At 40.2% G+C, this 72,089-nt stretch overlaps 4 protein-coding genes across 4 annotated transcripts; all 4 read left to right on the forward strand.

Annotated features, from left to right (window-relative positions):
- Positions 1-468: 468 nt before the first annotated feature.
- fgl1 (fibrinogen-like 1) lies at positions 469-4,868 on the forward strand. The gene is made up of 7 exons (XM_083906326.1): positions 469-595; positions 1,046-1,214; positions 1,874-2,015; positions 2,098-2,195; positions 2,332-2,420; positions 2,548-2,735; positions 4,003-4,868. The coding sequence occupies exons 1-7, from the start codon at positions 530-532 to the stop codon at positions 4,199-4,201; spliced, it is 951 nt and encodes a 316-aa protein (XP_083762452.1). The 5' UTR covers positions 469-529; the 3' UTR covers positions 4,202-4,868.
- Positions 4,869-7,172: 2,304 nt separating this feature from the next.
- Positions 7,173-27,948, forward strand: snx25 (sorting nexin 25; the record flags this gene model as incomplete). The annotated part of the gene is made up of 21 exons (XM_083906145.1): positions 7,173-7,656; positions 9,372-9,456; positions 12,475-12,691; positions 14,302-14,474; positions 15,665-15,851; positions 16,589-16,659; positions 17,559-17,749; positions 18,329-18,460; positions 18,708-18,857; positions 18,959-19,084; positions 19,177-19,341; positions 19,687-19,818; positions 22,141-22,281; positions 22,546-22,659; positions 24,108-24,185; positions 25,543-25,626; positions 25,736-25,853; positions 26,031-26,097; positions 26,995-27,176; positions 27,280-27,380; positions 27,883-27,948. The coding sequence occupies exons 1-21, from the start codon at positions 7,303-7,305 to the stop codon at positions 27,946-27,948; spliced, it is 2,934 nt and encodes a 977-aa protein (XP_083762271.1). The 5' UTR covers positions 7,173-7,302.
- Positions 27,949-32,213: 4,265 nt separating this feature from the next.
- LOC310941219 (centrosome and spindle pole associated protein 1-like) lies at positions 32,214-48,466 on the forward strand (the record flags this gene model as incomplete). The annotated part of the gene is made up of 27 exons (XM_083906349.1): positions 32,214-32,312; positions 32,956-33,028; positions 33,259-33,362; positions 34,259-34,315; positions 35,487-35,794; positions 35,905-36,005; positions 36,141-36,237; positions 36,454-36,511; positions 37,409-37,683; positions 38,027-38,145; positions 38,249-38,390; positions 38,773-38,884; positions 42,404-42,551; positions 43,365-43,493; positions 43,904-44,016; positions 44,272-44,421; positions 44,515-44,652; positions 45,333-45,446; positions 45,553-45,619; positions 45,814-45,940; positions 46,195-46,334; positions 46,436-46,564; positions 46,744-46,784; positions 46,930-46,990; positions 47,577-47,686; positions 47,798-47,846; positions 48,173-48,466. 27 exons carry the CDS (start codon positions 32,214-32,216, stop codon positions 48,343-48,345), a joined length of 3,234 nt encoding a protein of 1,077 aa, XP_083762475.1. The 3' UTR covers positions 48,346-48,466.
- Positions 48,467-52,727: 4,261 nt separating this feature from the next.
- LOC310941021 (microfibril-associated glycoprotein 4-like) lies at positions 52,728-56,787 on the forward strand (the record flags this gene model as incomplete). Its single annotated transcript, XM_083906092.1, has 5 exons — positions 52,728-52,766; positions 54,050-54,241; positions 54,606-54,702; positions 54,827-55,012; positions 56,546-56,787. 5 exons carry the CDS (start codon positions 52,728-52,730, stop codon positions 56,785-56,787), a joined length of 756 nt encoding a protein of 251 aa, XP_083762218.1.
- Between the last annotated feature and the right edge of the window lie 15,302 nt (positions 56,788-72,089).

Raw genomic sequence — 72,089 nt, forward strand, 5'->3', positions numbered from 1 at the left:
GATGAGCAAAAACAACAAGTTCAGGTTCAGTAAGAACAGTCTGTCCGGAGGCTTTTGTGGACCAATAAAACGTGTTGGACCAGAATGTGAGGAGTGAAGAGCCAGGCAGAGCGAGATGCTCTCTGCTGTGTGCTGTCTGTTACATGTTGGTGAGGCAGACGGGTTTTTGGAATAACAATAGTGTGTGAGGATGATGCAGAAGTTGAATGAAATAGAATCTTATCCCGTACAGTTCATGACCTTCCTGATGTCCAGCTACACTTTTATCCTAAGTTACATCGAAAGGATTCCATGACACAATAGATCAAAAAGCCAGTTTTTGGCGAGCGTGTCTCCGTCTAGACCCACCCTGCATATTTGTTTTATGACTGTAGAGAATCAGGTATTTGGCTGTTTCTGGTTCTCTTTAGCCTTTCTGGCTTTGTTTGCTGCAGGTGTGGAGAATCTCTACTGTCAGATATATGAAGCTGAACTTCGAGGACTGAGAGTCTCCTTCTTTTTGGACCTGTGGTGTTGAAACAAGTGGAGGATGAGAAGTCCACTGCAGCTGCTCGCAGGACTCATCGTCATCACAGCGTTCTCTCCGTCTCTCTCTGTGAGTTCACTCTTTACTCTTCTGTATTTAATTTGGGATTACGTCAATACTAATCCACAAATCAGTACTAAACACGTATCAGTTATGTGCACAGTTGAACGCACTGTAGTATGCTGTATTGACTGTAGGTTGTGGGTGAATCATGCATTAACAGACTGGACAAAACTGCAGGATTTTAAACCTTTTAAACAAATAAATGTCTGAGCTTGTTTTTTGCTTTTTGGCAGGCTGTAACTTTAACAGCAGATCAGACTGATGCCACCTGCTGTATATTGAAATGTCCACTTTTCCATTAAAAAGGGTCATCATTTTACAGAACAAATAACATTATAATAACAATGGGCAAGGATCATAAGAGTAAAATCAATGTTGATTTTCTCTATTTCATTTAGTGAAGGTCCTTAGCAACACATGTTCTGTGGGTGTGTGTGTGTGTGTGTGTGTGTGCAGGTGTTAGACGTTTGTCATGAGGAAGTGTCTCGACTGCAGGAGCAGGAGAAGCTCCTGAAAGCTCAGCTTCAGACACAAGAACTCCTCCTTCACAGACTGCAGACGCTGAACCAACGAGACAACAAGAACAAAGTGGGAGTGAACCAGACCCAGGACAGACAGTACACAGGTCAGTACACAGTACACAGTACACAGGTCAGTACACAGGCCAGTACACAGGTCAGTACACAGTACACAGGTCAGTACACAGGCCAGTACACAGGTCAGTACACAGTACACAGGGCAGTACACAGGTCAGTACACAGTACACAGGTGAGTACACAGGTCAGTACACAGTACACAGGTCAATACACAGGTCAGTACACAGGTCAGTACACATGTCAGTACACAGGTCAGTACACAGGCCAGTACACAGGTCAGTACACAGTACACAGGTCAGTACACAGTACACAGGCCAGTACACAGGTCAGTACACAGGTCAGTACACAGGCCAGTACACAGGTCAGTACACAGGTCAGTACACAGGCCAGTACACAGGTCAGTACACAGCACACAGGCCAGTACACAGGTCAGTACACAGGTCAGTACACAGGCCAGTACACAGGTCAGTACACAGCACAGTCCAGTACACATGCCAGTACACAGTACACAGTCCAGTACACAGGTCAGTACATCGGTCAGCTCACATCCTCAGCCTCAACACATAGTGTGTGTGTGTGTATATGTGTGTACATGTATTTATCTAATTAAGAGGCTAGGGAATGAACAAGTGTGTGTGTGTGTGTGTGTGCGTGCGTGTGTGTGTGTGTGTGCGTGCGTGTGTGTTAGACTGCTCCCAGCTCTTCACATCTGGCTTCAAATCCAGCGGCGTCTACAGACTCCAGACCAGCAGAGTGTACTGTGACATGAGTGAAGGAGGAGGCTGGACTGTGATTCAGAGACGGATCAATGGAAGAGAGATGTTTAACAGGTCTGTGAATCACTGAACTGCTGTCAAATACAAACTCTGAACTTTTATTCATCTCTGTAAGTGTGTGTGTCTAATGTCTCAGGTCCTGGGCAGAGTATAAAGATGGTTTTGGAGACATTGAAGCAGAACTGGGAGAGTTTTGGCTCGGGAACGACAACCTGCATGACATCACTTCACGAGGTCATCAGCACTTTTCCTTTATATTGACTTTGAATAGAAAGATTGTGTTTGATATGGAACTTACTTTTGGAAAACTGTCATCTTTAAATACAGTCTATAGTGGGTGAATTGTGTTGATTAAATCTGTCTGTTCCAGGGAATTATTCTCTGAGGATTAACCTGGAAGACTTTGACGGTAACCAGCGCTACGCTGAGTACGGGAACTTCAGAGTGGCAGATGAAAAGGTGCTGATGCTGACTGACAAGGAAAATACAGAAAAAATTCATAGTATTTTATATATTATTATACAGACACCAGAGGTTAGAAAACATATTTTCTGTTGACCAGCTGTTCTTGTGTCTCTCTCTGCAGGATCATTACCGTCTCACCTTTGGAGCCTATGTGGGAACAGCTGGAGACGCTCTGTCAGGAGGTTTTCAGGTCGGCGTGTCAGAGTGGGCCAGTCACCAGGACATGAACTTCAGCACCTACGACCAGGACAATGACAACTACAGAGGAAACTGTGCCCGGGAAGACAAAGGAGGCTGGTGGTTCAACAAGTATGCTTTTCCACAAGTATTCTACTTTCTGGTCTTATTTACAGTTACTGCTGAACTCAACAGCTCGTCTGTTGACTAAGACCAGGAAGCAAACGCACATCACATCAATCTTGAAGTGTCTGCGTTGTCTACCTGTGAGCTTTAGAATCGATTTTAACAGAGACAGCCCAATAGTTTGTGGAGATTAATTTTTCCTTTTTTAACATAATAAAGAAATCAAGCTTTTTTAGACTTTTAAATATCTAAATTCCATTCACCTTAGGTCATTTGGTTTTATTTTGGGGGTTGAATATTATCACTTAGTATTTCACTTTGAATATGACAGTGAAAATTAATTCCAGGCCACTTTTGTGATTGTACTGCCCTCTAAAAGGCCCCATAAAGGCTTTTAATGTCTTTTTACTATTTTTTTTTTGCTTGTTTAAAGGTACCATATGTAAGAATGTGGCCAAAAACGGTTACTACATTCAAATTCAAAATACTGAGGTCTTTGAGGTTTAGTTTTCTGACGTAACTGGCAACCCGTGGTTGCGCGGCAGCTGAGACTCTATTGACTGCGATGATTGGTAGACGGCGGTAGGTGGCACCACATGCAAAAACATGATTTCAAAACATAAACATGATTTGCAGTCTGCAAAATATATTTTTAATGCAAATATTTTGTCTGTACTGTTGTTGTTGATGAGTTCAGTTTGTTATATGAACATTATTCCTGAGTCTCTGTGACATATTAGGAGGATTTTATGGCCAGATTTAGATTTATTACATAATGCACCTTTAAGCTTTTAATGGGCCTTGTCTTTCATATTTATCTGATTGCTTTTACCTTCTAGAACCCTCAGGTCTTCTGGTTCTGGTCTTCTAATCGTCCAAAGAGTGAAATATAAAACATCCTTCCTGAAATCCTATGGGTAGCACAGAATGTTCATATTTTTAAAAATGTCTTTACCTTTAAATTATTTAAAATCAATCACAATATTTATAATTTTACATGATTTTATATTTTTACATGGTCTTTTAGTGGCTCCTGCCTTTTTTCCTAGTTTTTATTTGTCCTTAATTTTACTTTATTTTATACAACCTCAGTGTTTCCTCATTGATTACATTGTTTCCTGACAGTTTTGTCTTGTGTCTTTTATCCTTATCTTGCCTCCATGTCTGTATGAGGGTGTGGTTGTGTGTGTGTGTATTTCTGTTACATTTCTATTCCTATGACATGCTTTATATATAGTGCTATATAAATAAAGCCATCTTTCTCCCTCCTCAGGTGTCACTCAGCTCATCTTAATGGTGCCTATTACCACAACGGTCACTACAGCGCTCAGACAGATGACGGTATCGTTTGGTACCCTTGGAGAGGGTGGTGGTATTCCCTGAAGACCAGCGTCATGAAGTTACGACCCTCCAGTTTCAAAATAGACCCCGCTGATGACCCCAATTCTGTTAACCAGGGTTCACCTTCCTAGATCAGATCTTTGTTTTGGGCCACAAACAGCTCTTGATATTGAACATTTATTCCACATGTAACTTTCTTTCATACATGGACGTAACTAAGCAGTGTAAATATTAACTGTCTAATCTCATAAAGTGGTAAAAGCAACTAAACAATACAGTGAAAATGTAGGTGTAAGAATGAGTTTCCATTGTCAGGACTTGTGAAACCGTTTCACAGATGAGAATGTTGTAAGGGGAAGTGGCCTGCTCACACAGCTGTCTGTGTTTAAGACTGGCTCCATCTACCAAGAGCAGCACGGACAATTCTATATCAATAAAAGCAGCTTAACATTGTAACATAAACTATAACAATTATTGTCACATTAAAAACAAACAATACTAATATACTGTGTGCATCCAGGCTCTCATTCTGTCAGCATTGTTCCTCTGCATTTCGCACTATTCTTTGTCTTAATAATATGTATCAATCATGTTATTAAATCATATTGTGAAAGCTCACATAGTGGTGCTGTTGCACATATATGTTAGTTATGGAGGTCTACTTACATACATTAACTTGTTTTTATGGTCAAAAACCTCCTAGTTGCTGTAAACGAGCTGATAGAAATCTCTCCTTACTGAAGCTCTCCTCCGCCTGCCGGGTTTCAGACATAAATCTCAACCCCAGAAGACAGACTGTGTTGTGATTGGCCAGCCAGCGTAGAGCCTTCCCAACTGTCTTGTGACTGGCCAATACCCGGAAGTGACATAATTAGCACACCAGCTCTCAGAAGCGCAGCTCCCCCCTCTGGAGAAGAAGATGCACTGCTACTCATTATCAAAATGTTGTTTTAACAATGCATTACAATTACATTACAATACAACACAGCGTTCTCAGCAGTGGCTGAACTGTTTGTTTTGAACCTTCAGGGCTTCATAAACAAGGTAATGTTGCAGATACACACCAAAAAAACAGCATTAATTGGAACTTCCGTTCTAGGTCCGCTTTAACATGATCATAACCACCTTTAAACCACTTTTAAAGCAAAAAATTAAATGCTGTTGTTCATATTCTGATGTTGTCAGAGACAAATAATAAATAAAAATGTAAATAATCTGTCATTCATTGTTAATTATGAATAGCCCCCAGCTATTCCATTGACAAAAACAGGGGCCTGTGGCCATTCTGGACAGCCAGGTACATTTTAGATAGCCATAATAGCATTTATCCTAGTCAAAATTGTATTCTCACTAGTCAGAATGGTAATTAAAGATATCCGCAATAACATTCTTACTAGTAGAGATTTTATTTCACGATATATACAACTTTAATTGTACTAGTCTAAACTAAATTTAAGATGCTGTATCTAAAAATACTTTAAAAAGTATAAGTGTAATTCAATTCTTCCTCGTCAAAAAGAACATTTCAGATATCCACAATGACATTCTGGATATCTGCAATAGAATTCTTACTAGGAGAAACTATTCAGATATCTTCAATCCAATGTTACCAGTCATAATTTTCATTCCATATATCCAAAATGAAAAACTATTCCAGATATCCAAAATGTTCATTCTAAATATCCAGATTGTAATTGTGGATATCTGAAATTGAAAGCCTAATACACATGAATGGCAAAAGTGACGTCCTTTGTCCTAGGAAAAATATAATTGGATATCTGAAATTGAAAGATATCATTATGGATATCTAAAATATAACTGTAGTCAACAGATATCAACAATGCTTTTATGGATATCTGCAATTGTATTGTTTCTAGTCATAACTCTACCTGTAGATATGTGAAATTACATTTTTACTAGTCATAATACGAATTGTTGATATCCATAACGCCATTTTTACTAGTCACAATTGGATATTCAAAATTACATTGTGGATAGCTGGAATAGTTTTGAAGATAATTAGGATTGAAGATATCTGAAATAGGAGATTCTCCTGGTAAGAATTGTATTGTAGATATCCAGAATGTTCATTCTGGATATCTAGATAGATATAAGAATTGAATTACAGATATAATACATATCCAGTCTAGCTTTTAAATGTTAAAAGCGCTCAATATGTTCTCATCTCATGCGCTTCTTGAACTGGAGGAAAATCAATGTATGATCCTTTCTGCTTGTGTGCTTGATTATAAGCTATGGCAGCCCTGTTGTGCGGCGCTTTCGCTAACGTTTAAACCAAACAATCCCCACCCCACCCGAGCTCACTCGGACCATGCCGGAGAGTAAAACAAGCGCTCCAGCCGCGGTGAACACGGCGCTGATTGGCTGAACTGCTCCACGTTCAGAGAGATTGGCAGTCAGCTGGAGCTCGAGGATTCACTCGCTTGTTTTTATCTGTCGAGGAGTTTGGAGCGGACATATTTGTGTTTGTGACACTCACGTCGCTATAGTGAAGCTTCCGGTACATTTTCTTGTACACAAAGGGAAAGCGACAATGCAGTGTGGTCACCGCGCACCTGTTTATAAACGATAGGTAAGGAAGCTAACATTAGCCGTGCTGAACTGGTTACTTGGCGAGCAAGAAAGCTACTTAGCTGGATGTCGTTAATGCACTTAACCAAACTCTTGAGTAAAGCATAAAACGGTTTAATAGCATGTTCTCGCTCTTAGTTTTATCGTTTGCGTTTTTGTTATGTTAAAGCAGACAGTATATTATTAACTTAGCGTCCTGGTTTAGCCTCCTGCTAGTCCAGTTGGTTAGCAACAGTCGCTAAGCTACTCTTCCACCTATTTGTCTCCAAGGTGACGGTGGTTGTTGCTCCATCCTTCCCATCAGCCCGGCTCTCCTTCGCTTTCTCTGGCTGCTCCCTGTCACTTCCTATCGCTCAGTCCAAGAGAGCAGCCGGATACTCAGCACTGCTGCGTGGAGGGAGCACCGTGTTGTGGATGTCTGAGCTGACGGGGCTGCGTGCCTGTGGCCGCCGGATGGGCCGATGCTAGGAGCGGTGAGAACGTAGCGGTGTGGGTCGGCGAGGAGATGTCAACGCGGGGATGCCTCCTCTTGGAGAGAGTGTTGTAGTGGAGGGTATACACGCGTGTGCACAGTATACCTACCGCTGTGACTCGGGATATAGACTCGTAGTGACACATATATGGATGGTGGGGTCGCAGTATGCCAACCCCCTCAACTACCACCACATCACTGGCTGGAGGGAGTAGCGGCAGTACCGGAGGAGAAGCGGAGCTCATGCCCGTCACCTCTACCTCTCCTGGCGACTCCACTTTCCGGTTCATCCCGGCAATCTTCCTGGGCGTGGTGGCGGCAGTGGTGTTCCAGCTGGCCTGGGGAGGCCTGACACTCACCTCCTTCTTCTTGAAGCTCTTCATCTATGTGTCATTCGCCCTGTTGTGTTTCCTGGCTGGGGGCTTTGTTCTGCTTGTCAGGAAGAGCCCTCTCAAAGTTAGCCGCTTTGACAGAAACACTAAGCAGTCATCTGCATGGCTGGAGTTCTTCAACATGCTCATGGTAAGTTACTAGGAACGGAACAGTATTCAATATTATTATGGTGCATCTCCATTAAAAGCTCTCATATATAGGGAGTTCATAATAATAATAATAATAACCATAACCAGGACCCTCACACAATCCAATGTACAGTCCTAGTGATTTATTTTTAAGTGTCACAAGGTGGAACTGTGCCTTTCCACTATTTCCACAACCTCATGATTTATGAAAAGTAAACATTTCAGGTTTTAGCATTATAGCTTACTTCATAAACATAATATGTGTCATGTTATAATGTGTAACTTTTGTTATGAAAACCTGATACTTTTACGTTTTTATATGCAAAGTTTATTGACAAAATGTGATGCGTTTCATGACATGATACAAACCTGTCTGGAAGGATGGCTAGACATCACAGATTGATTAAGGAGTATGGCAATTTACAGAATTTGATTCAGTTCTGCGTCATGCTTGTGTTTAGAGATTCTTTTGTTATTTTTTATGTGCATGTTTGCACCAACCCTTGTGTGTGACAATAGGAACTGTATGACTGACTAACAACATTTCTGCCTGCATGTTAACATAGTTATGCATGCGGGAAAGCAGCTAAAAGTGCTTTGATTGTCCATTCTGTGTAGGGCAGGATGAAACAGTGATAAGTATGCAGACACTAAGGTCGATTTTAAAATGCATGGGGCTGCACAGAAGGAAAAATGAGTCTGACCTGCTGGAGGTAGCGTTCTTTCTTATTGATCAGCTGGAGCACTATGGAAGGCTCCATGAATAAAGAAAAGTTTCACCCTCACAACTGTATCCGAAGTATGTTGTAGCCCAAAGAACAGTGAGGCGTTTGCTGTAGTTCTTTGACCCCTGTGTTTTTTTTACAATAAACGTTTCATGTTACAACATGAAATGTATCACATAAAACTTTTTCACATTACAATGTGAATGTATGACGTTATTGCACAGTATAACACATTTATTGCGTTGAGAAGTGATGCTGATCTGTTTTTACTTTTGTTTGAGTGACAATAATACACCATAATGCCATAACATACACACTATTCCATTTTGATGATGACTTGAGAGATACATTTGTTTTCCACATGAACCTATGAGAATGGTTTTAAAATGTCTGGATGCAATTATTCTCCAACCAGCTCACCACCTAAACACAATGGGACATAATCATGTCATCAGTTAGCATGGGAATGTTGAACAGTACACATTCAAGTTTCCTTCTTGGCTGTTGTCATCTCTCCTCAGCTGCTTCATCCATTCACTCTCAGTAATTTCCCCTCCCCTCTCCTTCTTTCTCCTCCCTGTCATTTCCTCTTTGTGTCCTCAGATCCTCATTGTGTTATTATGCTATAATACATGAGGTAGAGTCGTGCTGCTGGATATAGACACACACGTGTGCACACCTAAAAAATTGCAGCATCTATCGTTCAGTGACTACTGTCTGATGACCGATTTGATGCTGACAGCGATCAAGTATTTTCTCAAGCATTCATCTGGACAACATGCTGAATAAGTAATCAGAAAAGTTGGCCTCTCTTGTCTGTCGGGGCTTGAGACACAGCTCTCAATCTTCTTTACCTTTTTCGAAAAGAACCCCACAACACATTAAGAAAAACATGTGGCAAATATCATCACAATAGCCACCGTATGATTTTCATGGTGTAAATATTTGTATGAAATGAAGCAAAATAATCTGATGCCGTTTTATTTTTCAGGTCCGTTTCTCTGTTCGAGTTCAGGAGTCAAGCCAGAGCAGGAGAGTGGTAGTGTCACACAATGTGGACAAAACTCTGAAGGAAGGTATTGACAACCTTATGTCCTTATAAATGAAATGCTATTTCTGCCATTTAGTTTGTCTGTCTGAAATACATTTTAGGGATATCCTGAACCCTTGCAGAGCAGATCTGGGTATTTTTTTTTTAACTGAATGGAGATCGGCAGCCTAGCTTATCTCATCACCCTGATCTTTATAGAGAATATAGAGAATAATTATTTCATCTTTAAAAACTCAAAATACAGTTTTCATTCCCCTCAGAAATCGGTATCCATTTCACTGTCAGTGAATGTCTTAGCTGTTCCTTAATTTTCAAACTTCCCCAAATGTCCCTGACCCTATTGGAAAAATGCTCAACTTCTGCTTTTGACAAAACTGCTGACTGATGGATGAGAAAACTGCTGACTGATGGAGCGTCTTTCACTTTGACCCGTCACTCATCCCTCCCACTCATAGTGGATTACAGCAGTTGGAGCGCTCTGGTGTCACAAACACGCAAACATATAGTCAGTAGAATGCTAGGCTGCCAAGTAACAGATGGCTCCAGATTTACAGCAAGGGTGTGTATTTGCACATGCTCTTGTGTGTGCTCTGAAAAGGTCCTTTGGTCACAGTGTGACATTTATAATAACATTTATGTTGACATTGCTCAGTTCACATTGAGCTCTGCTGTTCATTTTGATGAGGAGTGTTTGAGTCCAAGAATTTAAGATCGAAAAATATTGAAGTTGAGGGTTGGATTTGGTTTTATTTTGATTGATTTTAATAAGAATTTTTATTGTTGACTACCAAAAAAATGCATAAAACTTCAATAATACATATTTCATGAATATTTATATATACTAAAACTAATTTGGAACATGATCTACATTGACTACTGGCAAAGAGCATCATAGCATTATATTTTCAAACCATTGATCCATTTCAGGGTCACAGTGGCTGCAGGTGAGACTTAGAACTCATAATTCACACCTACAGATGGCTGAGTCACCATTTCTAGTAGAATAGCAGTAGAATTTACTTCTGAAACCTTTTGTACATGCTTATTTGTGTGTTCAGTCATACTCCAACCTGTTTGCAGTCATCTTACTTTAATAGAGCAATGTTACGGTTTCCTCTGTCTGTCTTGGCATGACACTAATCGCTCCCTTTGTGGCACCGGGTGACACCACTTCTAAACTATACTGAAAAACACAGAGTCATGTGGAGTTTTTATTTAAAAGACACATGACAGTTTTATGATTGGAGCAGCAATTGTGTCTCTTACATTGGTGTAAGATGATGAAGGTGCGGTCAGTTTAGTATGGCTCAGCTGTGTGGACCTGTTTTTGTCCATAGCCCTCAGTGTTTTTTTGTCAAGTGCTGTGTTGCTCACACACCTTTACTCGCAGGTTTCCAACTGACAAGCTGCGCTGGTACATGTATAACATGACTTATTTCCTCACTGTTCTTACAAGCTGAAATGTAATACCTCAGATTCAGTCACAGGTTTATGTGCAGTATTTTATCCCTGAGACCCTTAAACACAAGAAGTGCACTAATACTACTTAAAATGCATGCCATGCCTGCGATTTGTGAACAGCTGTGTTGTGTTGCATTCATAATTTTTTAGAGATAATGATTTCGTTATATGAGGAAATGGCAAAGATGAGAGAAATGTGTTTGCCTAGGGGGGAAAACCTAATTACAGCTTGAAGGAAGAGACCCTGTTTTCTCAAGGTAGCAACACATTAAACAAACTATTTTAATCAATCAACTGTGTGCATCTGCACAATTGATTAAAAATACACACATTCACACAAGCAGAGGCAGGGATGGACACAAGCAAGAATGACTCCAGGGTTGTAACAAATATATTCACGCACGCACTGGTTTCCATCACTTCAGAGGACATTACATTAATTTCCTGGAGACTTACTCTAACCATAACCGTAATTACTACTACTTACCTAATTGTAAAAACTTAACCTAACCCTGACCTCAGCCTAACTTGTCTTCACCTTAAAATGTAGTAATTTACGTTATTGTAAATCTTTGGGATTTGTGTCCCAATAATATGACTGTGTAAACAGCTTTAGGCAAGCTCCCCCCTCCCCACACACACATGCACACACACATGCACACATAATGTGTCCATTACTGTATAAACAAAGAAATGGCAGTGCTAAACCACCACCAGAGAGTGGTTGGTATGAATCTACCATCCAGCTGTGGCCTCTCTGTGTTGCATTTGCATAAGTAGTGTTTCCATTTCTGTTCTTTGTGCAGGTGCTCTCATTTCCTCCCACAATGTCTGTGATGAAATTCAGGTCAGCTGAACTGGTAATACTGGTGGTAAATTGCCTATAGGTCTGAATTTGGTTGTTTGTATCAGTCCTATGATGGATGGATCAAGATAAACCTCATCTCTCTCCCACTCAGTGGGTGGATGATGCCTCCTCCACATTTCTCTTGTTGCACCAGTGATCACCTGGGTTTCAGTAGAAATGATACCTTTGTTGGTAGTTCACAATAACCATTCATGGTGGCCCAAAATTGAGGCCTATGTCCATTCTTTTTGCGTTGAGACAGCAGAATAGTCCTGATTGTGTCTTACAAACACTTCAAAACTTCATTTGGTCCGTCTTTTGCAGTGCGCAGCTTTCTAAAATCTAATCAGCTGTTTCCCTGTTGCAGTTGCCTGTCTCTTTACATCATGTCTTCACAGAAGGCATAGGGCTAAGTAACACATTAGCAGAGCAGCAGCAGCTTTGTTGCTTTGTGTGCACTTACACAGGAAATGAGCAGCCTAGGTGTTTCATGTTTTGGAAGCACTTAGATGCTATCGCCATGGTTACACATGGATGAAAAACTAGGGAAAATATTTGGGTGTAAAAATATGTAATGGGCCTTATTCATATGTAAAAAAAAAAAAAAAAGGTTGACAGCACATCTAATTGATCACTTCTGTGTAGACATACTGTTTATATGCAGCTTTTCACAAAATGCATAATCCAATTCTCTCTTTCTGTCCCCCTCTCTTTTTTACATTCCCCTCTCTTAAGTGTTTGACTACGCCTACAGAGACTACATCCTGTCATGGTACAGCCCTTTGAGTCATGATGAGGGCCAGTTGTACTCCATGCTGTCAGAGGACTGGTGGCAGATGATCAACCAGTTGAGATCGAGGCTTGCTGACATAGACCTTGTTAATGTGGTGTGTTATGACAGCATCCGTATCCTGCATACACACTTCACTGACCTCAAGGCTGCATCTGCAAGGTAATAAACAAACAAATATCAACACATATGGTATGGCAATCTTGGTGCTAGTCTAGAATTAATATAAATAAATAAATATATGTATGGCCACACCCTCTTCATGAATCATTTTTAAAATTGCCCTTTAGAAGACACTGAAGAGTCGACCAAGCAACCAAGAACGTTTTCAATAGGTGTAACCAAATGTAATAGAGCACTATTTGTGCTAAAACTGGTCCATTATCTGTTGTTTTATTAAACTAACATGTGAAACACACAGTAGTTGACAATAAAGGATATTATTATTATTATTATCATTTCATTTTAAACAGTTAAAGTTACAATACCATTGTTTTCTATGGTGTTCCTCACAAGTTATGTGTTCTTCTTGTTGTACTGATGCTCATAACGTTCCTGTCCCTTTTTAGTGACTCTTAATTTGTCATACGACTATGACTCTCTGTAATTTAACAGAAACTATTTTTTTGCCCTAATTTGTCACTGACAATATTTCCCATCCCACTAGTGGCCATAACTATCAATGTAATGTAAAGTGATGGTGGTGTAATTATAGCAGTTCAGTAAAGTGGAACAACATGAGAATCCTCTAGACCGACTTCCTTTGTCTCCTGGCAGCATCTGCCAGATCCAAAGCATGCAGACAGAGTGATGATTCACGCATTATCTGCTTTCATTATCTCGGCAACTCAGGCATGATTGTTGCTTTTATCAAACTACAGAGATGTCTGGGCTCCCTCATCTTAAGTAGTGTAGGAACAATGTAGCAGCAGCAGCAGCAGCAGTCCATCAAGTTTCATAGCCAAACGCTGTGAGATTTGTCACTGAACTATTATATACAAAGCCAGTGTTTGACACAGTGAGTTTCATCTCATAATGTGCTCTGACTGTAGCAATATTCCTAAAATGCACTTTCCCTATGAAAGTCTATGAAGGCTGTTCATATGCAGAGTCTTGCACAGGTACATTAATTTCAATGTAGACGTGTGGCAGACACACACACAAAAAAGAGTGATGCTGTTGCAACACGCCAGTTTTTCTGGGCACATTAACGTCGCATTGAAATGAAAAAAGTTTGTAGAATTCATTGAGTAAGATTAAGATAAAACTGGTCTTTGTCTACTCCTAAGCCAGCAGGTGCATGTGGGCCACATAAGGTTTATATGTGGTGGTCCATGGGAACACGTTACTGAAACCATATGCGACCTGCACAATTTGTCCACTTCAAGCTCATGCCCACTTAGTCGCCACTTAGTACTTATTTCATGGACTTGCAGTTGGGGCACAATACAGGTTGGGGCACCATGGAAACCACAGACAAACCTCTTTGGGATTCATATTAGCCTGAATATAACCCTTATGGAGTCCACATGGATGCACACAGAGATGGTAAGACACACACTGAGTGTGTGTAAAGCAACTATTAGGGAATCCATTGTTAAACATTTTAATTCAGTGAGGCTGCAGCAGCCTCAGACATCTCAGGGTGGGGTTGCTTACCTCTGGCTTCTTCAACATACACTTTTCATACTTTTTCATACGTTTTTAGCTGCATGTGAATGGCCAATGCATCTCAGTTTTAATCTCCGTCTCCCTCTTTTGTTTGTGTTCAGACCAGAGGAATGTGCTCGGCCGTTTCCTCTCCATCCATGTTTGGTCAGTCCTGACTCGGAGCTGGCCTTCCTCCGCTGTGTAGCCAGAATAATGTTGCTGTGTCTCCTTCCACAAAGGGATGCCAAGTCACATACACTACGCTGCTGCCTCACAGAAGTCATCACTACAAAAGGTACTTGCAACTACAACTAACAGTTCATTTCATTATTGAGTAATCAACCAATTGATTGTTTTCTGGATGAATTGATTGGTTGTTTGGTCCATAAAATATCAGAAAATAGAAGAAAATCAAAGTTCAGAGGTTGAAATCACATACAATTATATTTCAATTATAAAAAGACTCAAACAAACTAATCCATTATAAAATAGTTGGCTTTGAATTTAGTAATCAATTACTAATTGGTTACCTAGTATTAAGGTCAGATTACAAACCTGTGGTGTTAACTAAGGCTCTCAGTTAACACTACAGTCATCAGTAACAAAGTCATCAGTAACATAACAAGATACAATAACATGTCAACATTGCCTTCTCAGGTTGTTTCCAGTCTTATGAATTGTACTCATTGCAGGTCTGGATGTCCCAGAGAGTCAGAGTCTTATTTTAGCTCTGCTCATTTGATATTAATTATTCAAAACAATTCTACACCATAGTCATTGTCTTTCTGACAAAAGTTAGATATGAAAAGGATTAACAGATTTTTATGAACAGAAATGTGGTATATTATAATATTTTTACATGACATAGAAAAGCACCAGTGAAAATGATAACCAGCTATATTCCATTTAGATGCTCCAAGTACTGTGCATGCTTGCCTACCGGAAAGGCTTTTGTTTGCTTTTGTCATTTATCACCATGTAATCACTGAAATGGGTGGATACAAAAGTAAAACAAAAAACATAACAACGTCTCCAGGTATTTAAACAACCAACCTTATAGCTAGCCTATTTTGTGAATGTATTTATTTATGATTGCATATTTTACTCCAGAAGCCTCTACATATTTTTATTAACTTAATTAACTAAATGCTTTTGTCATTTTTTGTTGACAACTGATGGATGATGATGATGCTAGACTCATTATCTGTGGGAAAACAATGGTGTTATTATTGTACTGCATTTATTCCAGTTTATCTTGAAAGACAATAACGACTGTTACAATCTGATAAACCGATATTTGTGTGTAACCCAGACCGTGTGATGCCTCCTTTTAGATCTGTGAATTCTGTATTTATTTAAGAATATTTCTTTTCTTTTATTTAATTATTTCTTTTTAACATAAACACTTTTCAGAGAAGTGCTCAGTGAGATGAACAGAAAGCAGTCACACATTTACAGTAGATCCTTGTGTCTTCTGTTCTCCAGTGTTGAAGCCTTTGGTAGAAATCCTCAGTGATCCAGACTCCATAAACAGGATGCTGTTGTCTCAGCTGGAGCAGAGGGAGCAGCAGGCTGAGCAGCAGAAGAAAGCTTACACCTACGCTGCCTCGTATGAAGATTTCATCAAACTGATATCAACTTCTGCTGATGTCAATTTTCTCAAACAACTCAGGTATGACACTGAGCTGCCCCAAGAAACAGAGACTGGCCTGTGCATACAGACTTAAATGTGTGTTCATGCGTGCGTGCGTGTGTGTGTGTGCCCGCAGTACTGTGCAAATGTTTAAGGCAGGTGTGGAGAAATGCTGTAACACAAGATTGATTTCACAAATGTGAATTCTAATTGTTTATATTTGTCAGAAGAAAAATCTAAATTCAAATCATCTTGGTACACTTGCAGACAGTGTAGTGAAGGGCATTTCAAACATCTAACCACAGATCTCCTTAAGTGTTTCTGTTTCTTCATGTAATCCCAGACTGGTGAAGGGTGGTCACACTAAATATTGGATTGATTTACCCTCCGTTAGCTCACTTTGTATTTTGTAAATTGATCAAATCAAACTGAATTTATATCTGTGAAAACATTCTTACACACACACACACACTATCATGAAAGTATAGTATATAGACAGACTTGTTAACTAGACAGTCCTAACACTAGTCTATTTGCTGCTGTGGGGTTACCATGGGAACAGACAGTGTCTCTGCACCACAACACTACAGCTAAATGCAAGTTAGACATGATACAGCTATATTTGTTGAGAAACATCTGTGCATTCACTGATATATTTGAATATTTCTGAAAAAATAGGCCATGTTTTCAACTGTTTTACTCATGTGATCTATATCACAGTATTTCTGTCTTGGTCAATCACATTCACTGATGTTTTTCTCCCCTCTCTTTTGTAGGTATCAGATCGTGGGAGAGATTATTCATGCCACCACCATCAGCAGCTTGCCTCAACTCAAAAAGCAGAAAGGTATAGCAACACTGTGTGACCTAGAGTCTACATTTATCAAATTTCAACTTGAGCAGGCTTTTAGCTAGGATTTTTTTTAGAGGATGTCCCCCCTTGCCCTCTGGAACCCCCCCCCCCCCCAAAAAAAAAATAAAAAAAATAAAAATAATAATTGACGGGCATGCGGAGCTTTTGAAAATTTGAGGTAAAATGGGGCATTCTGAGGCTTTTGAAGGACCATTATGGTGACTCATCAAGTAAGGGCAAGTAACTCAAAATGGAAAACAACTGAAAAACCTAAATTAATTATTGTGCCAATTTTGTAACATTTATTTTATTATTTTTTAAATTTTGTTGTTATAATAATAATAATAATAATAATAATAATGCACTATATTTGAAGGTGCCTTTAAAGACACTCAAGGTGTCGGGGACTGTGTACTGACATCACTAAAGTCAGGGCATTGCAATTATAGAGGGTGCCCCTCATCTGGTGCGGGCCTTTTTTTTCTGCGCACCGCCCCTGCTGACTCTGCTCTTCTCTCTCCTGCATTGTGCGCCGCTGTAAGCGGATCATTCATATCCAACGCAGAATGGATCATTTCTCTATGCACAGTTTTCTCCCCACATCCATATATGACACATTCATAATGATCTTTATGACGAGGATCCAGCACGAGCCTGTCTATACCCTTGCGTCATCACAACATCGTTTCGGTGGTTACCGGGGGAAAAATAGGGCGTCTTCAGGGCGTCTTGCCTAAAAGTAGGGCGTCTAATTTCTTATTATTTTCAGTACACAGGACTGCTGGCTAAAAGCCTGAAAATGTGGAAATTAAAAATCAGACTAGGATTGTCCACGACAGGAACCCTTGTTGTTGTTGGCTGTCTCAGTCACCCACCAATTCTATCTCTCACAGATCGAAAAGGTAAAGAGTTGGCAGCCATGAAGGCAGACCTGCTGAGGGCCAGAGATATGAAAAGATATATCAATCAGCTAACTGTAGCCAAGAAACAATGTGAGAAGCGAATCCGCCTCCTCGGTGGACCAAACTATGAAAACAGTGAGGAGGGAGGGGCTGATGACAGCGATGGGCCTCAAAGTCAGAAGGTGAGACTCTCATACTATGGATTGTCGCACTATTAAACATTGACCATTAATTAATGATTTGAAGGACTTTTGTAGTTATGCATTTAATTTTTTTGTTGTGAATGACATTCTTATTTGAGTAGTGAAAAAATTATTGCTGTGTTTCCATTGAGTGGAATGGTTTGGTTTGGTACAGTGTAGTGAGTGTTTTATTTGCATTTCCATTGAGAGAAATACCAAAATAATTGTCTTGTTGAGACAGACGGACACAAACTGAGCAGGAAAAAACAGAGCTGCTGGATGTCCTCCATTGTTTTCTGTTGTGATCGCATTCGATGTTCTTTGTCGATGCACTGATACGACGTCACTCTACATATCTCACTGATGCGACCATTGGGCACAGCTTAGACCCCGCTTATCAAGTAAAGGTACTGTTCTCAGTCGCAGCACAAGCCCAAACCAGGGGTTTACCATTCCAAATCGTACCATACTGTACCAAAACAAACCATACCATGATGGAAGCACAGCAAATGTGGCCTTCGTTGAGGGCTTGTGCCACCGAGTTCATGTTTTGTCTTTTCTCTCTCCTTCCATATCCAGATCCTTCAGTTTGATGACATCCTGTCTAATCCAGGTTACAGGGAACATTTCAGAGTTTACATGGAGAGAGTTGACAAAAGAGCTCTAATTAGCTTCTGGGAATTGGTGGAAACACTGAAAACCGCAAACAAGGTAAAATATACGTACATCTCAGAGAGCTGGTCTTAACAGAAATAGTAATAAAAGATCAAAAAAGGTGAAATAAAATGTTGTCCAAAATTTCACAAAAAAGTCATACCGCAGTATGTTGTACAAAATTTGACCAAAAAGTCGAGAACATTTTTTGTCCAAAATTGTTGTGGTGTGTTATAGCAGTGCAGTCTCTGTCTGTTAATGAGAAGTCAATGAGAGTAACTGGGAGTTTTTTTGTGATCCACAGAACGAGGTGCCCCAAATTGTTGGGGAACTCTATCAGAAGTTCTTTGTGGAGAGCAAAGAGATTCCAGTGGAAAAACTTCTTCTCAAGGAGATCCAACAGAGTCTAGTGGGGAACAGAGGAACACAAGTCTTTGTTCGACTACAGGAACAGGCAATGGCTGCTGCTGCCACCAACTAACTGTAACCTTCTCTAGTGATAGTGGAGGACAGCTTCATTTCTTCATCCAGCAATAACTTTCATATTATCTCTAGGTTACTGAGACGATGAGAGAGCGTTATTACCCCTCCTTCCTGGTTTCTGACCTCTACGAAAGGCTGATCAGACGAGAGGAGCAGCACAGCCCATCACAGTGTAGCACAGAAGAAAAGGATGAAGTGGTCAGAAATACATCAACTGCTCTACTGTAAATGTCTGCAATCACGTCTTTGTTGCTCTTTATATTTCCTTAATTGTATCCCTGTGTGTGTAGGGCCAGGGCCTTGATGGAGGAGAGGATGTGTGTGATGAAGGCAGTAAAGGAATCAATGAGCAGGCTAGCTATGCTGCTACTAAACTCCGCCAACTGTATGACAAACTCGAGTACAAGCGACAGGCGCTGGGCTCGATCCAGAATGCACCAAAGCCAGACAAAAAGGTAGAACTGAAATACACAAATACAATACCAGAGTTTATGAATTCTCATATCCTCACTATCCTCACATCTTTTACATGATGGTGAAACTCGAGGGATGAAATGAAATCTGACAAACTCTTGTATTGCAAAATATAACTCTGATTTGCTTCACACCTTCTTACCTGCACTTGTTCATTTTTAATATCTTTTGAAAACCTGTGTAACGGGACAACATCAATAGGTTTACTGGTGTCATTTTAAACAAAAGCCACGTAAATCTCTGATTCATCCTAATGTTGTGTCTTCACATAAATATAATGTGCATGCTTGTTAAAGCATATTTTCTGTGTGCATCTGGACATGTAGATAGTAAGCAAACTAAAGGAGGAGATTGGAGCCATGGAGAAAGAACACAGTGAACTCCAGCAACACATCATGAGGACAGACTGGTGGTGTGAAAATCTGGGGCACTGGAGGGCCACTATTACTGCTGCTGAGGTAAATATAACTTCATTCATCATTTGAAGAAAATGGATGTAACACACTGAAGACCTGATTTCCTGTGCAGAGCTTAAGGCACAGGAGTCTGTCTGAGTTCTTCCTACCTGAACATGCTTTTTGGTGCTGATATCAGACAGAGCACAGAATACATCAAAACACTGAAGATGCAACCCGATATGGTGATGCACAGCAACGAGATTCAACACAAAGTAATTAACAGTCAATTTGTATTTTTTGAAAATGATAATATCAGGTTGTTCTAGCAAACTAAGCGGCCATGCTGCATCTTAGGGCCAATTCCATTTCCTATCTTAACCCTCAATCTTAACCCTCAAGCTCAACCCTTAATCTTAACTGGCCCTCAAAACCAAGTGTTGAGGGTTATTTTGTCACTTAGAAATGGGACACCCCTTAAATGCAGATACGTCTTCAGACTGTGGGGGGCAGAATAACGCGAAAGCTGCGTCCAGTCTGTCAACTCCAAAAAAGGAGAAGAAGAAGAACACATTTACATCAGGATTATTTATTACGATCCGTTTGTCAGTCAAGTTATTAGGTTGTAAGTAATAAGATGATACTCATACAAATACCACAACCACAGACATATTCAGCTGACAGTTACCACACACCACGGCTTATTGGAAAGTAAACCATAGCAAACCATCACTTGTCCGCACCGGCCGGCTATTGACAAAAGATCATAAAAAAAAAAAAAATGTTACGCAACAATGACGTCAGTAATCCATAATATGGGCCTAAACTAAGATAATACAATGGTTTTCATCATTTTTATATCTCTATTAACAAAGACAATACTTCATTTGTAGCGTACTCATTTCGCTGCTTTCGACACCATCTTTGTTATGTGAAAACACGCAATGCATTCTGGGTAGCCCTTGCTCCCAAGGGTGGTCTCAGAAAATCGAAATATTGAGGGCGATACAGCCCTTAAACTTGGCCCTCAAATTAATTTTTCTGAGAATCGGGACAGCACTTGCACTAGCGGGAGCGGGCATTTTTGAGATTGAGGTTTAAGATTGAGGGTTAAGCAAGGAATTGGAATTCACCCGTAGACTGTAAAATTAGTGTGACACAATTGGTCATTTATTGGTGAGGTAATTCATTTTTCAATTATATTATCTCCCAGAAGATGATATGATGGCTGCAGCAAAAGAGTTCTGAATGAAGTAAAGCTGCAAACACTCAGCTGAACGGACCTGTGTAACTGGAAAGTCTGAAGCTATTGCAGTGTAAACATGGTTTCTTTGCACAGCAGCCATTTTCACAGGTCACAGCAGGACAATCGCAGGTTTAAATTCCATTTAGCATCTTCAGTTTCAGGATGTGTGCTGACTCACAGGTCACACTGTCCTGAAATACATGAACAGAGCCTTCATTAATCTGGACAGTAGCACCTGTGCCTTTTCTGCTTAAACATGTCAAAATGGCTGCTGTACAAAGGGTTGTGACAGCACCACTGTTTGAGTAAAGATGTTATTATGGAAGTGATGACAGGTTATCTGAAGATGTTATCTGAAGAAGAGGCGATCACAATCAGGTGTCACATGGCATCTTCTCCTCAGAAACTGGAATCAACCCGTTTCACATGAACTGTTTTGACGAGAAGTAATGGATATACACACGTGTTACTAATGGTATTAAATCATATTAATCATGTTCGTTACTATGTCATGTCAAGTGGTTGACATGCTTAGAGCAGTCACGTTATTTGTGCTTCATAATTGTTTATTTTTTAAATAAATGTATATATTATGTTTCTGATTCTGTATCATATTTAGGTTATGTGACAAAAAGCGGATAAACTTTATTTGTACAACACCTCAGCTTAGTGCTTCACATAATAATATCCAGAATGAATGATCACAAGATATTAAAATCAATGAAACAAAAAGAGATAATCAGTTTAAGTGCATGGCCGCCCTCTTGTGGCAGAAAAATGTATGGCCCTGCACTGTGAATTTTAGTCGGCTTGTAAAAACCACCTATCACAGGAAATCTCATAAAAAGGAATGGACACAATTCTAATATGATGCAGCTTTACTCGAAGCAACTGTTCCATTTTTTTCAATATGTGCTAAAGGTGTGGATGATGAAGCGGTAGATAATGGATGCATGTGCTAAAGGTTCAATGTGTAAGAATTTGTGAATATCTGCTCCCTCTGCTTCTGGAGTAGTAGGCTTTCTGATTCAAAAGAACCAGAACTGTACAAAGATGTGGTCCTTTCTCTTCGTAATGTGAGGCTCTGAAGTAACTATAATCTGCGGGCACTAAAGCCATGTGTGTGTGTCTGTGTTCAGGCTGCAGAGGAAGGCAGTGAGACTGTAGCCTGTTACAGTGTGTGTGTTAGCCTGGAAGAAGCAGAGGAGACGGCAAACAGTCGCTGGAGTGTCCAGAGGAAACTCACTGAATTCCAGATGCTGCACCGCAAACTCACTGAGGTAACACAAACCACAAAACTTTTCTTTTTGAACATCAGCACTTGAAATCAGAATGTTATCTGTAAAAGCAGATTTTGGCTTTGATTAAATTATTTTATTTTTCCCCCCATAACCTACCTTAAATGGCAGTAAAATCCTCTATTGCATTTCATAAATGTACTATAACGTCTCATAAACGTTACAAAATAAACATGTTTCAGCTGTAATGCCGTTGCCTCTCCTGATGTTAAATTCACATTTTCCAACAATCTCTTCCTTTGCCAGTGTTTCCCTTCACTGAAGAAACTCCAGTTACCATCACTAAGTAAACTTCCCTTCAAATCCATTGACCAGAAGTTTCTAGACAAAAGCAAAACTCAGCTCAATGCCTTTCTCCAGGTAAGCATCACAAACACTGAGTGAACACTGTGAAGCTCCAGGACGTTACCAGTTATGTAGCACTAAACTTACTAAACTCTTAAGAGGGTTACTGTGACATTTTTCTCACTGCCTTTTTGACTGGCTGAATTTATGATTTCTTAAAGACCTAGACCGGAAGTTCCAATTAACGCTGTTGTTTAGTGTGTATCTGCGTCATTACCTTGTTTACAAAGCCCTGAAGGTTCAAAACAAACAGTTCAGCCATTGCGGAGAACGCTGTGTTTTATTGTAATCTCGGGCTCAGCGAGATCTCTGAAAAAACCCGGTCCGGTTACGTAAACAGCAGTTCTCCTGAATAGCAGATCCTGCTGCTCCAGGCACTAGTCCGGGCACATCCGGTTGCGTACATTGCACCGCAGAAGAAGAATAACGTCCGTTGTGGAGGTGTTTCACGAACGACAGTGTCTTCTGACTCTGGGTCTGACTCCGGGTCAAAGTCATAAAAGGGACTGCGGCGGGGAGTCGTGAAGAAGCTATTTTTAAACATTGTTAAATCAATGTTTTGATAATGAGTAGCAGTACATCCACTGTTCCAGAGGGGGGAGCTGCGCTTCTGAGAGCGGGTGTGCTGAATATGTCACTTCCGGGTACTGGCCAATCACAAGACAGTTGGGAAGCCTCTACGCTGGCTGGCCAATCACAACACACTCTGTCTTCTGGGTGTGAGAGTTGAGTCTGAAATATCACGGCTGGGAAACAGCGTCAGAAAAGAGGATTTCTATCGGCTCGTTTACAGCAACTAGGAGGTTTTTGACCATTAATTGTCATGTTGGAATGTCCAAGTACGTCCCATGTGCAGCTTCCAGGCTAATGAGTGCAAATGTTCCTGCAGTATTTTTTCATAACTTATTGCATTCATCTTGCCATCAATTCTGACCAAATGCCAAGTGCCTTTGTAGCTCAGTGATCCACCACCGTGTTTCACAGCAGGAATGGTGAACCTTTCATCATAGGCCTTGTTGACTCCTCTCCAAATGTAGTGTTAATGGTTGTGGTCAAAAAGTTACATTTTGGTCTCATCACTCCAAATGACTTTGTGCCAGAAGGTTTGAGGCTCGACTCTGTGCTGTTTGGGTGTATTGTCAGCAGGATACTTTGTGGCATTTGCATAGTAAAAGTCTTTCTTCAGGCATCCCAACCATGCAGCCCATCTTTGTTCAAGTGCCTCCTTATTGTGCATCTTGAAACAGCCACACCACATTTTTTCAGAGAGTCATGTATTTCTCCTGATGTTATTTGTGGGTTTTTCTTTGCATCCTGAACAATTTTCCTGGCAGTTGTGGCTGAGGTAAAAGGTAGTACCTAGACCTGAATATTTGAGATTTCTCTGTCAAACACTGCCTCCTTCTGGTTCATAAACACAGATGAATGATACTGATAATGACTTCAGTTTTGTGTGTGTGTAGCGTCTGCTGACAGATGAGCGACTGTGCCAGTCAGAGGCTCTCTATGCGTTCCTCAGCCCGTCTCCGGAGCATCTCAAGGTAATTTCACATATATTCTATCGGATAAGAAAAAGCTCCTAAAGATATTACTGTCATAATGTCAACATTTTGAATAAATGAAAGCCCTTGAAGGAGATGTGTAGTTTGCTAATCTCTCAAAGTTATGTTTTTTATCCACTCAGGTAACCTGAATGATTAATAATAATCCTTAAACTGCATTTAAAAAAATGTGGATGTACTGTTAGGTCAAGCAGAGAGTGTAGCACCTCTTGCTGTGTTTCTGGCTCTTCTTTCTGTATTTCAGATGAAGTGTTATGTGATGCTGGATAACTTTCTCTTCGATTTACTGTCAGAATCCTGACAGTGAGAAACCCATGTCAAGAGGAAACACTTGAGATCAGTGAAAGCTGTCAAAATACACAGCTATATATAACAGAGATTGTAACTAAAGGATTTCACTGGCAGCAGCTCTATATACACTGTCCAGCCAAAAAATAAAAATTCACACACTCTGGCAATATTTTCTTGCACTGCCTTAAGCTTTGATTACGACATGCATTTTCCATGGCAGCTATTTAATACGCTGTAATAACATTACAACCAGCCTTTCACAATTTGAGCCTAATGTGTCCTGGCATTGTCACCTTGGAATATGTCGGAAAAACCTGGTTAATGGTGTATTTAGGCGACCTCGTTCTCTGGGCAAATGACTTTGCTGAACCTATCAATAAATCAATCAATCAAATTTTATATTTATTTATTATTATGTATAACCCACAGTTTACAAAACATAGTTTGTCTCACGGGACTTCACAGGGTTGGTAACATCCTCTGTCCTTAGACCCTCGACCAGGGTAAGGAAAAACTACCAGGGAAAAAACCCTTATAATGGGGAAAAAGGGTAGAAACCTTAGGGAGAACCACAGGTGAGGGATCCACTCCCTGGAAGGACAGACGTGCAGTAGATGTTACCCAAACATATAATACACAATTGCAAAGAATAGGAAGTAAAAAGTCTAGAGCATAGGTTGAGGTTCTCACAGATGTCACCTGCAACCAGGCTCCTATTGGGCGATAACAGCTGTCAATCACATCGTGTCCACTCATTATGTGCTTTGCTTTATAATTTGTTCCCTTCTAAATGGAAACACAATAAACACAATCAACATCATGTGCTATTAAAGAATCGCCCTCAGGTGGTAACGTGGGATCATAACAGGAACAGATTGTAGCGTTTTATTGAGTTGATATATTGTTGTATTGTAGATTAATTGTAATAATAACAACACATATTTATTACCTTTCTGCAGGTTGTATTTGTCCATAGTAAGTCATCAGAGTGATCCCATCACTGTAGTATTATGATAATTGTGATAATGTCGTTGAATGATCATAGGTGATGTCAATCCAGAAGAAATCATCTTTCTCTCTGGCCTCCTTCCTGGAGAGGTTACCTGGAGACTTCTTCTCCCACACTGAGGTACACTCTCACATCAACACCACAGTCATGTCTACAGTCATGTCCACAGTCATGTCCACGACACACGTCCTCTGTCCTCATTTGTCTTTTCTGTAATTGCTGTGATCAGGAGGAGGCTGATGACGACAGTGATCTCTCAGACTATGGCGACGAGGCAGATGGGAGAAAGGACGCATTGGCTGAACCCTGCTTCATGTTGATAGGAGAGATATTTGAACTCAGAGGAAGTGAGTGTGTGCTGTTGTCATTTCATCCTTTGCAGTTTACATTTTTACACAAAATGGATCATTAAAGAGAGCGATGCCTACACTGTTACTGTTTTTGATAACAGTGCATTACGTCCTTCCCCTGATCCACTATTGTACATTCTTACTGAATGAATTTCCTTCTGTCTGTCTGCTCAGTGTTTAAGTGGGTGAGGAAGACTCTAATTGCACTAGTCCAGGTGACATTTGGTCGAACCATCAACAAGTAAGTAGTTCATCAGTTCCAACTTTTAATATTACGGTGAAACTGATATTTTATGTAAATTGTTAGAATCAATGATTGTGTTTAAGGATGAACAGCAGGAAAAAAGTCTGGTTACATTTTTTCTCTATGGAGCTCCCCCTACAGTTTTGGAGTACAATGGTCAAAAGCCCTTTTACCCAATTGAGTACAGGCATATGGAACAGATCAGCACTTCTCAGTGAAATTAAGGTACAAATGTAGGTAGACAGTAGTCTGGGGCCTTATATATGAACGTATACCAATGGCTGATCCTTCGGGTGGCCAGAGCAGGCCATCCCACCTGGGACTATACCTCACAATGTTGTGTCGACAATTTACAATTGGACTCATGTGTGGCCCCTCGCTCGGTCAGGCAGTCGTTTCCTCTTCCTCTAGCAAAGGTTTTCTGTGCTTCTTTTTTGCTGGCTCTGTAATTATGCTATCACTGCCTTGATCTTATAGCCTGTACCTGGCAAGGGTGTGTCTGTGTAGTGCTGTGAAGAAATTCATGTTTCTCGCCAGACCTGAGACTTTGTGAGACCTGAGTCCGAGACTTCGCATCCCTGAATCCCAGAGTGGAGACAGCCCCCAATCTCCCTGCAACTTCCAGTTGTTCAATTTTCAGATACCCCCCTGGTTGCTGTTTACAGTAAAGGTCATGATCCCTTATGCACAACTTAAAATTCCTTTTTCTCAAAGATGGCTTTGTGATTTTAAAAGGTAATCATCCTATCAGTCATGGTACAAGACAAACCTCCTGTTTTTTAATGACTGATATTACCCTGTTCTGCTACAGGTTACAATGATGTGAATAATTTGTAATTCACCTCTGTTTTCTGAGATCAGCACAAGGCTAACATCGGCTCTGCTTTGTTGCAGACAGATCCGGGACACAGTAAACTGGATCTTCTGTGAACAGATGTTGGTGTGTTACATCAGTGTATTCAGGGATACCTTCTGGCCCGACGGGAAGCTGGCGCCACACGTCAGGGTCCGAACTGACTCTGAACGCCGTGAAACCAAGGAGCGGGCTCAACAGAAACTACTTGACAATATCCCAGGTTGGAACATGTGCAAATGGGATTTTGAAATTGCAAAAAACGCTTGATTGCTGTCTGATGTTGTGACATCTTTATTTTGTGGTTTTATGGATCTTTCATTCAGATGCACTTGCAAATTTAGTTGGCCAGCAGAATGCCCGCTATGGAATCATCAAGATCTTCAATGCTCTGCAGGAGGCCAGTGCCAACAAACACCTTCTCTATGTAAGAACAAATGAGAACATGTCCATTTCTGTCTTTCCATCATGGTATGGTTTGATTTGGTTTGGTACGGTTTGGAATGGTAAAGCCCTGGGTCAGGCTTGCTTTTGGATTGAGAACAGTGCCTTTACTTGGTATGGGCTATGGACGACATCTAATGTGATACAACGGACAACAGTGGAGGACATGCAGCATCCTCTTTTTTCCTCCTGCTCACTGTTCTTTAGGGAGTGACCTTTTTCCGTCACTCAGTCAGCTGACTGTTGTGGGTGGAGCCAGTCTAGCTCTACCCTGACTTTACCGTACTGTTTTACTCTGGTACCCCAAGCGAGGGGTGGAACAGTAGGGGCTGGTTATTTTGGTATTATTCTTAATGGAAACGCAAACAAAAATACTTACCATACTGTACCAAACCAAACTGTTCCAGCTGATGGAAACTTGCCAAAACAACACAGCATCCAACTGCAACTGAATTTTTTTTGTTTTAATATCCTGTCTATGTTAGGTGCTGATGGAAATGGCACTCAAGGAACTGTGTCCGGAACTCAGCGCGGAGGTGGAAAACATCTAAACACACACACATTTAACAGGGTTATGATGAAACTGGGGCTGTCCTGGTTCATCTCACCTTTCTGTAGCTAACCAATCATAAACTGCCAAGCTCTACAGGGAGACGGCCTTCGAGTTAAACCTCAGACAGAAAGCAGCAGTGTCGGTCAGAGCTGAGACGCGTGCTGCTTCTGTGCAGGCTGTCAAACAGCAGCCTGAAACTGTTGTGGTGCAGATCTCTATTTGTTTCAAACATTTAGTTTCTTCCTATTTAGACCGCAGTCTAACTCGACAGATCACATTAAGCCCAAGTGTTGTTTTTTTTACGTCTTCAGTTTCCGTTAATATAATAGCACTGAGTCATCAGATCTGTACCACAACAATTTAGATTGTTTTTTTTTGTAAAAATTGTGATGGTCTGAAATTTACAAGGCAGAGCAAGAATTTGGGTAGTAGGTAAACAACTTTTTGATTGATTGTTTGGTTGTTAGTCTCTCCAGCTGATAACCTGATGACCTACAGACCTTGATGATGTTTCAGATTTTCTTTGGCCTTCTGAAGGTCGTTGACCACAGACCTCTGAACATTCCTCTTACACACAACCTGAGCAACAGCACTTGTGTTTTGTGATTCTTGTTAAGGCTTATAATTGTGCAATACAATGTCATGTAAAAGTACTTGTGATGATTTTATTTATGATTATTATAGATAGATTTTATTTTTACCAAAAATTGTTTAGAGAGAATTTATATAAGCAATAAATCGCAAACAAAAAGTTGGTCGTTTTTGGTGGGTTTATTGTCTTAAAATTGTTGAAGTTTAACATTATCTATAAATATTGTACATACAATAACACTGAACTGCTGTTACACTGGACACTGAACTACTGTAATTATAAACTAGGTTAAGATGGAGCAAGAGATGAGGTGGCTCTAATTATTATTAATTATTGTATTATTATTTTGTAATTTTATTTAATTTTCTACACACTCTAGTCAAAATTCCTCAGCTCCTCTCTGATCACATATGCTGGTATATACAGTAGAACAGTATTACCACTAGGGGGAGCTCACATACCACTGGTGGTACACGTACCACAGTTTGAGAACCATGGGTCTGGCGGATGCTCTGTTTCTGCTGCTCCATTTTACACTTATAAAAACATATATTTGTAGCTAATTACATTTATGCCAATAAAAACGTCTTAATCTTGCTTATATTTACATATTATATGTCAATAACAAACTATCCTATTCCTTTGTTCCTTCGGAAGTTCCATTAATAAAGACAATAGTATCGGAGCAGTCGAGGTAATTGAAAAGCTAGTACATGAATAAAATATTTAATTTCTAATGACTGATGACAAATCCTTACACACTTTTCTATTTAATGTTACTCTTCTGTACAAGGGGGGCTTTATTTAATACTAAATGTACAGTTTTTCTCAGTGGCTTTGGTGCTTTGCTCACATCACTATTAAAACTTCACTGACAAGTATTCATGTCAGTGAAACTGCCAGTGTCATCAAAATGAGAAGTCTGGACAACATCGTTTATGAACAACATAGTCAAATGGCTTTGTTTTCATTATGACACTTTATTCTCTCTGTGTTTTCCAATGCAACAAAAAAGGTCAGAACTCGGTGACACTACCTGAAGAGACATTTCCAGGAAAAAATGATAAAGAAGGGTTTACAATTATCTTGACAGAATTTGATAACTAGTTCAACAGTTTTGTATGTAATGACTCAAGCAATGAAATGAAGACTACTAGTTTTATTGGGAATGACTTTTCAGCATCTATAAGTATAGTTCATTTTGACTGACATGACATCAGCAAATGATAATGTTATAAAACAGTATGAAGTAGAATATTGATTGTTATTGTAAAATTATTGTAAAATTGTATGAAAGCAATTGATACATGTCCAATTTGCTCACAGGAAGGAGAAATTACTACTATGATGTGCACAAATGACTAAATGTCATGGAGGTTGAAATAATAGTTATGAAAATGTTCATTCTGATCTGAGAACAGCACCAAAGCGACTGAGAAAAACTGTAAAAAGGTTTTTTTTTTTTTTTTTTTTTTTTAAACTAGCATTACAAAAAAACTAACTCTTGAAAAATAATTGGAATAGCATCTGAAAGCTGTTGTTGCTTGGTTCTCTCTGCACATCGTTAACACGTTGATGAGTCTGGACATGTGTGTGTGATGCTGCTGCTGGGACATGAACGCAACATGTGTTCCCAAAGGCCGGGTGAGTGTAAACAACAGGGGGCGGGCGAGAGCAATACTTCTAATCAGCAAAGTCGCAAAACTGTCAAGTCACAGAGAGTACACCCGTAATAAAAGGGAAGTCGTCAAAATAAGAGCACAAAAGTATAACGAGCAATTTTCCCAGTAAATCTTATAAATGTTGTTTGATATGTTTATTTTATGACATGCAAAGTCATGCCGCAGTGGGGAAATGTACATGTTTAGATTGGCCTGTGTGTGTTTTTGAGATTGTGGTGGAATTTTAATCTTAACACCCTTATTATTGTATTGAAGCTTCCACATATGGTGATTGGATGGACTGGAGAATATCCATACTAATATAGTTAGCGTTAAATTACCTCGAATACAGTAATAGTTTTTATATAACATCACTGTTGAAACAAATAATGAAGTGTTTAAGCCTATCTGCCGCGTTATGGGGTACATTTTGTATAATTGTAAAGACTGAACAAAACTGTATGAAGAGGACATGAACCGAAATACCCTAAACGACCCTTTTCCCGACAGCGGCTTTTATTTTATTTTTTATTTTGACATGTCGAGCCGGAAGTAATGCATTACTGCTCTACAGCGCTTGCTGTGTTATTTTCGGCTCCAAAGACGACTAAACCACCGCCAACACTTCCAAGCTAGCAAACATCACTGCGTCAGTCTGGACTGGACGCTGGTCAATGGTAGGTTTTACTTAATGTCAGCGGCTCTAAAACACGCAGTTACGCCATGTAGCTGACGGTAGTTGGGCGGGGGTCTAGTTATTAGCTCACTTAAACGTTCATAGTTGTTGTTCTTTGGCTGTAGTTTGGGGTTACCCTTCCTCTATTAAAGCTAACAGGCGCGCTCACATTGACTGTAGGTTAGTCTTTAGTGACTAAACAATCACCTGTGAAGTTATTATCCGTTGTCAGGCTGATAAATGTGACAAATTGTACAATGAAAGGCGCTAATTGAACGGATTAACGCACCAGTGTGGTAAGTGACGCTATCAGGGTCATTGTGGTTGCCTGACAACGGGATGGATGTAGCCCTATGCCCTTCATGTGGTTCATATCATAAGCTTTAAAGATATAAATGTGGTTGGATCTGGTAGAAACTGATGGAAAATATAAGAAGATGTGTAAGCTTTCAGTAAATTATGCAAGGAAAGTGTACAGCTTCAATCTTACAGACACACAGAGGCAACTAATAAACTAATGTTAATCAGGGCTGGGCAGTATGTCCAAGCCATATTGACAACATGTCACATGGTTAAAGATTGAGTTTTGCTCCTCAAGGAATGTTGATGAAAGCAGCTAATTTTGGTTAACCTTCTTAATAGGCAGCATAAGTCAAATCTTGCTAAATACAGACACTTTTCAACATTTACAGCAGTTATGTAGGATGTCTCGATTCATCATGATATGTTATTTGATTATAGCTTACCCCCAGCCTTATGAAATTTCACCAGGGTCAACTTAATGCGACTCCCATCCCCATACCTGCCCAATTCTTTAAAAACATACAATCAAACAAACAACATCCAGTACATATTATGCTACGTTGATAATTCCCCGCTGTGCACTAGTATAACACTGTTGAAATGCTTATGTTTCACCTGAAGCCATTGACTTGAATTTGTTGGCTCTCACACAGCCACAGAGGAGTCACTAACTATTGAGCTCAGCTGCTGCAGGCTGTGGTTGAGATGATCCCTGTAACACATTTGCTCCTGTATTACACACAGCCGAGCACAAGGCTTCACAAACCTGTTTATCACTTCACCCCACAGAGTGGGAGTGAAGTATTGTTTTTAGTGGCTCTGTCAGTCTGTCTGTTTGTGTTTCCACACTTGCCAATATGACCAACAGAGGCTTGTTGCGTGAATGGGGTGAAGTCTGCCATCTCCGATTGCCTTGTTAGATAATGAAAGCATCAGGTTTGCAGCCTGGGATCTCTGTCACAAGCTCTGCTTGATGAATGTAAGCAAGCATGGCATTCTGTGTCCACAGCTGGGTTGTGTAAAGAAGCCTAATGGATGACGAGCTGGAGAACTTCATCAGGGAGCGGAAAGCAAGAGTGGCTGAGGATAAAGCCAGGCTAGAACAAGACCCTCCTTACATGGAAATGATGGTGTGTTCACATGATAATTTTTAAGTTATTGGTAAATTATTCACTTCTAATCAATATTTACTCTATTATTTTTAGTTACTGTTACTAACCCTAACAGCCTTAGCAAAATATGTGTCTATAGGTGTGTCAGGAGTAGCTGGTAGCGGTATCACTAGCCTGGTCTTAGGGGTGAGAGGGTGGTAGTTGGGTATTGTGATAGCATTATGTGTTAATATATAAATGTATCACTAATAAATAAAAAATGCAGAAACTAGCAATACAAAAGAGGTGAGAGAGAATATGACTATGTCTCGGTTTCTCATTCCAGAAGATTGAAGTAATGCAACATAGAACCCAACCAAGAAGAAGAGAGTAGCAATTACTGTCATAATTGATTAATTGCTTGGAAATGGGATGTTGTGAGAAAAGAACTAGAGTGACTATTCTGCAGTGACCCTACAGAGAAACCATCTGCCAGTTGTTTATAAAAAAAACTTGAAAAATGGATTTGCACCAGTGCTGGTTTCAAGCTCTTGGGAACTTTGTGAATTTGATATAAAGCTCTTCCTTTTGCTTGTACCTGACTGTTTTAATGTCCTACAGCACAACAGTATCCACACATCCCCAGTTGATTGCATTATCTTTTTCTCTTTTGGACCGATAGGCCAAACCCCACAGAAGTTATGAATCGACAGTCAAGGAGAATATTCCTCCCAATTCTGTTGCTCAGGGAAAAGGTATGGAGCATGACCACACTTTTTCTTTGTTGTCTTTATAAAATGGTTTCCCTGAAACACTGAGCTAATACCTTTTTTAAGTCTCTCTACAATAACCTGTGAAGTTTCTTGTGGACAGTGTTTGTCAGAGTAGACGTGCCTTTGAAGGTAGCAGACAGCAGTCGCCTTGTTTTGACGTGAAACTCTTCACCTTGTTCCTCTGTTAAATATTAATGGGTGTGTTTTGTCAGAGGAGAGTTGCAGTGTGGGTCTGCCTCTCGGTGTGGAGTACGAGAGGAAGAAACAGAGACTGCAGCATGAGCTCCGGATGGACTACAGACGCTACATGGCTCAGGTGACTGTCATACACTTCCCTATTTACTCAGGTGTTTGGATGTGGCTCATGCTCTTTGATTACAGTTTCTATTTGTAGCTGTTTTACTTTGAGCTGAGCTTTTGATTCCTTATTGATATTTAAATATATAATGAATAATGCGAATATGATGCATATGGCTAACATTTCATGTTCAGGTATGCTCATGCTGTCTATAAGTATCACATCGCGTGTTTACTGATTTGAAGTGTGTGTCCAGCAGGATGTAATTAATATGGAAACACGGTACAAACTCCTCCCTGTTCTGCAGCACATACTGTACTACTTTACCCTTGCGTGTGTTCCCATTGGTCCTTGAAATCCTTGAAAGTTTGTGAATTTGAAAAAAAAAATTGAAAATAGACCGAAATAGACGTGGGTCATTGAAATTGCTTGAATTTTTTAGGTTAACTTGATATTTAGTTAGATGTCTCACACTGCTGATGAGCTCTTGTTTGCTATGACGCCACCTACTGTTTCATGCCCTGCATTGCTTGATGTACGTACAATAGGCCGACGTAGAACAAACGTCGAGTCATAATTCTCTAGCGGTGTTGTGGACACTGTCAACTGTCTCTCTCTGCCCTTGATGTGAGATTCCATGCAGAACAGTGAGTGAGTAGCGTTAAGCAAAAGAGAGCAATTATGTGATGCCTGGGAAATAGATCTCTGTCTCACCAAAGTAAATGACTGAGTTGTCCAAGAGCCCAAGGTCCATCACTTGTCCAGATACAGAGCGTGCTGCAAATCAATAAAAGTTGACCAAGGTGTGGGAACCCTTTGTATGTTGATTGTGGGTTTACACTGGTTTTGTGGTTGAATCTGATGTTGGAATTCAAAATGTTTTACAGTTGTGAATGTAACATTTTATGTTGCAGAAAAAACACTTTGACTCTGGACCATTTATTCACCTGGATAACAGGAGGTCTGTCAAGGTAAATACTCCGCTGTAATGACACAACTTACTGAGGACAACTGAGGACACTGGTACTCCAGGCAATACATTTCTTTTGCACTTGTTTGGAGATTAGGGCTGTAACAAACTCGCCATTCGATTTGTATCACGATTTTTGACCCACGATTCGATACATTCCACGATTTTTTTTAAATTAACATTTTATTTAAACATTTACTTATATAACAACTTAATGTAACATTTAATAACACACATTTTGGAACACTGAACACATTTGAACAAAAATAAATAAATAACCAAAGATTTCTCTCTTTTCTGTAACAAAACAATACTGTTGTAAATGATCAATCAGACTGGGATTTGTTCCCAAAGCATGCTGGGAAGTGTAGTTCTTCATTAGAAGCAGTTTTATTCCGGTGGAAATAACTTGTTTTGATAAACAGCAAAGGTAAGACAACACTTCTGCTTGTATTTCTTGAAAGTCAGTTGTTTTGCTCTTATTTTGGGGCTGGATCCGTGAATCTTGTTCGTAGAGTGATAAAAATGGTACCGTTACAATCTGAATTCTCCACTGTTTACATAATCACGCTGACGCTCCGGTGCCGCTTTTCAGTGTGTGCGCTGGAACGTTTTTTTCCGCTCCTGCAGTTTGATCCATTGGTGTTTTAACTGTGTTTGGTGAACATAAGAATGGTTTATATGAGCTTTTAGCTGAGTTTCTGACCTTTCTATGGGTATGCAGCATGTCTGTGTTTGTTAAAGTTAGACATGGTTTTATGACGATTTTGTCGCTGCATCTGACGCTGCCCCCGGGGACATCAGTGAAGAAGAGATTAACGATTAAAAAACATAATGCGTTAATGATCACTGTAATTAATTAATCACAATTAACGCAATAATTTGACACCCCTAATAAAAATAAGTTTGGTAGCACTAACAGCTCATATCATGTGGCTGACTGGAAAAATAACTGGGAGTTAGAAAGGGCGTTTCGAGATTCTGTTTTCTCACGCCACGAGACAGGTTCATGGCTCTGAGTATCGCAATTTCGATACTCGTATCGTTACAGCCCTATTGGAGATGCATTGATATGTGGAGTACTGATAGATGGTGGATACATTTAGATCAAACAAAGTTAATGTGTCTATATTTATGTGAACCTGATGACAAACCTTTTTTCTTTCTTTCAGCAATACTTACTTGAAGACCAAACTGGTGTTGTCCCGAGACAGCGAGTGTCCTCACGCAGGGATGCAGCCACTCTAACAGAGGAGAACAAAGGCCTGCAGAGAGTGCTGCACCTCGCCGAGGTCAAGACCCTCTGTCCTGAGGAGGAAGACGAGCAGCCACCACTGGCTCGGAGGTATCGTAACAGGCCGCGGAGACCAGTGGACCAGGAGTCAGAGGAAGATGAATACTCAGAGGAGCTGGAGCTGATGGACGGCAGAACGACTGATGCTGGTTATGAGAGGAGACGAACCAATAAGACTGATGGCAGGTACCTGAAGGAAATTATCTACTGTTTGTTTTTTTGAGTGTGTGTGCATGTGTCAAATGCATTAGTTTCTGTGTATATTTATCTATTTGTCTTATGTGTCCTTTTCCCAGGGAGAAGAGGGAGAATCCAGTTGGCTTTGCCAGAGACGGCAGGAGATTTAAAGCGCCGACCAAAATCGATGACACTGAGTTTGCTACTGGCCTCTTAATAGGTTAACGGTTGTTTTTATTTTTTGCAAATGAACAATTCTTTGTAAAAAAAGCATCTGATGAACATTTATTTGTGACTTTGCCCAGATTTAACTCAAAGTGTTGCTGTAAAAGACATTTTAAATCCATCTTTTCAGGAGCAGATGACACCGATGAGACTCTACGTAGAAGAAAGGAGCGCTACAGGCAGGAGCTGCAGGAACAGATCGCTGAACAACACAGGAACAAAAAGAGGTGCTTTGTCAATGACATTCTGTCAATGCAACACCTGAATATTAACTTAATAACCTAATGTCCTATACGTAGGATATGGTGGGAATCTGTCATCCAGGAGACCCTTAATGTGTCTACCAACAGTCTGGAAACACTTTAGCTGTGCTTGAACTTCCCTAAAGATGTGATAAAATGCTTACTGGAAGTCTGTAATAAGTGTGTGTGTCCTTGTTACAGGGAGAAGGATTTGGAGCTGAAAGTTGCTGCCACAGGAGCCAATGATCCTGAGAAACAGGTCAGCTGACAACCAAACAACCCCAAAATTCTCACTTCCCATCACTACACAGCTGTTGGAAACATTGAACATAGTACAATAACAATATGTAAACAGTGTGGAAATATTATATTAGGAAAGTAAAATAATGGTTAAACTGTCTACAGTAATCACCAAGAATTAACTTGGTAATAACAATGGAAATAATGTGTTGGACATAAAATGGATGAATTCTAGCATGAAAACATAGTAAATGCCAGTTTCCCAAACATATTAATGTGAAGGTATTCCACTGATGAAAGCCTGTGTGCTTACAAGGTAATCGAAGGTTGTGAGTTCAGCATTAATCGTCTTAATAGTCTCACCAATAAGCTGCTATCATCTTTATTTAAAATGTTATTGGCAGTTTTGCTTTCACTGTGATGGGTCAGATGAGGTGTAGGAGGATAGAAAGTGTAAGTCGGAACTGAACCTGTGGTCACTTCATAGGACTCCATCCTTTTAGTAGCGTGCTAACTGAGTAGCCCCTTGCTAATCTCATAACTTTGAGAAAGCAATTTAATTTGCCATTCAGTCTGTCTTGAAGCAGTAGTTAATTTAACATAATTATCCCAAACACAATATATAGGCTTATTATACCTTTTTAAAATGCAACTGTCATTAGCATAATAGATGGATAGATGTTCTTTACTGATCCCAGACTGGGGAATCTTTTCATGACGGTTGTATCTTAGCTGGCATTCATGATGATTTCTACACATGTTAAACTCACAAAGTAGTGTAGAAAATATACAATTATTTTGTCAGCGAAAGAAGGCCTCTTGTCACTATGACAGGGTAATATCAAGCATACAAATTATTTTTCATTTTATAATAAGAATGTTTATTATCTCTCAATTTGGCTGATCCATTTTCCAGCCGGACAGAATCAGACAGTTTGGACTGAGCAGGAGAAGAAATCTTCAGGTTTTACAGCCCTCAGCAGCAGGAGAATGTGAATCATCATCCAGAGGTCTGTCCAACAGGGAGAGGATTGGTCTACGAGAAAGAGAAATGCCTCCTCCTGAGCAGCCTCATGTGGCCTTCCAGTCTCCTCTGCTGGACTACAGCTCTGCTCTGGGTCTGGGAGGTGGTCTGTCTCCCAACAGTCAACCTTCTGCACCATCCTTCCACAGAGCCACAGACACTCCCAGGTAATAAATCTTCAGCTTGCCTGTCTTTAGCTGTGTGGTAATCATGAGTCATAATTATCCATGTTTAGGACACCAGCTAATCAATGTTTTCATAATTTCTGGATAACTCATGTACTTGTTTGGTCCACAACCTGTCAGAAATGTTGAAAAATGTCCACAAAACTTCAAACCAAAAAATATTGAATTATTTGTTCTAGAGAGAAATGAAAGCAGAAAGTATTCACTTTTAAGTAGCTGAAAATTATTAATTTAGTTTGCAATTAATAGTGATGCAGCCCTACCCATGTTTTCATTAAAATCTTTTTAAATCTTATTTTAATATCTTCTTTACTTGTGTCTCCAGAATTCCTATGTTCCCTCCACATCCTCCTTCAGGTCTCAGTGATGCCTACCGGAGCCTGTACACTGAACCCCATTTCTGTTATGGCTCCAGGAACCTGCTTGACCCAAATATGGCCTACTGTAAGACCTGGTTTTGTTTTAAGAATGTATTTATTATTACTTATACTAGTAACTCATCATTCGGTAGCATCATTGCAGTTTAAATGTTAATTTTTCTGTCCAGGTGGTCATTTGTCTGTCCCTGGTGCTGGCCTTCCCGTGTCCTGTTGGAACATACCACAAGGTGGAGCTGTGCCCAGCCAGTTTGGTAACCACAGCCCTCACAGCCAGTACAGTGGAAGCAGCTTCCCTGATCCCCCAACTCGGTAAGTATTTCCTCCTCAATTTGTAGTACAGTCAGAAGCTGTCCCTGCGTTCAAAGTCTAACAGCTAGCATCCATGTTTCAGTATATTCATCTGCTAAATCAGCATCAACCCCTTATGATTTAGTGTCATCTCATGATAAGTAAATGATAGTGATAGTGAAGAAGTGTTTTTGCAGCATATGTCTTATATATTATTACCCGTCAGTGAGGACATGGCATTAGCTATGTGGTAGTTCGAGGATTGACAAGTGGCTGTAACTGTCCTGCTAAATGTTCTTTTTGTGAGAGTGAGTGATGTAAAAACACACTGAAACTAGACATTTTGATTAAAAGAAGTACAATATGTTCAGATGCGAGCACTGTGATTTAACTCTCCTGGCAGATCCAGAAATGAAGCTCCTGCCGTCAACTCGCCCATCAGGGTTTTCCCTGCAGAGCGATCAAGTTCATCCAGAGAAAGAATCCTGAGCTACAGAGATGCTCTCAAAGAACAGGTAGGTCCACTCCCTTTTGGTAAAATACATGTAATGCTTTAGATTGGATTAATATCTGCCATTGTCTTCAGCTGTCAGAAGTACAGTATATTTTTTAGGGGTGTAATGGTTCTGAAATGAAAAACCTATACCTCAGACTAGCCAGTTTTTAATTTTAATTTTATTCATTTAAACAATGGTTTTAGAAAACAAATGTTTATGTTTTTCTCCTCCTGGATAGTTGAGCGATTAATAGAAGTGTTTATTTTGGTCTAAAGAGAAGTTTTATACTTGTTCTTGATGCAATGTAACAATTGTTTAATAAAATCCAGAAATTTTTTTCTGGAAGTTTTTCCAAAAGTATGTTTTTAAAAACCGCGGTTTAAACTGAACCGTGAGTCAAAAACCAAAGTTTGAACCGAATCGTTACACCCCTAACATTTAATATAAAACACACGAATCAATACTCCTAATTAGGGCTGAATGATATGGACAAAATTTCATATCTCGATATTCATGCCAGATATCTCGATATCGATACGATATACAGGTTTGGTGGAAACCAAGCATTTTTCAGAAAATAAAAACATAATACAAAAGACTGTGGAAACTTTCCACATGGAAAGTGCAGTTTTATTGACGAGAACTCACTGCCAGTCATCAACATTAACATAAAGTCACCAAAGAATAAATAAAAAATCAAACATTTTACTGCAGCTCCGCTTTAATGTTTGATGCGTTATCAGTCATCACGCAAACCTGTTGGTCCTCCTTTAAGTCCCAGTCTGCTAACGCACCTCTCATCTCCTGCGCTCTATTATCACCTGTATGCTGCCCGGGGAAGAAGGACGTCTGCAGACAGCGGGTCTTGAGTTCGGAGTTTGTTGTAATAAAATGGATAGTTAAACTGATGTAAGGTTAGGTTGTCCGGCTTGACCACAGGTCCGTGGTTGTGGCGAAATGATCGATGATTTGTTTTGGCACATAATCGCCACCGGCCTCAATATCTTCCGCACTCATGTCACTTTTCTTTTTGATTTTCCCACTGTATGTCGTGTGTGTGAGTGTGCGTCTCAGTCTCCGTCTCGCTCCCTCCCGCCCTCCTGATTGTCATCGGTTTGCTTTAGCTGTCGATCCACAGCAAGCATGAAATAAGGTTTGTGGTTGGCTGGCCGTAGTGGTGCATTCAAGGGCAAGCGTATAGAAGATGTGTATTGTGACTGCCAGAGCTGTACATGCAGGGTGAGCGTGGGGGAAAATCTATATCATTTATATCTTTGCTTTTTCGATATTAATATCTTGAATGTGTTTGATATGAATTTGATCGATATGATAACGATATATCGTTCAGCCCTACTCCTAATGTGCACATCTAATGAGTGTGTTATGGTACAAACCAAAAGTACAAAAAACAAAAAACAAAAGTAAAGTCACAGCAAAGACGTCTAATTTCAGCGTCTTTTTGTCACACATGACAAGAACAACTCATCCTGTCCCTGTTTCAAAGTAAAAGCACTGTAACATTTCAGTTTCCTGATGCATACTTTTTTCAGTGTTATTGTGAAATATGTGCAGCACTTGTGTGGCTTTATACTGATATTTCTGGTATCTAGTTGAGTACAGAGTTTTATTTTAAAAGTATTTTTTTTTAATGATTTTAAAAGGCAAACTCTTTGTAAAACATGGCATAAGCTGTACAGCAGCTTCCTGGCAGGTGAGCAGGAGACACACACCCAGTTTTAGTGACAGATGTGTGTGAGACACAGTCGATCAGTGCTGTTACCATCACACCGTGTACTCACATCCAGTGTGAAAATGGCTTAAAAACATGTAGAAGAAGCCAGACATGTTTTTAATCATGGGTCTTGAGGGTTGTGCTCTCGTCATGTTCACACTCCACACACACCAGTACAAATCTGATTGAAACCACTGAGTTTTTAAGCTCTCCCGACTTTCAAAAGCAATTTTTTTTTTTAATCCGTGGCAGTCTGACCAAGGTCTTAGTTTTGGTATATGAAAAGGTGTGAGCGTGAGCAAGGTCTGTATTCAAATATTTTTTATAATGTTGGCAATACAGACACTAAAAGATTGGCCTTTTGCCACTGATGGATCATAATGGGGATGGACTTATTCCTCAAGTTGTCATCCATTATTGTAATGGAGGTTGCACATGACCTGTGTAATATTGGCACTGGTCCTATAATGGAATCAGCTGTAGCAGAGAGATCATGCAAGAAAATGTCAGAAAACAGAAGGGATTTTTTCACTGTATTATAGTCTGTGGTATGTTGGCAGGAAGCTTCGAGAAGAGGGCGCATCAACAACAAGGTAAATTGGAAGTAGTTGTATAATGCAGTAGGTGTAAGTGAAGTTATGCTGTTAGATCATTAGGAATCTATTGGCAGTAGAAGTGCTTGCGAGCTCTTCTCGTGTAGAAGTGTTGCTCCAGTTGCAGTGCCTCCTCAGTCCCATCCCAGCTCCTCCAGTGTTTCCTCTAAATAAAGCAACAAAAATCCTCTCTAGCTTTTCTCCTTTGATTGTTGGCTTTTGCCAGGGATTTCTGCAACACACACAATCACTGCAGCCTCACTTAGACCTTATCCAGCTCCTTACTGGTTTTTTGGTGGCTTGTCATTTGGTGTAGCAACATAAATGTACAGTTTGCATTTGACATTCTTCTATAGACAGTAATTGTGGTACCTTGTGTTTCAACCATGTAGTATAAATATCAGTGATGATTAGGGATGGGAATTTCACGACATTTTGAGAGTCGATTGTACCCCTGCATTGCAGCAATGCAGGGGTGGAAACTATTGTACAGTGTACTACTTCGTTTTAAGCTAAAAAACATGGCTGTAATGTCCATTATTGACTATCAAAGCAGCGATAATAAAAATGAGGGGCAAAAGACGGCTCAGGTTTTTGAACCTGTGCTTGTTGTGTCCACCAGACTGCATGATCTTGACTGGGTGAGATGCCGTCTTCATTTGTGTAGACGGCTTATTGTTGTGTCCCCCACCCCCGTCCTAAACATTAGCACGAGCTTGTTCGCACTGCACGCGCACACGCTTGGACACACACAGCCACTGGAGAGAACTGCTGTTGTCACCATGTAAGCTAATGTTACAGGTGACTGACCACACACTCATCCTACAAAGCAGCCTTTGAGCACCACGGACAGCGGCCTAAGCTCCATAGTTACCTGACCGACCCTCCCTCACCTATTCCATTCACAAAAACGGGCCAGTGACTCGTCCTAAGACAGCAAGGGATCCTTCACAATCAGCTGTTTGTGTTGTTTATTTGCAGTATTTATATAAGAATTTATGTATAAATATTAAAGTCCAGCAACTGCCACTGATTAATATATATTCGCACATGTGTTTATAAAATGTGTTAAACGTGGTTCAGCAACACAATAAGTCTATATTTAAAAGAAGCAAATAATGCAGATATGAATTATATATAGATAGTGTTATTTATTTACTTTTTCTTTTCAGTACATGCAATTGAAGTAACTTTGAAAATGTGCTGCTGCAGATCCAGGAGCAGCAGGAAAGGAGGCGCCTGGAGAAGGAGGAGAGGGAACGTTACGAGGCTCGGCTTGAGGCCGACATGAAGAATCACCAGCCCTGGGGTCGAGGTGGAGGAGGAGCTCCTCTCAAAGACAGCACAGGAAATCTCATAGGTATGTTCTCAACATATTGGGGCTGCAACAATTAAACAACCTGTCCATTATTAATAAACTACTTAAAGGAATAGTTTTTTTTAAACTGTGGTTGCATGAGATATTGACATGATCAACACTGGCTTTGCTGCCCATGCAGGAGTTCCACTGCTGTCTCCATAAATAAGTTCAAATGTGTCATCCTGAGACTTTTGGAGTGAATGGTTTGTAAACTTTGTCCATCAAGTTATTTTATTAGGTAAGCCTTTTGTTAAAAGTGGCTCATATCAGTTTTTTCTAATTGTCTCTGCTGGAAGCCATGTTTTCAGTAAGTGTGACTGTATCAAGGTGGAACTCGGTAAACGGAAACAATGTGCACTCTACAAAGTTGAAGTTGCTTACTTTTGTTTACAAGACCTCTGATGATTCTAATCTTACCAACTTTGATATTTTATGCACCAAACAAGAAAATAATCAACAGCTTTTTATTAAAATGGTCTTAAGTTCCAGCTGATAATGGATACAAAACAACTACTGATGTCGAACAGCTTCTTCATTGACAACCGCCATGTCTCCCACACATTCACCACATGACCCACCTCCGATCAACTCATCCCCTTTAGCTCCTTCACAATAAGAACTCCCACAATAAAGTTTCCCTTTATATTAACTGATGGATGTCACAGAAACAGAAAATACTTTAGTTGTGGCACACAATGTGGAATTTTACCAAAATGTAACTTAACAGCAGCCCTACGATGTATAGTGTCTATTTGTTGTGGAATGTACAATACCACTCATAAATATGTAATTCTTACCATTTCTGTTCCTCAGCTGATCTCAACCAGATGCACAAGCTCAATGAGGAGGCCTACATCAACCCGGAGCAGTGGCAGAGGAAAGCCACGGCTGCCATGACAGCACGTCAGCCAGAGCAACCTGACCCCAACGAGAGGGTCTCTGGTACTGTATCAGTCTCCATGATACCAGTGACGGTCTCTGCTTCCATCAACTGATTTATTCCATATTTATGTAGCACTAAGCAATAATTTGTTGCATCAGGGTAAACTAAAGCTCATCTGGATGGAAGGGCTGATGAATGTTTTATTGAGGAATGGACTGCCAGGACACCAATATGAAATAGGAAATATAATTAAATTGTGTTTTCCACAGCTACCAAGCACCGCAAAGAACTAAAGACAGACTGATACTGTCTCCCTGAATGACTATTGCTCATTCAAATTAAAATAAAAACCTAAAACATATTTAGCTCTTTCTCATTGAGATCTACCCTGGACTTAAAAGAGTATTATTTAGGAAAGAAGTTTCTTTTGTCCAAGCGAAATTTTAATTTTATTCTCTTCTTTGTGCAGGTTTCACACACGTCCAAACTCCACAGTTTGCCAGAGGAAAAGTGTTTTCCAACCAGCCCAGTCAGCAGCAGCTCCAGGAGCAGGACAAGTACAAAGCTTTCCTCAAACAGCAGGTACTGCTTTAAACAGGCCATGGTGCTTCTGTTGGCTGTTGTTTTATGGTGCGCTGCCTTGTTCAACATGACTTGTGGTGCCAGCTTACCGTCTTCTTTGTTCTCTGCAGACTGCGCTAGCTGCTTGTGCAATAGTGCAAGTCAATTTAGAGTTCACCAGGACAAACGAGCAGAAAACTAGGAGTTTTGTTTCCTGTCTCAAGAAAAATTTTCTGTAGACTGATATTGGGGTTTTTGTTAACCTGTTTTTTATAGATTGAGGAGAAAATGCGTAAAAAGGCAGAGGAGAGGGAGCGGGCCAGACTGGAGGAGGAGAAGGAAGAGAAGAGGCTGGCGGAGCAGAGAGCTCGCATCCAGAGAGAGTTTGAGGAAGAACAAGAGAGGAAAAAACAAAAGGAAAAAGAGGTGAAATAATAAAATGTATTCACGTTTAATTATTGAAACGTTAGAACACACACAATTGTCTAAATCTATCACTGCCTTTTATCTGTACTTCAGCAAAACGTGAAGAATGAAGAGCTAATTCAGCAGGCCGAGGATAGGAAGAAGGAAGCTGAGAGGAAGAAGAAGGACGTGGAGGAGAAGGAGAGGGAGAGGAGGCACTATGAGAGGGAGAGACAGGCTCGTGTGGAGGAGGTGAGTTCTGGCATCTCCACAGCCACATTATAAAAAGCAGTAGGAGAGAAAAAAGAAATAGTCAATTTGATGTAATTATTATAAATTCATTCATTTTCTTTATGTTGCTGTCCTACAGTAATCTTGCCTGTGAATTTTAAATGGTAGTGTCATTATTTTTAATTTTTATCATTTTAAGTTATGCACCTGTTGGGAATCAGAAAACAAGCAAGTGATGTATGCAAATCACGTGTGGTAATGATGTCCTGATGATGCCCCCACAGTTTGGGAAAATGTTAGACGAGTTTAAAACATCTGAGGCACTCAAGGACGATGATTTGGACTGTCTGCAGTGATCACATGACTGTCATTTTGATCACATGACCAGCAGGTATAAACCAGCCCACGCTCTGCCTTTTTTACCCTGATGAAGGCCTCGATGGCTGAAACTGTTAGTGATGTTGGTCAATTGTTCTTGTTTACAGAGATGATGTAAGTCATATCTTCCCGCTCCCGGGAGCAGATTTTTGTCTGGTTATTGGTGTAAGTGTGGGCAGCATAAGTGGAAAAAGTAAAGATGAAATGTTCTTGGAGGTTATGACGCGAATTTGATGGTGATCCAGACATTAATCTAGATTCTTATAGGTGTCTTATATGGTGTTATTTCTGATGTAATATATTGTTGGCTATGGTTTGTTCAGGTCTGCAGGGAGCCTTCACCTCCTATCCCCACCCTGCAGAAGAAACACGTACCACACCAGTTCACCCCCAGACCTCCTACAGTTGACAGCCAGCACTCCACTGTCCCTCTGTCTGTGAGTGTCCCTGTATGAAAGGATGAATAAAGTTATGTAAAGCATTTTTCTGTCTGTGTGTCTGTCTTTTTATAGATATTCTCACTCTTCTGTCTTTGTGTTTCAGGAACGTTCTTTGTCTGGTCTCCAGTCTCCTCCTGTTCCTGCTCGTAGAACCCAGCTCCGAGCTGCATGTACTACACACATCCACACGCTATCAATATATACTGTGTCATATTTTTGTTTTCAGCAAACAACCTGATTCTGTAGTGACTTACCTCTTTGACTTTTGACTCTGTCGTTCACAATGGTGATTTCATCTAGTTGTTGGAGCTTAGTACTGAGAAAGTATGATATAAGACTGATGTAGACTGTTTTGTGTTGTCAGGTGACCAGAGGGACGTGTTTGGTGAACTGTCAGCTTTGCGTCGGCAGCTTCGCAGTGAACAGAAACGGCTGGAGAGTCATCTGCAGCAGGACGACTGGGAGGAATTAGACTCTCCTCTGAGTGACAGGTCAGACCCGTCCATCATTATAATATTTAACACATTTTCTATTTTACTAATAAACCTAAAACCAGGTGATGAAGAGTAGACTTCACTCTTCGATTATATTTAGAAATCCTCACAGGCGATAGAGGTTCCACAGTAGAGCTCTGTTGTATGTAACAGTGTTCAGTCAGATGCTGTTAATGGTCATGTGTTCTCCTTTTAATATTATTACCACAGAACTGACCGACTCTGTTTTGTGTCCTTGTCAAATTGTTCAGACTTGGGGAACGCCCCCCGGTGGATGTGTTCGATATGGCCAGGCTGCGGCTCCAAGCTCCCGTCCGAAGACCCAACTCCAGGAACATGGAGCCCAGAAACCTGCTGCGAATCCACGACTCCCTTCAGCTCAAATACACAGGTAGTGTAGTAATAGTGTAGTAATACAGCAGTGTTCTGCTTCTTCACTACACTCCACTGTAAGTCAGTTTAATCAGTTGTGAATGTGTATCTGTGAATCAGATGCTAAGTCAAGGCTGGACTCAACTGAGGTTCCCAGACTGGACGAAGTGGGTGTGACCAGCAGGAGAAGACACGACTACAGGGAAACCCATCACCAGCTCAGCAGCCACGGATCTACAGCTCAGGACGGTTAGAACTCTTTGTATTATTTATTTATTTGACTTTTTATTATTTTATATTAGGAATTTCACTTTAAAGATGTATTTTTAGTGAATGATTGATTTTCTAATCTTGATATTGAATATTTATGTGGCACACAGTACAGTAGAAACAAAATCAAAGTAAATACTGTCTTCCTTATGCTGCAGATTATCTTGACTTGTCCCCAACACATCAAAATGAGTATCTGGTGAGTTGAAAAGAAATGTATGCTTTGATGTAAATCCAACTTGAGAAATTCTCCAAAACCCTGTTTGTAAATGATTGACATGATGTATATATATATTGTATATAATATCAGAGATGCATTTGAAGAGTTGTGTTTTTTGTTGCAGAGGAGTGCGATGGGACGATCTGCAAGAGGTTCTCTGCTGGACTCGGAGAGTGCGTTCATCGGTAAGACCTAACGTGAGATCGAGATCAGCAACACTTTAGCATCACAGAGGTTCAGATCAGGACTGGATTTAAGTTGGGTTCATGTTGGCTTCTCTTGAGTCTAGAGATCGTATCCTCAGGAGACACCGACTGCTCACTGGTATGAGCTGTGAGATCGTATTTCTCGTAGAAGTGATGATTCCAAAATGAATGTTGTAAAACTTTGAACCTGCATGAACCAGTGAAAACACAAGATTATGATTTGTGATCGTCTTCACACCCGATTGTGACCGAGTGAACGATGACAGCCTGACGTTATTATTGAGCTGTTCTTCATGAGAGGGCATCAGCACCAAACACTAAGTCCTTACGTTATTATGAGAAGTCTCACAGTTATTAGTGGGTCATTATGAAACAGTGACAGAGCAAATGAGACTGTGATGGTTTTTCCACAGTCTATGATTAATGTGAAACACTGGATCGTTTCAGTTTAAATAAAGGAAATGAACCAAGCAAAAACATAACACATAATCATAATGGAGCGTTTCCAATACATTTATGTATAATAGTGTTGTCTTTGTGTGTTGTGTGTGTGTGTGTGTGTTAGATCCTCTAGGCAATGCCTTCCCTGTGCCTCGCTCTCCAGAGTGTGAGAAGAGCCCACAGCTGTCAGCCAGAGAGAGGAGGAGGCTGGCCAAACAGTCACAGCATCCTCAGGTTCACTGCTCTCAATGCTTTTCTGCTTTAAAGCTATATTTAAATTTCAATTAATGTTGTTATTGTTTTGAAATTGCGAGGGCTTATTTTGGTGTCTTGTAATTGGTCAAGGATGGAGCTGCTTCCAGTCAGTGCAAAGGTCAACATGACTCCAACACAGGTAAGGAGGGAGCCGGGACAGTAGCTGTCATCTGATGGCTCTCAGTCGTCATGGTAACATGGCCAGTGTCGCTTGAAAGATGAATTTTTGTTTCATGTTTTGTGCATTTGTTTTTAACATTGTTGTCAGAGCATAAGCCTGAGTAAAGAAGTGTGTACTTGGCTGTAATTCAGCCATTATTCAGATTATATTCTAGTTGAGTAAAGAAAAACAAATATGTCTATGTGTCAAATTCAGTGAGAATGAACATCAGCAGTTTACGCTCCTCAGCCATGATGACACTTGGTTAAAGACTCGCTGTGTTTGACTGTGTCTCTGTGCTTCAGGACCAGTGGATCTGTCCGATGACGACTCCTACCCTCCTCGCTTTTCTCTTCACAACATGAACCGTCAGAGCTCCAGGGAAAGCGCGGTCACGGATTCCTGGACGCGGCCGGGAACATCGGACACACAAAGGCGTTTGGACCGTCCATCGAGGAGAGAGCGGTTAGCAACGTAGGAGCCAGAATGGCTTCTGATGTAAAACAGACCGACTGTGATGGATGTGTGGTTATGAACGTCTGAAAACTGATACATACATTATGTTCTTTTAAAAAAAGTCATTGTTTACAACAGTAAGAACTTGCAATCACTTGACTAATGACCTAATTTTTTAAATAAATTATTTTAAATATTAATTCTATTTTTATTTTCTGCATCCTTACAAGTTCACATAATTTTAGTTTGTTTTAAATGACACATACAGTGAAATTAGTTTGAGAAATTGGTTTTATTTATTAAAAAAAATAACATTACAACATAGAAATGGCAATAAAAATAGTCAAACTTTACAGTATCATTACATTTCATTTTGTCACAAATCATACAGTAAAATCTTTAAAAGGTTGGTCCTGAAAGTCTTTTTACTCAAATGAGGAAACATGACATAATCCAGTTTTACTTTACGGTATTTGAGTATACATTTATTTACGTGAATAAACAATACTACTGAAATATTACAGATCGTACAAATGTATGTGGTTAAAGGGATACTTCACCGATTTGTGTGCAAAGACATATCTGTCTGAGGGATGTTCAAAGTCATTATTATTATTATTATTATTAGACCAGGCAGCGAAACTATCAAGATTAGTATTTAGCCCTCTAAATCTCTGTTTTAGATTTTTCAGATGTACCAAAGATTCAGCTGACCCCATCACTGATGCTGAAATTTGTACGGTTAAATGAGCTGATGAGACATCTGTTTGCTGTATTTTTTTTTCATCAGGATTAGTATTTAGTAATCTAAATTTCTGCTTTAGATTTCCCACATCTGCCAAAGCTTCATCTGCCCCCATCATTGATGCTGAAATTTGCGGGGTTAAGTGATCTGCTGAGATCTCCATTCTTGGTATTTTTTTAGGTCTGTGACATGTTTGTAGTAGCACTCCTTACAAGAAAAACACTGGCATTAAACCCTCCCCTTGTGGGCTAATTTCTCCACTGCAGCACCTTGATACCCCACTGCTGTGACCACATCTTTGGAATACATTTCCACATGTTTTGAAAGTTCAGCTAGTGTCACCCGTGTTTGCTTCAGCTCTTTCGACTGCTTGTCTGGAGCCTGTATTTCCAGGGGCGACGGCTGTGGCTGCTGTATCCTCTCGGCCTCTCTGTGAAGAATTTTGGTTGGAAGCTTGTCCTCTTTAGTTTCCCTCATAGGTCCAGTCTCTTTAAGCCATTTTTCGAACATGTGGGCTGTTCCTCATCTTCGCACCTGGTGGTACAAAAAATAAATATATATACTGTATATATATATATATAATACACCATGCAAAAACACAATACATTACCCTCCTTTATTAGTTTCTAAAGAAACGGCTCTGCGTTTTTGTGCTATTTCCCTAAGAAGGGATAAAAATCACATTACTAAGGTATAACAATCTGATTAAATAAGATTCTTTTTTAAAATGAAGAAAACCAGACCTTTCGTTTTAACAGATCGCTGTTGTTTGTGTTTAACCGTCACAAAGTCGTCAGCATCATCATCGTCAAAGCTACACCAGAGCGGTGGCAGCTGAGCCACCACAGTTTTGCCCGGCCTAGACCTTAAAGTCATGAGTTACACTTACTTATATGTTACTGTAATTGAGTAGTTTTGGAGTACTTGTACTTTCTAACCCTTTAAGGCCTAAGTAGTTTTTTGGAGTACTTGTACTTTCCAACCCTTTAAGGCCTAAGTCGTTTTTTTGAGTACTTTTACTTTCCAACCCTTTAAGGCCTAAGTAATGTTTTGAGTACTTGTAATTGCTAACCTTTTAAGGCCTAAGTCGTTTTTTGAGTACTTGTACTTTCTAACCCTTAAAGGCCAAAGTCTATTTTGTAGGTCTCTGCTTGAACATCCAAATGCTCCTACTGAAAGTATATCTGTGAAAACACAAGGTCTATCTGAGTTCTTTGACTGTCATGGTAAATAGACTTAATAATAAACACTTGAGGGATTTGCTCAGATGTGTAAATATCAGTGCATGTGTTACTGCTGAAGAGGAACTGAAGATGGCAGAAGCAGAACTAAATTAGAGAGGTTTTAGTCTCATTTGGCTCATGTTAACACCACCTGTGCCATTTGTATTTTCTTGTGTATTAAATTCACTTTTATGTCACTATTACTCTTCAATAAAACAGATTATGGCTCTCTTTCAGAGCCAGTAAACTCCTTTATATTTTCCATTCCAAAAACAAACACCAGATGGCGCCATTGAGCTCTGGAGAGAAGGGAACAGCTTTGCAGTTTAGGAAACTGGTGGATTGTTGTACTGATTGGGGAGTTTCTATGGTGTTGTTGATGGTGGCTTGTTTTGTTTTTGTTTTTTTGACACATTTGAGCGTTATTTTTATACTTTTATTTGTATTTAGAGCAGGAAAATGGTTTCAAATTGTTTAAGTCATGATTTCCTTTTTTTGCTATGAACTCCAAAGCCACGTTTCATCTTTTATTCCTTTCAACTTGAACAGAGAAAAACCCAGTGATAGTGAATAAGTGTCAGATATTGACCCATGAAGTTATTCTATAATAATATATAATTGTTCAGCCATGAAATCCAAACTGTGACAGTGAATTAGCTGTTAAAACTGCTGCTGGGTGAGTACTGAAGTACAAATGCTACTGTTATCTTATATGTAGTTGATTTATAGAGTTAAAGCACATTTAAACAATCATTTACTTACAGCCTGATTACAATGTGTTATAAATGTATTTTCTGTTAAAAATAGCTGTCTGTACTTTGATCATCAACCGTCCTGCCCATCTATTTGTTTTCAGGAAACACAAACTCTCAGATAATCCTGCCGATTACCCAGAAATCACCACTTCAGAGGAATAATGGTGAGTTGAGTCAATCTGATGTAGTTTCTCTCATCATTTGTTCAGTAAAAACATTGCATTTGTGCTTCTCAGAGCCTGCAAATGGCCTCATTACTATAAAAACAGAAAAAGATAACTTAGATCATGAAATGTTATATAACATATATAAACAGACTAATATCCATAAGAGATGAAACTTAATACATACCCTTCAGGCGAGTCAACAACAACCTCAACGTAGATTTATTCAGTTCATTAAAAACCGTGACAGCAATGTAGTTCATGAAGAGAAGGACAAAAGATGTGATCAGAGAACTCTGTGCTGAAGCATAAGCAAAAAAATAGACATTGACCCTGAATGCACTAATATTTTCTTAGAAAATATTCCCTCGTACAGTTCTCTGAACTTTTCAGACTTCAGAGTTCTACCAGTTATACACGGATAACGTCATAGATCAACTCCACCTCCATGTATAACGAGGGTCTGACCAGACGCTGTATGGGGGAACCATTTAATATGGGTGTAATGAATTTAATGTGTAAAAAAAGGAGAGGATAATGATCTAGATAATTACAGACACTTAACTTTAATGAATACTGACAAGATTTTAGCCAAAGTAACAATGAACAGATTAAACGATATACTTGAAATTATACAAAGAAACAAACGTGCCATTAAAGGTCGTCTAATGTGGGACAATCTCTGCACTTTGAGAGAAATAATATAGAAACATGGGGAAAAAAGACTCTTATATCATTGGGCTGGACCAAAAGCCTTTGATTATTACTTGTGGGCTATAATGAGGTCTTACGGTTTCCCTGAAGCATTTATACGTCTAGTTAAGTGTTTGTATTTTAAATCAAATGTATGTGTTAATGTTAATGGGGATTCAACAGAGTCTTTTAAAGTAGAGCGTGGTGTGAATCAGGGCTGTCCTCTGAGTGCCTCTATATTTATTTGAGCCATCAGTCCTTTAATCAAAAACATTAATGCTTATACTCTTATATCTGGCACATGTGTTGGTCGATCTCCCAAAGTAACTGCTATGGCTTCCGCTGATGACGTCACTGTCATTATAAAGAATCAGCTCGAGACGGACGTTTTAACAAACCACCGAAGCCTTCACGAACTCACCTCTGGAGCCAAATCAAATCAATAAAACAGAGGGAGTAAGTAAAAGATGAAATCAAAATCTTAGGTTTGTCCATCTGAAACAAAGACTGCAGCGGAAGAAACTGGGAGAAAAACCTGGGCGAAGTTAAAGAAGAGCTAAAGAAATGGGAAAACAAGAATACTGATTATAAATCAAGAATTAATATAATCAAAAACCTTTATCCTTTCAAAACTCCTCTTTTTGGCCAACATATTCCCTCCATCTAACAAAATGACAAAACAATTCAATAAACAATGTGCTCCTTTAGTTCGGGGGACAACCAGGGAGTGCACCAAAAGAGTCATCGCCATCGCCCACAGTCAAGACTGACACAGCTTCAAATTCCAATTTCATAGTATTAATATCATTTATGATTAAGTTATGATGACTTCAGTGTCGATGTTTAGCCACAAGGTGGCGCCCGTATCCACCCAGGGATTCATTGTCCATAGCCTATGATCCTGTATGATTTGAACAAAACAAAAGAAGAAGAAAACAAATGGATCTTAGGTATGTAAAGAGTGGCTGATGACTGGTCATCTGGAAGACAAAGCAAACTAGCCTGTCTCAAACGGATCAACATCTATGGAAGTCTTGTATTGTCGTCCCAGGGCAAAGCACACAAATGTAATACTATACATCTTTAAATGCATAGTAATGAGTCATTCAGGGAGTTATTGAATGTTTTCATGATTGAATTCCACAGAAAGCACATGGCAGATGCTATTCTCTCTTCCTTACTGTGCAAGTACAGCAATGTGAAGGTTTCATACACAAGTAGATGGTGGTTGGTGTCCTTAATTTACCTGTAAATACAGACGAACACTGGTGACCGGGCTGGATGATGACGTTAGCATTGTTCTCCTGTCCTTATCTTGGCACTCAGATGTGAACCTTTTGAACACAGTCATTTCAAAGCTTCACAAGATATCAATATCCTCTGAAAATAATGCAGATGGAACAAAGTGTCTCTGACATAAAACAACAGAGTTCCACTTGTTTTTATTCTTCACGCTCAAGTTCACTTTTGCTCCCTCTGTTATAAACTAGTAAATTAGTTGTAATATTTTGTTGTGAGCAGTTTGGTTTTTCTTTTGTCAAATCAGTGAATTTTTAGTCAGAAGTGAAGTGGAAAAGGTTGTTGCACCACTGCCACACTGGACTGTTTTTTAAACAATAAAAACATTCAATAACTCCCTGAATAACTTCACTTGAATGCTATTACATTGGAATTTGAAGCTGTGTCAGTCTTGACTGTGGGTAATGGCGACCTCTGCTGGTGACATTCGATGCTCTTTATTTTGGCAGGGTTCACGTTTTCTAAAATAAGAATTCACACACTCAGCTAACATAATATTTATAGACTTCATGTCCTTCTCCCAAACAACCAGCTGTTATAGTTTCACTTCACGAACAATAAATGGCGTCAGTCTCGCTTCCAGTCTGTGAAAAATGAAAAAAGGAATTTGCAAAAACCATAATTGGGCCTTGACTATATTTTCTATTCAACTTTTGAACAGTAGTGTATGATTGCTCGATGTTTAGGTCTGACTTGTTGCAGGAACATCTGGCTGTAGAGGTTCCTGCAGATGTGTTTTTATCTTTGACATTTTGTATTTCAAGCACATTTTTTCTGTATGCTGTGTGTTTGAATCGTCTCTGACTTTAATGTTCTGATGACAGTTTTCTTCCTCTTTTCATTTCAGGCTTTTATTCTTTTACTCGCTCTGATCTCAGCAGCCGTCTGCACAGAAGTCAGTCGTCCAGGCGACTGCACTGACGCGCACAACGAAGATCGTCCACACAGTGGTGTGTACAGAATCTATCCGGGAGGATCAGTGACACCTGTCCCGGTCTACTGTGACATGGGCTGCGATGAGACCAGTGTGAAATGGACTGTACGTATATGTTCCATCATCATTTGTACATTGTCATTCTATGAATCACTGAAGTGCTGCTCGTCTAATGTCATTGCACAGGATGGACAAAAATAAGCCTTGGCTTCAGCCTGTTCCTTTTTCCGTTACAGAGTTTATTTAAGATTTTGTTGTGGGAAAATGTTGAGTGGAGGTCTGTATGGTAATATTTGCCAATTGATTGCACATAATTTAAGTATTTTGTATTGTAACCGAAGTAAAACCATTCATTCATTCACCTTCTATCAGTGTCATCATCTATCACCAAAACATTATCATTGATCATGCTGCAGCTGGTGATAGATTAGATTGGAGAACTTCCACCTAACACACAAATCTACTGCAGGCGATTCAGAGAAGACAAGACGGCACTGTGAACTTTAAACGTGGATGGGACCGGTACACAAATGGATTCGGACAAGCATCAGGAGAATACTGGATGGGTAAGAGTTGAGACTTTGGCATTATTGCTACACTAATTGTCGAGTTTGATCACAGCTCTCATCGAATGACCCGAGTCAATCTGTCTGTCTTTGACTGTCCCTGCTGATCAACCTTGTCCTCCAGGACTGGAGAACATCCATGCCCTTACTCGGAACAACAAGAAGAACTATGAACTGAGGATTGACATGGAGGACTTTGAGGGCAACAAGGCCTGCGTCTATTATTCCACCTTCTCTGTGGGTAACTATGATGAAGGCTACGAGCTGAACATCGGTGGCTTCAGCGATGGAAGATGTGGAGCTGCTGCTGGTGAGTCTTAGGGCGCTTTCACACCACTAGTTCGATTATTTGATCCTCACCAGGCAATACAATTGTTATTATGTAACATATGACTCCAGTGTGGTCCGCTTTCACACCAGCAAACGAACCAAAATTGGCCCGATTGACGTTTCATCAATGTTAATAGATATTTAATATCTTCCGGTAGAAAAGCGCCAATTTTGACTCACTATGGAGCAACACGTTCGCACATTGCTACTTGCTCTGATCTTCGTTTATAATATTCTCTGTATTTGCCATTTTTGGCAAAATATCCAATTTGAGAATGAGTCGCGGCTGCGTCTGGAGAACAATCTGCTGATGCACTGGAGTCGGCGAAGACGTACAGCGCGTCATTTCAGGCAGAAAAGACGCGCTATTTTCATGAATGGGGTCGTGCTAACTATGAGACGAAGATTGCTCCAAAGACCTACAAGGTAGGCTATGTCCATGGCATTTACTGCAGAATATGGTTTGGACCCGAGTTCCGTTCTCACCAGAGGGACCGCACCAGAGTCTGACATTTGGTGCGGAGTCAATCGGACCGAGACCGCCAAAAAGAGGTGGTCTGCTTGATTTGGTGCATACCCGAGTGCGATTGATGCTTTCACACCATCGAAAACAAAACGAACTAGAGTTTTTGGTTCGAATGGATCGCTTGGTGCGCACCAACTGCTGTTGGTGTGAAAGCGCCCTTAGTCCTCGTATATCGAGACAGGAAAGTGTTGATTGATCCATATATTGATTTGAGGCCAACTCTGGCAGTAGGCTGCAAAACAACACCACTTTGGCAGTGAAGCCACGAAGCTCAAATCAATAGCCGCACAGTATATAACCAGTGGCATGTACAGCAGGTCATATGTCAAGAAAGAAACTGGCAAAGATGACGGACAGCTGTTGTTGCCCGGGATACCAAAACAGTAGAGGAAAAGCAAACAGTCCATTATTTCGCCAGATCACCAAAGATCCTTTGAGACAACAGAGGTGGATCACTGCCATAACATTTTCTCATGTAAATATGTCAATCCAAAGCAAAGCTGCTTCTAGAGAAAATCTGACATTTATTCACTTTAATATCTGGTTGATTTTTTTCTTGCGAGTAGAGTGAACGCAAGTTTATCAGAGAATTGAAAATGTTGTTAAATGGTGTAAAAAAAAAAATTAGCACTCATTCATGATCATAATCATGATCTAAATGATAAAGATTCTTCTGCGTTTGATTTCATGAGCTGCATCTCAAATGAACCATCCTATTTTACCATCACACTTTCTCACCTCAATGTTTCTAGTCTTTTGTTCATCAGTGCAATAAACTGCCAGAGAATGGTGATCTCAATTCTAAGCAACAACAAACATGTGATTCACATTTCTTCCAGAATGGTGCAGCCCTAGTTGAGATATCTCAGGACTGGACTAATGTCTGCTCTGGCTCTTTTCATACTCATGAAAAGCACCAGGGGGCAGTATAAGTGTGACAGCTCCTGCAATATGAAGTCATTCTTTGACACTTTCTTTTTTATTCAGGAGATTCATTGACTTACCATGATGGTATGAAGTTTTCTACATTTGACAAAGACCAGGACAAGGATGACAGAAACTGTGCTGAGGTCTTCTACGGAGGATGGTGGTACAACAAATGTCACGAGGCGAGTCCTAACGGTGTTCAAGGCAACTCAGAGTACGGGCGTGGAATCACCTGGACGACTTGGAAAGGATATGATTATTCTCTGAAGTCGATCACAATGAAGATCCGACCCAAACCGTAATGTCATAGGTCACATGCTCTGCCTGGCCAATAATCAGTCACACAGTCGTCTTTTATAATAACCCCAATATGACTTTGTCGATTATTTCTTTTTTCTCTGTGACCAATGATATAGAAGTTTGTGTTTGTTTTATTTCTCTCTTTTTGGGGGAACAAAAACAACATTTTCAGATGATTTTCTATCGGGGTAAAAATGTGATGATTATTGTTGGTGGGGGTTGTGTTAAATAAGTCAAATGAAATATGTAGTGAGTGATGTAACTCCTTGTTGTGACTGCCGGCTTCTGTCAAATAGAAGTTACAACTGTGTTAACACTGGAGGAAATAGGGTCAGAAATACAATCGTGCTGAGTTTAAGAAGAATAATTTGAATAACTTCATAACAACTGTTCTTCGACTTGTCTGATATTGTTTAATATCATCATTCTAATCACGTTTTCTATATCATTCTGCATCATGGTTCTCTGTTTTAGCTGCAGTCCACTATTATTTGAGCAATTACTTGGTTAGTTGTTTGGTTCATAAAATGTCAGTAAGTGATGTCAGTGAGTGGGGAAAAAAAAAAAAAGTTGATGAGTGACGATTGTCCAAAAAAAATGCACTGAACTGACATTTCATTTTGAGCCAATCAGAGGCCCCAACTGTTGATGTAACTATCATGTGATAATGGTTTGTAGAGACTTAACACGTCAAGTAGATAATCCATCTGGGACACTGTGTGCGTGCACATTTTTCCAGGAGAGAACAGGAGATTTATATCGACAGAAAGTTTGTGTTGAACATGGTCACACCAGAAGAGATGGACTCGATGAACACTCTAAAAATATTGTATGCTTTAATATTATATTTAATGCAATCAAGTACATCTTGTAAAAAAGAAATCAACTGTGTTTACACAACGATTTAAAAATAACTCTCGGTCATCTCAAGTTGGAAAAATATCTGCATCATTATCAAAAGCTAATGTTATCAGGTTACATAAAATAAAAAAACTAATGATGTGAAGAACTACACCCTTATAACACTCCTTTTAAATATTGATCGGCATTTCAGGAACACACGGATGATTTAAAAAATAAATGAAAACTGAACTGAGCTCCATCTAATTCTGTGGAGCTCGATTTAGCCTCGACTGTGGGGGTGATAATAGAGATAAAACTTCTCCTCTAGATAGCACTATAAACTACTTACTTCACCTTGAAGTTACATCCTAATTAAGTGAATCTTAAAACAAGCCATGCAATGCTGAACCTCAATAAAAAAGTGCAAACATGGTCAAAGGAGGAAAAACGGGGAACTCTTGGAACAGAGGCTGAAGAGGTTTGCTGTGTGTGTCTGTGTGTGACGGGAAAAGTGCCATTTGCCGTCGTCTGCTGACGGAGAGGGGGTTCAATTCACTACAATGCTATGCCGTCCCTGGCGATATTTGACGTTCAGAGCGGGTGCTCAAGCAGCCCATTCACTCCTGTATTAACCCGCCCACGTCTGTAATGGACGATGTGGGCATCCGTCCTATTGGATAGTTATTAGGAAGATGTTCTGGTCAGACAGATGTTTCAATCGGGGTCGTACCTATGTTCCCCGTTTTCCCAAAAAAGGTCCTATGTTCCCCACTTTGTATGTGCCAGTGGAACATGGGACCCTTTTTTGAAAAAGGGTAGGGTTAGGGTTAGGGTTAGAGAAAGTGTCCTATGGAGTTTGCATGTTCTCCCTGTGTGTGTGTGGGTTTTCTCCGGGTTCTCCGGCTTCCTCCCACAGTCCAAAAACATGCGATATGGGGATTAGATGAATTGGGCACTCTAAATTGACCGTAGGTGTGAGAGTGTGAGTGAATGGTTGTTTGTCACTATATGTGTCCCTGCGATGGACTGGCGAACTGTCCAGGCTGCAGATGTCAGTGGTCCTTCAATCACAGAAAAGGTCCAGAGCGAAGTACAAGTGTACTGGAGTTTCCCGACAGTCCTAAGCTCGGTGAACCCTGTCCTGTGGTGATGGCAGAAGAGGGCACAGATGCCAATGCTGTCAAAGTTGGCTTACAAATATCTTTGTGTTCAGGCTTCTTCCACACCCTCAGAGCGGGTGTTCTCAACAGCTGGGGACACCGTAAGTTGAGATTTTTAACTGTAATCAAATGTTGTAGTTGTTAAACCTGGCGTTACAGTTCAGTTAGAGTAAGGTACCGAAAAAAGTATCGCTGGATACTGAGACCGAACACCAGGCACCGTCACCGAGTGGAGCGAGTTTTCAGCCATGGAGGCATCATACTGTGTCCCCATCGTGCACAAATGACTGACAGACTTTTGGCCAATTTGATCTTTTGCAAAGTAATGCAGCATAGGGCCCTGACATAGAAAAGCACAACTCTTGGTGGTATAAAGAAGGGCTGTTACAAAAATTACAGTTATCACAAATGGGACGGTCTGCAGAAGACGCCTTAAAGGCCATAACTGTTTTTAGCATTGAGATCACAGCTGTAGAAATGCTCCTAACTGTTTTAGGTGTTTCTAATGTTCTCATGTATCTTAATAGGGTGAAAAAAACAAGTGGAAACACTCCCCTTTACCTCATAAATAAAGAACTTGAACATAATTCCAATGTTGTATATTATGATCCCATTAGTTGTGGTTTCTTTCCAAATGAACAGAAGCTCCGCGAAATCTCACCACATACTTCCTCACAACTGCATTAGTATACCTTGGGGGTACAAATACAATACCGTTGAATTTGTTTTGAGGCATTTAAATGTTTTGCCATCACACAGTACGATCATTTATCCTGCAGCAGTTGTTTGTCTGTAAAGAAGTTAATTGACCGCACAAAGCCCTGATCTGTGAACTCATAAAGAAACATTTTTAATAGTTTCCTCAGAAGCTCGTGTGGTTGAGACCCACTGCCTTTTAGACACATGCTATAAAAAAGAAAAAAAGAAAAGAAATGGGTGAGTTATCCAATTTGCCCATCCCCTTTGTAGCGTGGGTTAATATTTATAGACGGCACAGTGAGGACAGGGAACATTTTCACATCTCAGACTTTGGATTATTTCTGGTCCTGGATGAACTTGTGATGTTTGTCAGCTTGTTTTTCCTGTTCCTCCTCACAGGTAAGCATTCTTACAGTTAATCCACAGGCCTCAATGTGAACAATATTCATCGTTACTATTTACTACCAAGTAAAAGTCGCATTGATGCTCTCAGTGAGCTGAGAGAGAATTCTTTCTTGGTTAATTGTATTGTTTTCTCTGCAGATGGAGCATCCTCTGAGAGTAAATGTGCTTACAGGGATGTTATCAAGCATTTGAATTTGACCTACGACAATAAGGTTCTCCACCTAACCCGGCCTGTTGCCAACCATAGTAGGTCCACATACGTGAATGTGATGTTACTAATCAATGCCATTGTGGAAGTGGTAAGTGACCGTTTGCAGCACAATTATAGACTATAATTATTATTTTGTTCGTGGAGGAGGGTATATTTGGTCAATTTTTTATGGATTACAAAGAATTATCTTGAATTATTTGACATTTTATCATGATTATGACTGAAATTGACTGATATGAATATTTTTCTCTACTGTGATAATGTTTTTGGCCATATCACCCAGCCCTAATTACAGGTGTTACATTGAAATGCTGTGACAGAGTTTAAAACTGCTGCAGCCAACCTCAGCAGTTTGATCAAGTTTTATTGTAGACTGTTATATTTGATTCATTGATGGTTATTCATCTGTGCTAATACATTTTTAAAATGGCATCTTTTGTGTTTTTATCACACAATACTTATTATGACCTTTTTGAATCTTCCATCCATCCATCCATCCATCCATCCATCCATCTTCTTCTGCTTATCCGGGGCCGGGTCGCGGGGGCAGCAGTCTGAGAAGGGACGCCCAGACCTCCCTCTCGCAGGACACTTCCTCCAGCTCTTCCTGGGGGACCCCAAGGCGTTCCCAGGCCAGCCAGGCGACGTAATCGCTCCAGCGTGTCCTGGATCTTCCTCTGGGTCTCCTCCCGTTGGGACATGTCTGGAACACCTCCCGAGGGAGGCGTCCAGGGGGCATCCGATACAGATGCCAAAGCCACCTCAGCTGGCTCCTCTCGATGTGGAGGAGCAGCGGCTCTACTCCAAGCTCCTCCTGGGTGACGGAGCTCCTCACCCTATCTCTAAGGGAGCGCTCTGCCACCCTGCGGAGAAAACTCATTTCAGCCGCTTGTATCCGGGATCTTGATACAACAACCGCATTACTGCGGCCACCGCACCGATCAGCCTGTCAATCTTCAGGATCTCTCCACTGACCCGGAGGGAGCAAGCCACCTTTTTCCGGTCGAGAACCATGGCCTCGGACTTTGAGGTGCTTATTCTCATCCCAGCTGCTTCGCACTAGGCTGCAAACCGCCCCAGCGCATTCTGGAGTTTCTGGTTCGTAGGAGCCATCAAGACCACATCATCTGCAAAGAGCAGAGATGAAATCCAGTTGCTCCCGAACCGGACCCCTTCCGGCCCCTGGCTGCGCCTAGAAATTCTGTCCATAAAAATAATGAACAGCACCGGTGACAAAGGGCAGCCCTGCCGGAGTCCAACATGCACTGGGAAAAAGTCTGACTTACTGCCGGCAATGCGAACCAAGCTCCTGCTCCGGTCGTACAGGGACCGCACGGCCCTTAACAAAGGGCCCCTGACCCCATACTCCCGGAGCACCCCCCACGAGGGACACGGTCGAAAGCCTTCTCCAAGTCCACAAAACACATGTGGACTGGTTGAGCAAACTCCCATGAACCCTCGAGCACCCTGCGAAGGGTATAGAGCTGGTCCTGTGTGCCACGGCCAGGACAAAAACCGCATTGTTCCTATTGGATCCGAGGTTCGACTATCGGCCGAACTCTCCTCTCCAGTACCCTGGAATAGACTTTCCCCGGGAGGCTGAGGAGTGTGATCCCCCGATAGTTGGAACACACCCTCCGATCCCCCTTTTATTAAAAAGAGGGACCACCACCCTGGTCTGCCATTCCAGAGGCACTGTCCCCAACTGCCACGCAATGCTGCAGAGAATGCTTTTTGAATCTTGCACCTGGCAAATACTCCATATTACAAAAAAACTCAAACTAACACTAAGGCTCCGTCCCAATACCACCCTCTTAAGCCCAATTTATACTCCTGCGTAAAGTGCTCTGCGTAGGCTACGCAGAGTCCTCTGTGTCGACGCAGAACCTGTCGAAGAGCCTCTGCGACGTCTCCGGGTGCACAGAATATTTTTTAAGTGTCCGTCACTCCGTCAAGGGACAACGGAGACGGCAAGAGCTGCGATTGGTCCTCAGGACAGGCCGAGCGAAGCTGCTCTGTGCCGGCTCACAGTGCGCACCGAGCGTCCACAGAGGGCGGAGCTGAAGACCGCCGACTTCGTTGCTGCCGAACTATAAATACGTCATATCTTAACACACACAGCACATGTTTAGACTCTAAATGGCCAATTTCACGCCTCAAATTATCTTAAAACTGCATTACGGGACACAGAAAAGTGACAAACGGCCGCTGTTTCAACAACAACAGTCTTTCTCCCTCGGACGCCATTGCTCACTGTAGCCAAAAGCACAACAACCTTGCGCAGCGACCCCTACTGATCGGGCGGGAAATTGCAGCGCCTATCCGTCACCACGACGCAGAAGTATAAAGGCTCGAGTGGTCTACGTGGTGACGCAGACGGATAACGCATTACGCAGTCGGAGAAGTATAATGTGGCCTTTACAGTTTTTCTCAATTGTTTACACACAAATTCTGGTACTTGAGACACAATGACCACAACAGGTAACTCATGCACCAACCCCCTGAACCAGCTCTGCTAAACTACAAGCACAATTCCTGCATTACACTCAAATTGCAATTGTAAAACACACTTTTTTTTAAAACACTACATACAATTCTCTGCATTTGGCACAATTTTCATGAAATAAATCTCTTGTTTTCACAAGGAACACACCGTCATTCAAAATTCTAAAGTTAATTTCTCTACTATGCAAACTGACTCATCACATGGGAAAACACCTGTCACACAGGTTTACAATTTGCAATCAGTGCGTTAGCTTAAAAGGGTTCTGTTTTGTATGTAGATCACTGTATGTGCAACTTTGTGTTGGTTGGGATGTACACTGTGTACATTGTTTTTGTGGGAAATATATAGGAATAAAATATATTTGTTACTGTGTATTTGTGTGTTTTGAGTATAAAAACAATCCATCCATTATCTAACGTTTCATCCTCCACCAGAGGGTCGCGGGGTGACATAGGGCGATCGGCGGGGTCACACCCTGGACAGTTCACCAGTCCATCACAGGGCCTATAAAAAAATATTCTAAAATATTTGACACACTTATGTATGTACTGTCTGTAGTTAGTATAACACTAAACACTCAAAAAGGCCTAAGTCATTATGATCGATGAAGAAGAAGAAGTGTTTTCCATTCATCATAGTGTTTTACATTGATCACATCAGTGTTCAACTGGTTCTTATAAATGTCTATTTATATGATGGTTTGCGTGTCTCATTTGAAAACAAAATACCATTTTGAGAATAAATAACATTGTTTTGAATGTTAAGTTTCATTTTGCAGGAGAATTGAGGGGTTTTGCCCATTGTGTGTGTGTTTTTAGATTTTGTGTGTAGAGTTCTGAGAGCATGAGGCAAGGTTTCAGAAAATGTGTGTAAACAATCGAGAAAAACTGTAATATTTCCCCTTGGTTTTGAGTGCCCTCAACCATAAATTCCCCTCGTTGAGGGAAGTGGTATTGGGACATCACTACAACGTTGACAATTCTACTGGTGGAGCGTGCTACTATTTTCATTCAGGAAACATGCCAGTGGAACAGCTGTTTGTTTTTCTCCATCAACGCCGGTTATTCTCAGTCCTGCACTTTTTAAGCCTGCACCAGAGCTCACTACGTTTTGAGGGTTGATTATAAGGGCAAAAAATGTAGGGTTAGGGGAGGTTATTGGGACAGGGCCTAAAACTAATAAGAACCAAACTAAAACTATTTCCAAAAAATAAATCCACTGATTTTAAAAACAAAAAGTCTAAACTAAATAAAAACTAGTATAACCTTGGTATGCACCCATTCTGAAGTCAAAGAAAAGAGACCTCACTGTTTCTATGTTGCTTTAAATTTCAAGTGAAAGAATCAGTAATGCATAGTTTTAAAAACCCTGACACCACTTACACAGTCACATGCAGCCTGTTTACTATATTTACATTAACAACCACATTTATTGATTTGCACTTTGTTTGAATTAATGCCTCTTTTATTTTATTTAGTATTTTTAATCATCTTTTCTTTCTCTGTAAAAGTCACTTCTGAAAGAAATGGAGCTGTAATCTTTGCTCTCAGAGTTTCTGCAGTGCTACTGGTTTATTATTGCAGTGTGAGCATGAAACTGTCACATAGAAATTTGTTTTGACTGTGATCTTTCCCAGGTTTCTTGACAGTTACCATGTTGTCCAAGACACATTTAACACATTGTATTTCTTTGCTCATAGAGAGAAAAGGACCAGATATTTGTTCCTTATGTTAAGATCATATCGGTGAGTTCTCTCTGAGGAAAAAAGCAATTCCTGACTGAATAACTTCATCACCTCATCACTCTGGTTAAATACGCTGTTCTCTCTCTGTCTCTCTTTGAAGCAGTGGACCAATGAGTTTGTACGTTGGAACGCAACAGAATTTTGTGGTATTAAACATGTGACTGTTCCAGCTGAACTTGTGTGGAAGCCTGAGCTCAATGTTGAGGAAGCGTAAGTTTAAATGAATGTGCATGCTCACACACTTGATCCTCAGTCTCTGATATTGTATGACATCATGTTACTGTTGAGAAATAATATGTAAAAACAGCACATTTGTAATTACTTTCTGTCACTTTATAAAAGCAAAATGCGAAATGATAGAAATGTAATAGTTATATAATATAAATATAAAACAATAATATAAATCAGTTATAATGTTATAAAAAACCTTATTATAAAACCATTTAGAATTAATTATTAATATAAGTAAACATTAGGTTTTCTTTCATTGCAGTGGTTACTATTATTATTGTTATTATTATTGTTATTATTATTATTGTTAATAATATTAACAATAATAATAATCTTCACATTTGGGGCATTCATGGCATCTCTATTCTGCTACATATGTAATGTACAGGAGATACTACATTACATGAAATTCATATATGTGTTTGTGTGTTTTATTTACAGGATAAAGAGTGACAAGTCTCCGCCTAACTCTCATGTCACAATAACTTATTATGGGCGTTCAAGTATGACAGACAATCATATGCTGGTCTGCACCTGCAAGATGCAAGTTTACAGATTCCCCTTTGACACTCAGTGCTGCAAACTCACTTTCAAGTCTTATGCACAGGCTGGTGAGTCTGTAACCTGTATGTGTGTGTCCTCATGTCTGATTTGCATCAATGTACCTTGATCTTTGCTAACCCTGCACAATTTTATTTACCTCCCACTCAAGGGGAAGAAATCAAGATCTGGTCATACAACAGTAGATCTATCGCAAATGTGTCTCGCTGGTTGATACAGGAACATTCATCAGAGTGGGAGTTGATCAACATTGAAGAAACTGAAAACTTTAACAGCATGATAGTTTTCACTGTAAGTATGTAAATCACTAAACCTGTGCTGAGGCCAAAACAAAGTAGCAATGATACCCCTTATAATTAAAGTCATGTCAAATCAAGTCAACTTTATTTGTAAAGCACATTTAGAAGCAAACAGGGTTGAATCAAAGACTACATCAGATTTAAATTCAGATTGCAGCCTCTCTAGCATCACACACAACTGAGATGTACAAAATGTCTGTTTGGTGCTAAATTACTGTCTTTATTCAAGTGTTTATTTGCAAAGCTGATATGTTAAATGTAGCTACGTGCTAGCTGCTGTCTTAAAGTTACCAACTCATAATGACTTGTGAATTGCTTAACATTGAACAGCTCATAATAAAGAGGAGGTCAGCGCTCTACATCGTCAACTTCATACTCCCCATCTCGTTCTTCCTGTGTCTGGACTTGGCCTCCTTCCTGATCTCAGACACCAGCGGCGAGAAGCTGGGCTTCAAGGTCACAGTGCTGCTGGCTGTAACTGTGATGCAGCTCATTCTCAATGATATTCTGCCTTCTTCATCAGAGCGGATCCCACTGATAGGTAAATAAGGTCCAGTAACAGCCCATGTACTGACTCTGTTTAGTTACTTATCTGCATTAATGAAGCTGCCTTGTCCCATCAGCCATCTACTGCATTGGGGTCTTTGCTCTGATGATGCTCAGCCTCCTGGAGAGTGTTTTAATGATGTACCTGATAGAGAAAGACAACGCACCACAGGACAATGAGACAGATGAAGACCTGAGGCTGAGCGAGGACATACCAGGCAAAGCTAGATGTGAAGGAGGTAAAACATATGATTTATATATAATGATAAAGAGAGTGGTCTACTGTTTAAGCCAGGGGTCTCAAACTCAATTTGCCTAGGGGCCGCATGAGTTAGAGTCTGGGTGAGGCTGGGCCCGCATCACCCCCCCATAATAATAATAAAAAAATTGTGGGGCATGCAGAGCTTTTGAAAATTTCAGGTAAAAATGGGGCATTCTGAAGCTTTTTGAAAGACCATCATGGTGACTCATGAAGTGAGGGCAAGTAACTCAAACAGGGAAAAAACTAAATTATTAATAATTATTATGCCAATTCTGTAACATTGTTTTTTTAATCTAATTGTGTTGTTATGGCTGGGACTGTGTGTACTGACATCATCGCTCTTCTCTCTCTCCTTCATTGTGCGCAACTACAAGGGGACTCATGCATATCCAACGCAGAATGGATAATATTGCAGTTTTATCCACACATCCATATATGACACATAATGATCTTTATGATGAGGCTCGAGTACAGTCACGATGAAATACAGGGGGGATCCAAGTAGATCCCGCATCTGGTGTGCGTTGCATCCGCTGCATCTGGGGGCTTTCAATCAGCCAGACTGTCAGGTGATGACAGCATGACGTCAATATCAGGACCAACTAATACAACGAGACATAACTACCTGTTCACAACATATTACCTACACACAAATAAGTAAATTAACTAATGACCAAGAGCGCAGATCTCACTCTCTCTCTCGCCCGCCCCTCGCTCTCTCTGCTCGCACAGGTTTAAATGACAAAAAAAACAAACGCTGAGTGCTGATCAAACGTTTTGTGCAAGTGATTTAAGGTCCTGACTCTTGTCCCAAATATGACAGGCTTCATTCAGTGATTGAGACAAATATATAAACATTAATGAAACGTTTATATGCAGAGCGCGCCCACTCGCATAGCAAACAGCCGCCCTCGGCACATCGTTCAGAAAGTTGTAATCAAATACACCGTTATGGCGGTATATTAAAAATTCATATCACAACGAAAATATAAACCGGTATTCGGTATGAACCGGGTTAGGGTTAGGGTTACATTACAGCAGTCCCACAGTCACAGTCTTATCCTCAAACTTCCCACTAACGGGCCATTGATTCTGTTGAACACCGCGTTTTTATCCTGTTTGCAGCGAGTGCTGACTGATATCTTCTCCCTGGCACCTGCGGGTGGAGAGACTGCAGGTCTACGGGTGTGGCCAGCGCAGACGCACGTATAAGCGATACGTATAAGTGTGTGTGTGTGTGTGTGTGTGTAACTGCTGTTTTGAATCAGCAGCTGCTACGGTCTGCAGCTTTTTTTCTCTCCCTCTTGCGCCGCTCTTCCTCATCGTCACTGCGGGCTGCAGTTACATTAAACTTTGATATCAAGTGGGGGCCACAAAATATGAGCGGGCCACGTGTCTGAGACTACTGGTTTAAGCAGTAGTCCTCTGTGTTTTTTATGGTGCTCACCTTAAGTGACTTAACTAATATAAAAACTGGTGATTTTGTTATTCTGAGTGTATGCTAACCATGCTTTGTCTCTAATCTCCTCAGGGGGGAATACATGGGTTCACCCTTCATTTGGCTGTGATGTTTCTCCCATTGAGACGCCATCTGAAAAGCTGCCAGTGGCTACAGAGGTCAGAGTCAAGTTGGCTGGAATGTTTTTTGGTAAAGATAATGGGACACATCTATGTATTATTAACCACAGTTACCATGAAACTACTTTTCAGGATATCGACATCCAACTGATGGAGGTGTCTCTGGTCTTGTATGAGATTAGGAACCTGATGAAGACTCTACTCCTCAGCAGCAAGAAGGAGGAAGCAAAACCTGGCTACTGGACCAGAGTGGCGAAAAGCATGAACAAAGTTTTTTTCATTTTCTATGTCTCAGCTATCATTATGTTTTTCACCTACATGTTTTCCATTTGGTCTAGTGAAAATGAATAGCGTTAATTAGTGGGATTGCTGAGCAACTACAACTAGTAACATTTTCCATTATTCAAACCATTCAAAGGTCAACACTTTCAGTTTTAGGACATTATGGGATGTATTCAGTGTAATCCGAAATATTCAACTTTTTTCTCTGATTTTTTTCCCCATAGGAATGAATGAAGAACTCAATTTTCAACATTTTCATGCATCGTTAAGCTCCTTTTACTCATTCATACTTTTACAAAAAAACACCATTCAAGTTTTAAAATGTTCAATGACTCTGTTGTTACTGCTACATCCCACCCAAAATATCACTGTCTAGATAATCTTTGTTTTAAAGAGTAATTCAACAAAAATACAACATTTTAAAGGTTCCTTCCACGTAAAATTTACTCACTGTGCTGAAATTCAAATGCTCCAGTGCAATTTCTTAAAAGGTGCCTTTTCTAGTTGTATTAAGAATTGGGTCATTCTACTAATGTGCCATTTTGTGTCCCTCACAAAAAACCTACCCACAAATCTGTATTAAGAGCAAAATATTTAACATTTTTGTTGGTATGATATGGTAAACAATCTTCATTTTAAATATTCTTTAAATATTCACACATTGATACTTTTAAATAATTTAAAAGATTTATGTATTGTATACCTGTAAAATATGGCAGAAATGGCTGTCCCTTGGTTACATTTCGTCTATTGCAACAGGCTTTAAGAGGGGATAAAATCTAATTATCTAAAACATATTTGAATTTATGAAAGGCCTCATTTGTTAGTCAATGACACTTCTTTTTTATTCTTAATGTTTTTGGAATATTGAAAAAAATGCACTATCCCAGAAGTGACATAATTTTCAGGATGTGACATCATCTGCCTTTTATCAAGAAGCTGCCAAACACAGAAGTAAGTGCTCCTCTCTTTTAATTAGTTTTCATTGAGTTGTGTTTAGTTTGACTGAAGGGGACGGTCATAGCGTGTCAAAATGCGTTACCATAATATCATGTATTAAAAAGTTAAACATTTTAAATTAATATATATATAAACAATCATATGAGCAGGTCTAGAATGCACACCATGTGGTATCATGGTGTCAACCACATGGCTAGTAATAGCTGCCAAAAGCATAAGTCGTCAAATCTGTTACTGTCAAACCTGTTACTGTCAAACCTGTTACTATTAACCCTTTCCCTGCCATGTTCCCTTGTTTATTGTGTCCAAACCAGAATTATTCATACATAATTATTAATCTTATTTATATTAAGGATAGCATGTTTTGTCCCTAAATAAGTTTGTAATCTTATTGTAATGTAATGTATGTGTATAGCAAATTAATACCGTTGTGTATTGACCTGATAAAGAACAATCTTCATTAAGTCGTTAAAATATGTTTAAATGTGAAATAACCTATTGTGAAACAGAAAAGTGATTTAAAGGGACAGTGTGTAGTATTTATGGGTTTATATAACCCAAAATCCACTTTTTTATACATATTATGTGCTCCTGCATTGTCTAGTCGCTGTATCATTTTTTGTTTCATTTTCGTAGTGTTTCAAAAAGTCATGTAAAATAACAAGGTCGTGGGCCGCGGTTGCATAGCCACTGTCTACCGGAGCCTGTAAGGACAAACGCGAGAGAACAAATCAAGCGTCGATTAACTTGTAGCGGAAGTCCCGCCTCCACTCTCTCCGCTTCGTCTGCTACGGCCGCGGTAGCTCGCCCTCTCCCTTGCCTCACAAACCTCATCTGCTGACACGGAGAAAGACGACGAGGACGACATTTGACCGGCTGAGGACACCGTATCGCTCAGGGAAGTGAGGGGGTGAGCAGAGGAGCAGTTCTTTGTTGTAAATTTCAGCCTCTCTTCTAGATGGCACTATAAACTACTTACTTCACCTTTAATATGAATTTGTATTTTACATGCTTTTGTTAGGTTGCCTCTGTCTGCAGCAGAAAAGCAGCGTCGATACAGGCAGCGTAGTACGGAAGCCTGGAAGGGAGATGGAGGAAAAAAAAAACGGTGCAAGGGTTTGTGTTATCTCGCAAAGTTTTGCGAGCTCTGTGGAATCTCGCGAGCTCTGTGGAGTCTCTCGACGATATTTCACAAGATACTCCCTGTGCTTATTTGCCGCCACTACACACCAAATGCCTCCTCACCGCAGCCCTCACAGTTTGTCCACAACCTCACAGCTATCAGTTAAACATTCTCATCGACATCGGGATACTGTGGAAGGTTTGGTCGTCGTACAGCCGCAATCCAAGCGAGCCGACGATTCGTTGTTATCTCATTCTTGGTCTCCGTGGTTGATCCTCCAAGTAGGAAAAGTTGCGCTGTTACAACCCACAATACAGCAACGGTTTACCATGGTTGAGATAGTAACGCCAAATTAATCAAATTAAGACACATGACTGAGAGGGAGTCAAAGGTGTAATCGTTTTGCTTTGTGTTGGTATTTTCTCCAAAATTCTACAGTAAATGTGGACATATGGGGCATCACTGAAAAGGTGAGAAGGTGTAGTATGTGAATCAGGTGAAACATTCAACGGGAAACCTTATTTGGCCATTAGGTGGCACTGCAAAGTCAGCAACTGTTGCAATAAAAGAGTCAAAATGTTAATATTTTAAATGGATTTTCTCCAAAATTCCACAGTAAATATGGACATATGGGGCATCACTGGAAAGGTGAGAAGGTAATAAATAATCAGATAATATTTGGCCATTAGGTGGCACTGCAAAGTCAGCAATTGTTGCAACAAAAACATCAAAATGTTGATTTTTGAAATGGATTTTCTCCAAATTTCCACAGTGTTATATCAATAACATTGTAACAATTTATATCAACAATCTCCCCCTCACAGAACTAAAAACATATCAATATTAGTAATGATACTAAATATTATTGAATGCTGTTCTTCTAAAGTGTTTAATTTTTGTGTTGTTTAATAAATACAAGTATGCACCAGCATATATTTATCTATTGTATGTATATGCACCTGTATGTGCTGGCAAGTTTTTTTTACCAAGATCAGCACTGCTCTGCAGAATAGCTCGCCACCCAGTGGCTGAAACTTGCACTTTTTAAGGTGGAACGGAAACTTAAAGAGAACCGGAGGCGAATGTGGTGCCAACTTCAGCGTCATTAAACAATAACATATACATTTTAAATTTAGTGATAGGAGGTAGAGTTTATATTGTTGTTTAGAAGTAGTTTTAGTATGAAAGACAAAAACGACTGTTTTAAAAAGAGAAGCACGTGAGGTCACATGGAGCAGAGACCACGCCCCCCAGCGGCCAGGTATCACAGGTGACGTAAATGAGCAGGTGATTAGGCCAACCACTGACACCTGTGTGTGTGTGTGTGTGTGTGTGTGTGTGTGTGTGTGTGTGTGTGTGTGTGTGTGTGTGTGTGTGTATGTGTGTGTATGTATATAAGCCAACTCCTTCAAATGCTTCATTCTCCGCTGAACCTCAGTGAATCATCACCTGAGCAGCTGAGCCTGAACTGAAGGTGAAGTAAAAACGCTCAGTCGATCCTTTTGTCTTTAATCTTGTTCACATTTGAACGCGTTGTTTCTTTCTAACGTGTCTTTGTTTTTTTCTCCCTTTTTTTTTTTTAACAGACTCTGCGGCTGAAATACTGCTCGTCCACCCGCCGTGATGTCTGTTCGGTGAGTGCCAGAAACCAAACCCCGTTCAACTTTCTGCCATTTTTGTGAACTAACGCTTTAATAAGTGACTCTCTTTCCAAAACCCTTGTATCTAGGACTTGTTCCGGCTCCGTTGGATCAAGCTGAACAATTCGTCTCATTGACATTTGCGAAAGATTCCCACCTTTCACTAAACTTTTGTTTTCATCCATTTGTAGGTTCCAGCGGTAACACCGAGACACACGAAGGAGGTGTGTAGATAATGACTTTTGATAGAAAAC

The sequence above is a fragment of the Microchirus variegatus genome (genome assembly GCF_963457635.1).
Source record: "Microchirus variegatus genome assembly, chromosome: 19".
Taxonomy (NCBI): Eukaryota; Metazoa; Chordata; class Actinopteri; order Pleuronectiformes; family Soleidae; genus Microchirus; species Microchirus variegatus.

Coding starts and splice junctions, on each gene's coding strand:
- fgl1 (XM_083906326.1), top strand. CDS start 530: ATGAGAAGTCCACTGCAGCTGCTCGCAGGACTCATCGTCATCACAGCG. Junction 1,215..1,873: donor CCAGGACAGACAGTACACAG/GTCAGTACACAG, acceptor CGTGTGTGTTAG/ACTGCTCCCAGCTCTTCACA. Junction 2,736..4,002: donor GGAGGCTGGTGGTTCAACAA/GTATGCTTTTCC, acceptor CTCCCTCCTCAG/GTGTCACTCAGCTCATCTTA.